Consider the following 68,750-nt stretch of genomic DNA (forward strand, 5'->3'; position numbering starts at 1 on the left):
GACAAATCAAAAACTAGAATTAAGGTTGCTTGGAGAAATATCAATAATGTCAGACATATAAATATTCCTCTCTTCTGGAAAAATGTAAAGATTTAAGAAACCTCTCTTGATGAGGGTGAAAGAGGAGAGTGTAAAAGCCAGCTTGAAGCTTAACATTAAAAAAACAAGAAACACCTAAGATTATGGCAACTGATCCCATAAATTCCTGGAAAATTGATGGAAAAGAAATGGAAACAGTGTCAGGTTTTCTTGGGCTCAAAGATCACTGCAAGATGGATCTCTATGTTCCAGATGGTAACTGCAGCCTGGAAATTAAAAGGAGCTTGCTCCTTGGAAGAAAAGCTATGGCGAATCTGGACTGCATACTAAAAAGCAAAGACATCATCTTCCCAGCAAAGGTTCATGTAGTCAAAGCTATGGTTTTTCCAGTAGCAATGTATGGCTGTGACAGCCAGACTCTAAGGAAAGTTGAGTGCCTCAAAATTGATGCTTCTGAGAGAAATGATTATTAATAACCAATATCTTGGGCAGATTCAGAGCCCTCCCCTTCTTTCAAAGTCCTGATTTTAATGTCTCTTGAAGGTCATTACTGACAATGAGATTGCATTAACTCTACTCTCTTGGACAAATCCCACCCAACCTTACAAGGAATTTAATCTAAGGTGGAGAAGCCCATTGTATTCTATTCAAACTTGGGTGTAGATCCTTTTGTCTAGACAGTCCAAGGCTGTGTGGTCTGAGTAGAGAGGAAGTTTCTCTGTCCAAGGGTGTAAGCCCACTGCCATAATTGTCTTTTGGTCTAAGAGAGATGGCCTATCCTTTTGTTGATAACTTTATTAATTTCTGGCCTTACTAATAAAATTATTAAATTACCCAGAAACTATGTCTCTCAAACTATTCAAATGCCACACTTTCAAATTGTGGTGCTGGAGAAGACTTTTGAGAGTCCCTTGGACAACATGGAAATCAAATCAATCAGCACTTAAAGACATTAATTCAGACTATTCATTGGAAGTGGTGGGATACAGGCTCTGGGAAATCCCTTAAACTCTGATTGAATCTTCCCACTAGATGAGGCATTTGCCTGAGGCCATAAACCTCTCATTGTAGCTAGGCCCAGATCTATTACTCTTAACCTAGCCTAGCCCTCCATTATCCAGCTACTTCTCACCCTCGATCCTATCAAAATATCTATACCCAAATCTGTTACCTTTAAACTAGCCTAGCCCTCCATTGTCTGTCATCTGGAGTCTGACCTCAGTCCCCTCAAGATCCTCCTTAGACTCGCCCTAAAGATCCTCCCTAAACCCTTTCTCTAGACCACCCCTAAATCTTCCCACAATTTTTCTGTATATAAGATCCATCTTGCCTCCATGAAGGGGCTAAGAATTCAATTTAGCATCGACTCAGACTCACTTTGTGTCAGATTATTCCTGATGCTTGTCCAAGCGTCACAGATACTTAAGACTCCTTCAGTCTACCCATTATGGAGAATCTTTAATAAACTTTGTTTTGCTTTGGCTGAGAGAAAACTTGAGTTGAATTCACTTCGCAGGACCTGGCATGTTGATATTTTGGGTTCCCCTAAACCTCAACAGAAGGTCAAATACTGAAGATGAAACTAAATACTTTGGCCACATAATGAGAAGATGCGGCTCATTGGAAAAGACCCTGATGTTGGGAAAGATTGCAGGAAAAAGAAGAAAGAGATATCAGAGCTTGAGAGGAATAGTTAGTGCCATGGAAGCAACAAACAGAACTTGGATAGACTTTAGGAGATAGTGGAGGACAGAAGGGCCCGGCATGCTATGAGCAATAGGGTCCCAAAGAGTCAGATGGAATGAATGAGACACAGCTCCCTGATTCCAGATCAAATGCTCTACCACTGTACTGAAGAGGGTACCCACTAAGAGGGTTAGGATTGCTCTGGAGACCCCAAAATACCAACACCCTGGGTCCTGCCCAATGAATTCGACTCAAGTGTTCTCAGCCAAAGAAAAGTAAAATTTATTAAAAGTTTGCTTGCATTAGACACAAAGTACATCTGTGCTAGGTCATGCTATGGCACTCTCCCAAACATGAAGACAGGATGGGGTCTTATATACAGAAGGGTTGTGGGAGGAATCTAGGAGTGGTCTAGGGGAAGAGTTTGGGGAGAGTCTTCAGGAGGAGTCAATGAGGTCAGACTCCAGTAATGAGTGATTAAGGGTGAAAAGTTGCTGGAGGCTACCTGGAGACTACCGGTGGATTAGGCCAGTTCAAGGGTGTAACTGATTTGGATATAGACATTTTGGGAGGATCAAGGGTGGGAAGTAGCTGGACAAAGGAGGGCTAGGCTAGAAACAGGGATTTGGGCCTACCTACAAAGCAAGGCTTATGGCCTCAGGCAAATGCCTCATCAAATGGAAAGATTCAATTAGAGTTCAAGGGGGTTCCCAGAGCCTGTACTTCATCAATCTATATGTACAAAAGTATTTATAGAATCTCTTTTTATAATAGTCTAAAGTTAAAATCGAAGGAGCTGTCATTATGTGCAGGAATGGCTAAACAAATTATGGTATATGAATGTAATGGAATATTATTGTGCCATAAGAAATGGCAAAATGGACAATTTCAGAAAAAACTGGGACGATAAGGTACAGACTCTGGGAACCCCCTTGAACTGTAATTGAATCTTCCCATTTGATGAGGCATTTACCTGAGCCCATAAGCCTTTCATTATAGACTAGCCTAGCCCTCCTTTGTCCAGCTACCACCTACCCTTGATCCTCCCAAAATATCTATACACCCTTAAACAAGCCTAGCCCTCCACTGTCTCATCTCCAGGTAGCCTCCAACTACTTCCCACCCTTAATCACTCATCACTGGAGTCTGATCTCATTGACTCCTCCTGAAGACCCTCCCCAAACTCCTCCTCTAGACCACCCTTAGACTCCTCCCACAACCTTTCTGTATATAAGCCCCCATCTTGCCTTCATGAGAGAGAATTTTCTAGCACAGACACTCTGTGTCAGATTATTCTGGCCAGCTTGTCCAGTACAAGCATCACAGATACTGAGGCTCCTTAGCAGACTACCCATTATGGCGAATCTCTAATAAACTTTGTTTTTCTTTGGCTGAGAGAAGACTTGAGTTGAATTCATTCAGCAGGACCCAGCGTGCTGATATTTTGGGGTCTCGTGCATCCCTAAACCTCTAATCTCAACATTTTATGGTGACCCTCTTCAGGATGACCTCTATACCCTGATGCAGAGTAAACTAAAATAATATATATACATGATAGCAACATAACTCTGAAGACTTTAAAACTCTGATTAATCCAACAATAATAGTTCCAAAATAATGAAGTATGTATGATGTATTTAATGATGATGTATTTAAAATGTAGAAAGAGAAATAGATTTTTAGGCATGACTAATATGGGATTTATTTTGTCATACCATGTATGTATGTACTGAGCAACTTGTTTTCTGGGCTTGATTTTTTTTTAAAATTTGCTTAATTGGAGCAGTAGGAGGGACAGATTGACCAAAAATGTTTTTTAAATGAGAGAAATGATTATTCAATAACCAATTATTGGGAAGAAGTTGTTGGGGTTTTTTTCTTTTTGCCCCATTTCCTCCATTCTGAAACCAGAAACCTGTAGGTCTCTGAAAAACATTGTTGGGTGAGATTCCCCAAATCCCCCAGGGACATACTTTTCTATCCTGGGTGGGAGAGCCCACTCAACTAGAAAACTTTACAAAGAATTTAATCTAAGGTGAATTCTGGTTCATTGTGTTCTACTCAGGCTTGGGTGGAGGGTAGATCCTTTTTCTAGATTGCCTGAGGCTGGATCTCTCCTCACCCTGGGTCCTGGCTTGGGTCCAAGAGTGACATAGTCAAAGTCATGTCTCCAAGTCCCTCATTAGAATAAGTTCACCTCTCATTACAATATTCATTCTTCTCATTAATTGTTAACTAATCATATTTGATTGCTACCCTCAGAATCAGCCATTCTTCAAAGGACATATAAGCATGGAGAAGGTTCCATGAGGGGTCTTTGATCTTTAAGAGTGTCACTGATTCCTTTTATTAATTATCTGCTAGTATAATTACTAAAATGATCAATTGCACAGAAATTATGTCTCTTAAACTTTTTTAATATGTCACAAAAGAGTAAGTGGTAGAGCTTATAAAGTAACAGACTGTCTAAAAATTAGAATAAGTCAAACAAAAATTAATGCCTTTCTGAAACAGTAAGAAATATTAGAACAAAATTAAAACATTGAAAAAGTAAAAGAAAATGTAAGATATCTGATTTAAAAATTGACCTGGAAAACAAATTGGTAGATAATTTAAGAATTGAAGAGGGTCATCATAAAATAATGACATATAGGGTTAGGGGCACCCAAGACTGCAAAATACCAACACTCTGAGTCCTGCTGAATGAATTCGACTCAAGTCTTCTCTCAGCCAAAGAAAAGCAAAGTTTATTAAAAGTTCGCCATAATGGGTAGAGTCTTAAGTAGCCTCAGTATCTTTAAGGCTTGTATTGGACAAGTGGGCTTGTATTAGACACAGAGCAAGTCTGTGCTAGAAAATTCTTTGGCGCTCTTACACACAGAGGTAAGATGGGGTCTTATGTACAGAAAGGTTGTGGGAGGAATCTAGGTGTGGTCTAGAGGAAGAGTTTGGGGAGGGTCTTCAGGAGGAGTTAATGAGGTCAGACTCCAGTAAATGAGGGATTAAGGGTGTGAAGTTGCTGGACAAAGGAGGGATAGAGATTTGGGCAGAGCCACAATGAAAGACTTATGGCCTCATGCAAATGCCTCATGCAAATGGGAAGATTCAGTCAGAGTTCCAGGGGGTTCCCAGAGCCTGAACCTCATCAAGAATCACTAGACTCACTAAAACTAAAGATTAAAAGTCTTGAACACTATATTTCAAGAAATCATAAAGGACTAAGATCTATTAGAACTAGAAGGGAAAGGAAAAGCAGAATCCACCTATCACCTACTGAAAGAAATTACAAAAGGAAAAGTCCCAGGTTATAGCCAAAATCTAGAGCTCTAGTATAAAAGAACAAAACAAAACTATAAATCGAGAAAGAAGCAATTCAAGTACCAAGGAAGGCAGTCAAAATTATACAAGACTTAGACGCTTCTACTATAAACAAACAGAGATCTTGCAATATGATATTCCAAAAGGCAAAAGATATCGGCTTACAACCAAGAAAAGCCTAACCTGCAGTGCTGAGTATCATCCTACAGGGAGAAAATTAGACCTAGAATAGAGGATTTTCAAGCATTTCTGATAAAAAAAAAAAAGACCAGAGTGAAGTAATAACTTTGAAATATAAACACAAGAATCCAGCAAAACCTAAAAAGTCAATTTACTTGAACAATTGGAAGGAGCCATATGATGATATAGTACTAACATTCTAGCAGGGAGAGAAGAACCAAGGATCCCTTCATGTTTTTGAAGAGTATTGAGGAGATTAAATAAGAAAACAGAGATCAAGAGTGAATTTATCCTGTTCTTAGGGTTTGAAGAAGGAAAAAAGAAGGAAAGACAAATGAAATAATACTAATATGAAAAGGAAGAAAAAAGGAGGAAGAAATAATGCCAATAAAAAAGAGGAAGCTTGAAACATTTTTATGCACAGAAGAAAACAGAAGTACAGAAGGGAGAACTAATAAATTTTTTTTTTAGGGAGAACAAATAAACAGAACAGTTTTGAAAGTAACATATAGGGGCTAGGTGGTACAGTGAATAGAGCACCAAACCTGGAGTCAGGAGGACCTGAGTTCAAAGCTGGCCTCAGACACTTCACACACACACACACACACACACACACACACACACACACACACACACACACAAAACTAGCTGTGTGACCTTGGGCAAGTCACTTAACCCTAATTGCCCTCCAAAAAAAGCAAAAACAAACAAACAAAAAAAGAAAGTAACATATAGAATTTATTATACACTTTTTAAAAAAGCAAGCAGTAAGAAATGGAGATTCACGGTTTCATATAAAATCTTCTTTTTGTATTATTCTATGTGTATTGAAATGCTCTACTTTTGTGGCTTAACTTTACAATAGCAAAAAAAAAAAAAAAAGAAAACAAGGTAGAGGTCAATCAAAAGCATTTGTTATGCCAGGCAGCATGCTAAGCACTATGCAGCTACAAAGACAAAACTGAATCAAAAGCAAGAGACATCTAATTTTTGAGATAGTGAATTTGTAGTGGGACTTTAGAGAGTATGTGTACATATGGGAAGGGCACAGTCTGCTTCAGCTATTTGTCTGGTGACTATACCCCTTGGCCTACTGGTGGCGCTATAAGACACCTAAGGAGGATAAATAGGGAACCTACCAGAGACATGGCAGGAACTGATGGAAGTAGTTGGGTGCTTGTGCTTGAACTCCAATTCCAAGATAACATTTCTCCCCACCTCCAAAACACTATCCCTGACAGTTTTCTCCCCAGCCCAAAGACACTATGCCTAGCAATAACTCACAAGTGGGCCCCAGTAAGACAAACTACTTTTCCCCACAATTGCTCATGAGTGGACCCCAGTAAAATAAACTGTCTTTCCCCATCACAAGAACAAGCTGACCGCTGAAGAAATTCTCTTGAAAAACAAGACTATCTTGTAACCACAGAATTATCATGTATTGATTTCCAAAGTAATCTTATTCAATCCAGAGGTCAAGCTATGGACATCAATTCTCAAAGTTATCTTGCCACAGACATAACAGACCAAAAATACACCCCTAGGGGTGGCTAGGTGGTGCAGTGAATAGAGCACTGGCCCTGGAGTCAGGAGGAACTGAGTTCAAATCCGGCCTCAGACACAACACAAAAACTAGCCTTGGGCAAGTCATTTAACCCCAATTGTCCTCCAAAAAGCAAAAAAAAAAAAACCCAAACCAACAAAAATACACCCCTGAGAAACCCCTTCCCCTTGTTTCCAGTAGTGAATGACACCTGTGACCAAGGTTGTAAATTGCTACCTAATTAGCATATCTTCCAGATAATCCACCGTTTTTCCTACATAAGCTTTAGCATCATTCCTATTAAACTGCAAGTTCCTTAAGGAATGCAGGTTCCTTAGGAGCTCTGCCCACCATATTGGCGTTACAGTAAACCTTTGCCAACTTCACTTGAAGAGGGCTTGAGTCCATGAATTCATTCCAGACGACCCTTTCCTGTACTTCAGTCCTTGGGGGGGTCCCTGAACCCCTTAAACCCCTGCCTCGAACCTCATCAGAACCTTCAAGACAACATCAACCAATGTACTGGTCCATTGGACTTCAGTGATAGGCATGGTTCAAGGTCAGAAAGGGACTGCCTTCCATATAGGAGTCAAAATGGATGATTGTCACCTAACAAGCAATGAAATAAGATGAATATAGTAGGAGATACAAGACCTTTCTTTTCACCTTTGTGATTCTGACACCAAACATGCTTGAGATAAAAGCATTTGTGGGGTATAACTGAGGTTTCAGATATTATTAGGAGTGGTTGGTGAGCTGCCACTGAAGAGTTTTAAGGCATACACTGAATATTTGTTTTTACTACAGTAAAGAATCTAGGAAGCTGAGAATTCATCTGTCACTGGGGCAGGAAGGGTGCCAGTAGCCGGAGATTTCTGATGCTATGCCTTTCACTTTTTATTTCACTCAGTTGTGGTACCACTCTCATTCTTCTGCTACCCTCTGCTGAACATAGAGGTCTGGGCTTTCAAGCTAGGGATCAAAAGAGAAAGTGATTTGACACAGCTATAAGGGACAGAGAGGTGGCTCAAGGAAAGGGGAGAAAGAAAGAGATACAGAGACAGGGTGGTATACTGGCAAAGGAGCTGGATTTGGAGTCAGAGGCTCTCGGTTCAGAATCTGGCTCTGTTTCTCTGGGTCTCAGTTTCCTTATCAGTAAAAAATAGAGTAGACTGTCTCCAAGGTCCTTTCTAGATCTAATCCTATGATTCAGTGATCCTAGATGGGGTCACCTGGTGAATTTTCTCATCTTGCCCTATGCCAGATAAGTCAAAGATCCATGCCATCACCCAGACAACCAAGACCAGGCAACCCTCCTGAACTACAATTGACAGCAGATTTCAAGTCCATACCCTATTCCTTGAGTCCTGGTCCTGAGTTCCTCCAGACTTTCTGCTTATACTTCTAGCGAGACAAGCAATAAGCTTACACTCCTTGTCTTGTTCAAAAGGGAACAGAAGTGAGAAACAATAAATTCACACCATACATTTCCAAGAATTCATCAATCCTATGTCTAGGGGATTTCTGGGGCCTGAAAGAATGGTGGGCCTGAAGTGCCATTTGCTGATTTTTATTTTGTTTTGTTTTGTTTTTTTTGGGGGGAAGGCAAGGCAAATTGGGGTTAAGTGATTTGCCCAAGGTCACACAGCTAGTAAGTGTGTCAAGTGTCTGAGGCCAGATTTGAACTCAGGGCCTCTTGACTCCAGGGCCAGTGTTCTATTCACTGCCCCACCTAACTGCCCCCATTTGTCAATTTCTTATATATTTATTGTACATTGTACTCTAATTATTGTGCATTATTTATTGGCTTACTAATACTAGGCTAATATAGTAAACACTTCATAAAGTATTCAAGCAGATTTTACTACTCCTACTATGTCAAAGTCAATTAGGGATTGCCAAAAAATAACAAGTTCTAAAAAGGAGGCGGGTTTTCACAAGTGGGGCTCAGAGCTATATTTTAATTAGATAAAACTACAAATCCCCATATCCCATAAGTCAACCTCACTCTATAGAGAGAGGCAGAACCGAGGGATGCATTGATGATTCTGTAGAAATCATAGAGAGCTTAGTATTTATCATTTCTACAAACCTAGTCATGTAAAAGCCTGAATGTGGAACTACCCACTGTCAACACCACCTGGTGGTTAGACAGTAAAATGAATACTTATACACACAGACACACACACACACATATACATTTTTATAAATATGTGTGTGAGTTGTTTTTAGAGGGTCACATGGTATTGAGGAAGAGACATGCAGTTTAAATGGGATGGGGGCTAAGCCAAGTTAATAAATTACAAATTTATTAGGAACAATTGTTAAACTGTTGTTCAGTCATATCCAACTCTTTTGATCCCATTTGGGCTTTTCTTGGCAAAGGTACTGGAGTATTTGCCATCTTCTTCTCTATGTCATTTCACAGATGAAGAACTGAGGCAAACAGGGTTAAATGACTTGCCCAGGATCACACTGCTAGTAAGTGTCTGAGGCCAGATTTGGACTCAGGAAGATAAGTCTTGCTGACTCCAGACTTGACCTTCTATCTACTGTATCACCTAGCTGCTCTAAACAAATTACACTAGATCAATTTGCACTGAAGAAAGTCTAAATGAAAAGACACCTAGGTAGGTCTGCTATGCACATATGCAAAGGGACTTGGGACATAGATTCGGGTAAGGTACTGTAGGTTCCTTCACAAAGGGGAGGAACTAGAATATCTCAAACTCAGAGAACATTATCTGCAATTTACCATGAGAGAGTATTTTGAATAGTTATTGAATAGTTATTCTGTCTCTACCCCCCCCCAGACACATTTGCCACCCTGTTTGAAAGCATATACTTTTCCCTCTACTTATCTGCTTTTCCATCTCTCAGTGTCAATATAAAGCAGATTCTTCTATGAAGAGGAGTTTGGAGAACATTCCACTTTGAAAGTAAGGTGGAAGCAAAAATTACAATTCAGAAGCCATTCAACTTACAAATATACAATCCATAATTAATGCCTAGCATTTGATGGATTTGGTTAGCACATAGTTTTCTGAGCACACATCTGTCATTTCTGTCTGGTGAACACTAACTCAAAATCATCTCTTCAGCCCAAATTGATCTCAAGAAGAATAGTCAGATCTGAATCTGGTAGAGACAAAAAAGATAAAGATACAGAAAAGGAAAATAATAAATGTTGGAGAGGATGTGGGAAAATTGTGATACTAATGCATTGTTGGTGGAGTTTTGAACTGATCCAACCATTATGGAGAGCAATTTGGAACTATGCCCAAAAGGCTATAAAACTATGCATACCCTTTGATGCAGCAATATTTGGATCTGGATACCAAAGAGATTAAAAAAGGAGGGGGGGAGAGAAAGACATGTTTGTAGAAATATATATTCATAGCAATTCTTTTTTGTAGTGGCAAAATATTGGAACTTGAAGAGATGCCCATCAATTGAGGAATGGCTGAAAAAAATTGTGGCATATGATTGCAATGGGATATTACTGTACTATAAGAAACAATGAGTAGGTGAATTTCAGAGAAGCCTGTAAAGACTTACATGAACTGATGCAAAGTGAAGTGAGCAGAATCAGAACATTGTACATCGTAACAGCAATATTATAGGATTATCAACTATGAATGACTTAGCTATTCTCAGCAACACAATGATCCAAAACAATTTCAAAGGATTCACAATGAAAAATGTTATCCATCTCTAGAGAAAGAACTCATTGAGACTGAATTCAGATCAAAGGAAATGAGGGAGAGAGAAAATTTGGAACTCATTTTTTTAAATGAATGTTAAAAAATTGTCTTTACGTGTAACTGGGGGAAAATATCATTAAAAAAAGAAAGACAGGGCAGCCAGGTGGCTCAGCAAGTAAGAGCACCGGCTCCAGTGTCGGGATGACCTGGATCAAATCCGGGCTCAGATATTCAGCACCACACCCAGAAATAATTGCTGTGTAACCTTGAGCAAGTTACTTAACTCCGATTGCTTAAAAAAAAAAAGAAAGAAAGAAAGACAGGGGCAGCTAGGTGGCACAGTGAATAGAGCACCAGCCCTGGAGTCAGGAGGACCTGAGTTCAAATCCAGCCTCAGACACCTAACATTTATCAGCCCTGTCCTCCTCCCTCCAAAAAAAAAAAAGCAAAAAAAAAATGTATGAAGACAGAAAGCCAGAGACAGCTGACGTTTCTGATTTATTCCCATATGGGATTTTCTGCTCACAAAAATTGAAATTGATTGTTGAAAGATGATTAAAATTTGGATAAGCAACATCAAGTGGTGGCAAGATTACTGGCTATGGAGTTAAGAAACCTGGGTTCAGTTCCCACCTCATTACTTGGGCAACTTTGGACAAGTTACTTAATCTCTATGAGTCTGTTTCCACATCTGTAAAATAGGGATAATAATACCGATGTTTCCTAGCTCAGTGTCATTGTGAGGAAATTACTTTATATAAACTGTTAAGGACTATATAGAAGGTATTCCAAATGTCTTAGTGCAGTTTCAAGCTAACTTTTAGGACACCTTGTAGAGATGTGAACTATTATTATATGCATAGTAGAGCCTAGAGGCACTCAGTGTTAGAGTAGAGCAAATAGTATGACTTGTAGGACAGATCATAAAGAAACCGGGCTGCAGACCCAATATACTGCTGTTGGAGCTCTAAATTGGTCTGACTGTTTTATAAAATAGTTAGGAATTTTACAAGTGTTTCACCTGGTTGTGGCAGCTCATTGAAAATCACAGGCATCCAGAGTTTTTTCTCTTATAGTCTCCTGGATGTTTTAGATCCCAGACAGAACAGGAAAAAAATGATTATGAAGTTATTTTCTCAGACATGTCTGACTCTTTGTGACCTCATTTAGGGTTTTCTTGGCAGAAATGCTAGAATGATTTGCAATTTCCTTCTCCAACTCATTTTACAGATGAGGAAACTGAGGCAAGCAGGGTTAAGTGACTTCCCCAAGGTCACACAGCTAGTAAGTGTCTGAGGTCTCATTTGAACTCAGGTCTTCCTGACTCTAGGACTAGCACTCTATCCATTGCACCATCTGGCTGCTAACATAGCATTAAGGTATGTGACATAAATAGTACACCTGAGGTCATTGTAATATTTCACTCTGAGGGGGGAAGGGAAAAGGGAAACATTTAAAAAGAGTCACCATACATTACAAGGAAGATTCTAGAGACACCAGAGATAGCAAGAGGTCAGAGAGAGGAAAAGGTGGAGACAGCATGCAGTCATACATTGACTTTTCCTGGAATGAGTAGAGATTCTTCCTAGTTCAGGAACCAGCTTGAAATATCATCAGACCCTGTGTATTGCCAGTCGGGGAATGGAGCTCGTAATTCACTACCAGACATATTAGGTAAAGGGAAAGACTAGAGTTCAGTGAGATGGTTCTTTCCTTCACTTATCCTTTGGGCTTATGAGACCAAGGAATACTGGGCAAAGAGCTATGGGATACACTTAGTTCAGTGATGACAGTGAGGGGCAGAGTACAAGAAGAAGGGTGGAAGTTAAAAAATTCTGATTAACACAGTGGCTGTGATTTTCTTAAGCCACAAGAAGCTTAAAATTTTTAAAGAATTCTTAACTTAAACATCAAAAAAGGAATATTTCTATGTAAAAAAAATAGAATATGAAAAGAGGATTAGATTTGAAATCACAAGTCTTTATTGTGTCTAGCTTGCTTCTTTTTTAGAGTATATGATAAATTCAACTTGTTAATTTCAAAACTAATTCTTGTCAGTTTCCTTATAAACTTTCTGTCATTCTCTGTGCATTTTAAAAAATGCTCCAAAGATTCTTTGCTACCTCCTGTCTCCCTTCCAAACTCTACCTCAATGAAAAAAAAGAAAAGAAAAATACAATTCTTGTAACAAAAAGCATAGTCAAGCAAAAGAAATCTATATATTTGTCAAAAATTTGTCTTCTTTTTCACCTTCACATCAGCCCTCTGTCAGGAAGTGAGTTGCATGAATCAAATTCAGTCATCTAGAGTCATCATTGGTCATTATATTAATGAGAGTTCTTAAATCTTTAAAATGTTATTGTTAAGGGTAGCTAGGTGATGCAGTGAATAGAGCACTGGCCTTGGAGTCAGGAGGACCTGAGTTCAAATGTGGCCTCAGATACTTAACACTTATTAGCCCTGTGCCCTTGGGCAAGTCACTTAACCCTAACTGCCCTCCAAAAAACAAACAAAAGAAAGTCATTGTTACCATACACATTGTTCTCTTGGTTCTGCTCACTTCAGTCTGTATCAGTTTATATAAATGTTCCCAGGTTTCTCTGAAATCCATTTGAAACAATAATATTCCATTACATTCATATATTATAATTTTTCAGTCATTCCCCAAGTTGATGGGCACTCTCCTGTGTTTCCAGTTCTTTGCTATAGCAAAAAGAGCTACTATAAATATTTTTGTACATATGGGCCCTTCTCTCATTTCTTTGATCTCTTTGGGATATAGGTCTAATGGTGGGATTGCTGTGTTTAAAAATGTGTAAAGTTTATTGACTTTTTGGGCTTCATTCCAAATTGCTTTAAAGACTGGCTAGACCAATTCTCAACTCTATCAATTTTTCATTACTGTGACTTTTCCCACAGGACCTCCACTAACTGTCATTTTCTTTTTTTTCTTTTCTTTTCTTCTTTTTCTATATCTTTGTCACACTAAAAGATGTGAGGGAAATTCTTAGAGTTGTTTCAAACTTGCTTTTCTCTAATTACTGGTAAAGTAGAACATTTTTTCATCTGACTGTTGAGAGCTTTAATTTCCTTTGAAAACTGTCCATAACCTTTGATAGTTTATCTGTTAGGCAATGGCTCTTGTTTTTATAAATTTGGATCATTTCCTTATACATATGGGTTATGAAATCTTTATTGGAGAAACCTGATGGAAAGTTTTTTTTTCCAGTTAATTGTGTTTTTTTTTCTAATCTTAACTGCTTTGGGTTTTTTAGTACAAAGTTTTTTTTATAATTATATGTAATCAAAAGTCCATTTTATCTTTTTATGATTCTTCCTAAACCTTGTACTGTGATGAACTCTTTACCCTTTGACAATGGGAATGGCATTTTCTTCCTTGCTCCTCCAATTTGCTTATAAAGTGACCTTTTTTCTCTAGGTAGCATATCCATCTGGAGATTTACTTCGTAGAACAGTAGGAGTCAGTGTTTCAATAAATATGTGTGTGATATGTGTATGACACACACATACTCTATGGGGGAGAAAAGGGAAGGAGAAGAGGAGGAGGAAGGGGGAGAGAGAGAGAGAGAGAGAGAGAGAGAGAGAGAGAGAGAGAGAGAGAGAGAGAGAGAGAGAGAGAGGCAAAAGAAGAAGGAGAGGGAAGAGGGGAGGGAGAGGAGAGAGAGGTCAGACTGAGGAGCAAAAAAACAAGGAGGACTTGGAAGTGAAAATGGAAGAGTATCTTTTCTAAACTCCACCCATCTTCTTCCCAAAGCCCCATCAGTGCCTCATCAGTGGGTCAATCCCCTAAGTCACAGCAACAATGAAAATTAATGTCTTGGGAAGCAAATGAACCCAAACTCCCATTTAAAATTCTGTTTTGGGGAGATTATAACTACTAATGAAAGCAATGAACATGAGTTTGGGGTTCCAAGTCAGCTAGGGGAAAAAAATTACCCAGTCTGTGTCCTTCTATGTGACTAAAATTAGCTTTCCCTTCTCTGCTATATACTCAGACTGAGAACAAAGGAACCCAAGGAAATCCACATGCCTGGGTCAACCACAAATGTTTATGAAAAATAAAACTAGGACAGTAAAAAATCTATAATTAATAAGAGGGAAAATGAATGGGTTTGAACCAAGAACCAGTTGAGCCCAGCATTCTTATGCCTTGCTGCTTCTCCTGGTGCCTTTCACTTCTCTTTATTGGCTTGGGTGACGAAACTGTACATCAGGGTCTACCCTTGGTACTGATGCTATAAAAACTGCTCTCAGCTACTTTTCAGCTTATGTAGCTTGGGGAGGGAGCCTCTCTTCCTCTCTTTATCCTTCCTCTTTTTCCAGGGCTCTATGTGCCCTTACCTCATCTCAAAACGAACCTTAGGAAATGAACAAAAACTCAAAATCCATGAATTTTCTACAGATCCAGGCTATACCTCCTCTCTATGGAAGAGATGTTACAGGGGTATATGGTGTGAAATCTAGATCTAAACTTATGGTGTGGTGGGTAGAATGCCAGGCCTAGAGTCAAGAAGACATTGGTTCAGATTCAGCCTCAGATATTTCCCAGCTGTGTGACCCTGAGCAAGTCACTTAACCCTGTTTACTTCAGTTTCTTCATCTGTAAAATGACCTTTTATTCTGCCTTCACAATTTACCCTCCAAAGGTAGAGTTTGTTTTGATTACAGTTAGTCCTTTCCTTAATCTATTCTACTTTTTAGTCCCCATCTTCCCACTCCTAGTTCTTGCCTGATTATCCTTGAGTGTAGCATAATTCTAACTTTAAGATCAAACTCTGCATGTGAATATTCAGTTCTCCTTTCTCCAGTGTAGATGAAAGTAAGGTTCATGTGTAGCTAGAATTCCTTACCCCTTCTTCCATGTCTTCATGGTCTCTTTTTCACAAAACCCCCAATTATGTAAGATGATAAATTCTATCTTTGTCTCCTACTTTTTTCCCTAGTGTATTCCTTTTTCCCTTCCCTTTCTTTTTCTCTCTTATGATCATCAAAGTACAATAAAACTACACACAAACCGTCTGATTTAATTGCTCCTCTATGGTCTTGAAAATTTTGTGCTTTTTGCCCATTAGAATGTAAACATTTCATCCTCACAGAGACTCTTCCAATTGCTGGAATGCATTTACCTTCTATTGACTCCTAACTATCTATTTATCTCTGGTCTTGTCAGTAAGAATAGCTAGAAGAAGCTAGTCATTTTTAAGAAAAAAAATGTTCCAAATCACTAATAATTATCAAACTGCAAATTAAAGTAACTCTGAAGTTCTACCTAACACTGATCAGATTGGCAACAATGACAACAGAGAAAAATTACAAATGCTGGAGAGACCACCAGAAAATGGGCACACTCATCTGTGAAACTATGAAGTAGTCCAGCTATCTGGAAGGCAATTTGGAACAATCGCCAGTAGGTCACTGAACTACCTAGTCTTTGACCAAGTGATACCACTACGAGGGTTAAGCCTCAAAGAATCAAAGAGAGAGGAAAAGATCCACTATGTACAAAAAAAATTTTATAAGCCTTTTTTGTAGTGTCAAAAAATGAGAAACAGCAGGTACCCATCAATTGGGAAATTAATGCTAATAATAATAATAGTTAACATCTATACAGTGCCTGGTATGTGTCAGGCACTGGACTAAGTTCTTTACAACTGTTATCTCATTTGATCCTCACAACAACCCTGGGAGGTTGGTTCATTTGTTCATTCAATAAATATTTATTAGGCTTCCACTATGTGCCAGGCACTATAAGCGGCAAACGACAATCCCTGCCCTCAAGGAGCTTACAATCTAATTGGGGAGACAGAATGAAAACACATATTCACAAAGCAAGTTATGTACAGGATAAATAGAAAATAATTAAAATAAAAATTTAAAACCACTGGAATTAAGAGGAGTTGGGGAAGACTTCCTGTAGAAGGTGGGATTTTAGTTGGGACTTAAAGGAAACCAGCTAGGTCTACAGTCAGGGAAGAGGAAGGAAAGTGTTTCAGGCATGTTTCAGCCAGGGAAAATGAACAGAGCAGAAAGAGAGAGTATCTTGTTCATGAGCCCTGTGTCACTGGATCATAGAGTATGTGTTGATGAATCAGTTATAAGAAGACTAAAAAAGTGTGAGAGGGTCAGGTTATGAAGGTCTCTGAATGCCACAAAGAGCTCCAGAAGGCAACAGAGAAACACTAGAGTTTTTTGAATAAGGGGCAACATGACTAAACCAGCATTTTAGGAAAATCACTTCAGTGACTGAATGGAGGATGGATTGGAGTAGGGAGAGACTTGAGGAAGGCAGACCCACTAGTAGCTATTGTAATGCTTAGTAATGGCAATGTCAGAGGAGAGGAAGGAGCATATTTTCCAGATGTTGCAAAGGCAAAATTGACAGACCTTGGCAACAGCTTGGATACGGGGGATGAGAGATAGTGAAGAATATAGGATGGCTCCTAGGCTGCAAACCTGAGGAACGGGGAGGCTGATGTTTCCCTCTACAATAATAGGGAAGGTAGCAGAGGTCGGGGAGGGTTTAGGGGAAAAGATAATGAGTTCTGTTTTGGACATAGTGAGTTTAAGTTGACTACTGGACATCCAGTTTAAGATGCAGCTGGATCAGAGGCAGTTGGAGATGTGAGATTAGAGGTTGGCAGAGAGATTGGAGCAGGACAGGTAGATTTGAGAATCACCAGCACAGAAACTGAAATTAAATCCATGGAAGTTAAGGAGATAACCAAGTGAAGTGGCCTAGAGGAAAAGAGGGCCCTGCACAAAACCCTGAGGGACACCTGAGATTAGAGGGAATGATTCAGAGGAAGATTCAGCAAAGGAGACAGAGAAGGAGGGGTCAGATAGATGGAAGGAAAACCAGAAGAGAGTGGTGTCCTAAAAACCTAGAGAGAGAGAATATCAAGGGAGAGAGCATGATCAGCAGTGTCAAAAGGCCGAAGAGAGGTCAAGGAGAATGAGGATTGAGAAAAGGCAACTGGATTTGGCATATAAGAGACCATTAGTAACTTTGGATTAAGTAGTTTCAGTGGAATGATAAGGTTGAAAGCCAAAATGTAAGGGGTTAAGAAGAGAGTGAGAGGAGAGAAAGTGGAGGGACCTATCATAGATGAACTTTACAAGGAATTTAGTTATGAAGGGCAGAAGAAATACAGGACAATAGTAAGCGGGGATGGAAGGATCAAATGAGGGGTTTTTTTTTAGTATAGAGGAGACATGGGCATGTTTGTAAGTAGTTGAGAATGAACCATTAGAGAGGGAGAGATTGAAAATAAGTGAGAGTGGGATGAAAGAGACAGCATTCTATTGGAGAAGAGATGGCATGGGATCACTTGAACAAGTAGATGGAGTAGCCTTGGTAAGGAGTAAGGCCACTTCATCATGTGAAAAAAAGAATGAAGGAGGAGAGAGTGGCAGAAGGCACCTGAGTGACAGGAGATGAGGAAGAAGGGAGAAGAGGGAATTCATATTGAATGGCCTAATTTTTTTCTGTAAAAAAAAGAGGTACGGATCTCAGTCAAAAGTGAAGGGGAGAGGGAACCATGGGACATTTGAGGAGAGATGGAAAGGTTTAGAAGAGCTGATGTGAAGAGTGAGAGAATGAGTTCATGAGGGAGGTATAGTAGGATTGCCTGGCAGCAGTGAGGGCCCAGTTGAAGCTATGTAACATAAATATGAGCGTACTCAATCAAAACAGTTGCATTATTTTCTCCACCTTCTTTTAGCAGCACATATACAGGTACAAAGTGACAAATAGTGGGAATAATCCAAGGCTAAGGTTACTATTTGGGGGTCTTATACAGTTGGAAAAACAGTTGAAATCCTGTGAAAATGAGAACCTAAGACATCTGAAAAATTAGTAAATTCTCACTGGAAATATTAACACATTAACCAGAAAAAAGGGCATAGCAATTAGGAGTCCAATGGACTAAGCACATTTGGTAATTGAACAAATCTTTCAAGACTAGAACCTAGCCACTGTTCACACTTGCACAAAGGAAAAGAGCGAGAGTACTTGAGGCTGGAGTTCCACCTGCTGGTTTGAACCGATAATTGCAAGTCATACCCTAGGCTGTTTTTGAAGGAATAGTTCCTTCTATGTGCGGACAAGGCATTAATCCTCATATACTTGAGCTTTGTTCCCTAGAGGGTTCCTTACTGATGAGAGAGTGGCAGAAGCTGGAGCTCTGCAATGAAGTGGTGTCCTAAACTATGTGTATACAGTATAAGGAAAAAGTTGGTGCTACTCAAAAAGCATTTCATTCTGTTATTCCAAAAACATTACATGATGACTTTGGGCATAGCAGCCAAGAAAGAACCCTGAAGTTAATAAGAAACTTATTTTACTGGCCCAAGATGATAACAGATGTCAGTCACTAAGAAGCATGAAGCCTGTGCTCAAACTTTCACTATTTACATAGAGTATGAACACAAACAAGGCTTTGGAGCTTATCTGCAATGGCTTTATCTCTGGAAGCAGGTGGTGGGATTATAAATCGGAACAAGCCAACTTTCCCTCCATGCCCTGGCACGCCAGACCAGGAACCAAATTGCTTTCTAGACGTACAAAAGTCTTGTGAGAAGAAATATTTCTCTGTATACGGATTCCCTGCCAGGATTCACTGTGGCCAAGGCAGAGACTTTGAGAGCAATCTCCTAAAGAAGCTGCTGGATTTGGCAGCATGAGAGTAATTTCGAGCTGAGCTGAAGTCATGGCTAGACTTCTCTCAACAGAGAGAGATAAGTTATAGCAATAATAAAATATAACGGTCATTATTATATCTGGACAAGAAATGCCACATGTTGACTCCATTTAAATTTTTTCTGAGATCTCAGTGTTCCTAACATGTTTATCAGAGTACAACTGAAACATTTCAGGCTATGAGTCTCCTTGGGGACAAGAAGGTGTGGTTCTAGACTCCTTGATTTCTTGCCAAAGCAAACAATTCCATGAGCAACTTGTTCTCAAAGCTTCTGCCTTTGTCAGAATGAGGGAATCCATATGCTGAGAAATACTTCTTCCACAACATGTTAACTACTGTGGAAATTTTCTGGTTCTCCATTGGGTATGCCTGTGTACACCTGTTAAAATAATAAGTCACCTCTAAAACACAGCTTTTGTTCTTACCATTTCCTTCAGAGATTAAAAAGTCAATAAAGAGATTAGACAAGGGAGATTCAAAAACAACAGAACTCAATAACCCAGTGTTTGATAAAGTGGAAAACATACATTATTTAGGGGGGGAAATCCTCCTTTTTTGGCAAAAATAGAATAAAGGTAAATAGAATAAAGATCAAGCAGGACTCAAATGAAGACATGAGAAGACACCTTCAACCTACCCTTTCATAGAAGTAAGAGATTCACAGGTGTTACATATTGTACATGTTTTTGAACTTTTCCAACATATTTAATCTTTTTTCCCCTCTAAAAATATAATTTGTTGCTATGAGATGGCTCTGGAAGGTGGGGATGAGGAGGACATGAGATAACTGTGTGATTTAATAATATAATTTCCAGTTTTCTGGGAAAACTGGAAAGCAGTATGACAGAAATTAGACTTAAACCAACACCATATACTATATTCTACAATACATTATAAGTGGATATGTGACTCTAATATTAAAAATCAGACTGTAAAAAATTAGAAGAGAAACAGAGGTATACCTCTGTAGCAGCAAGCACCCCAAGCATCCTCAGGGTTTGCTGCCAGCACAGGTTCTTGGATCTGCTTTGTTAAAGGAAAGCAACTCAAAATGGGTTAACAAGCTTACTTTAATCAGTCAGACATATATCGTTTACCTTGTTCAGGGGAAAAAGGTCAGCACCCCGAACTTCAAAGTAGACAGGCAGAATTATCAAGACAGAAACAGATCAAGTAGACAGATTTCCAAACTGTCCAACCATTATATCCATACCCAGTCAACATCTGGGTTTCAACATCTGGGTTTTTCAAAGCTGGGGGGGCTCTGGTCAACGGCTTCCCAGAATCCAGATCAAATCACAGAACACTTCTCAAAGTGAGCCCCCAAAACAAAGCTACACATCAGGGCTTATATAGCCTTCTCCTGGCTCAGAGAATGTAACAACCTTTTGGACCCACTGGCCAATCAAAAAGTATCTACTGAAAAACAAGCCTCCTACCCCAGGCTCCAGGTGCACTTTAGTCTAGGGGCAGGGAAGATCTTCCAAATTTACATTCCCATTACAACCTCTCATGGGTAGGAGATGTATTTTTTTATTTTTCTTTTTAAAAATATTTTTCGGGGCGGCCAGGTGGCTCAGTGAGTAAGAGCACTGGCCCCAGAGTCGGGATAACCTGGGATTGAATCCGGGCTCTGATACTTAGCACCACACCCAGAAATAACTGGCCGTGTAACCTTGAGCAAGTTACTTAACCCCAATTGCTTAAAATATATATATATTTTTTTTCTAAAATTCATTATTTATTTTAAAGGTTATTTTCTTTTTAAATTTTGAATTTCAAATTCTCTCCCTCCCTCCCACCCCTCTCTCATCTATTAAGAAGGCAAGTGATATAATATCAATTATACATATGAAATCACATAAAACATTTCCATATTAACCATATTTTTTAAAAAGCAAGAAAAATAAAGTGAGAAAAGTATACTTCAATTTGCACTTGGAGTTATCAGTTTTCTCCCTGGAAGTGAATAGCATTTTTTCATCATGAGTAGGAGATATATTCTTAAGCAAACAAGAGATAGAGGTAATTACAAAAGATAACTTTAATTACTTGAAACTGAAAAACTGCTACCCAGACAAAATCAATACATTTAAGATAAAAAGTGGCTGAATGGGAGGAAAAACAACCTTTGTATCAAATTTCTCTGATAAAGGTTTAGTATCCGATGTATGTGTGATATACACATCTACACACACACACAAACGCACACCATCCCCCAATAGATAAATGGTCAAAGAATATGAAGAAAAAAACTAGGCGTGTAACCTTGGGCAAGTTACTTAACCCCAATAGCCCTCCAAAAGGCAAAAAAAAAAAAGAAGAAGAATATATAGAAACAGTTCTCAAAAGAATTGTAAAGTATTCACAGCTAATGAAATAATGTTTCATATCATTAATAAGGAAATGCAAATCAAAATAATACTGAAGTTTTACTTCACACTCAGCAAATTGGCCAAAATGAATGAAAGTGCAACAGCCAATGTTGAAAGGGTTGTGGAAGAATAAATATGTTGTTAGTGAAGCTCTGAAATGGTACAACTATTTAAGGAAGCAATTTGGAATTATACAAATAAAGTGAATAAAATGTCCACATCCTTTGAACCAGAGATTCCATTGTTGGGGTTATGCCATCAATAAGATACTTCAAAATATTTATAACTATATTTTTCGCAATGGCTAAGACTTGGAAACAAAGTAAATGCCCATCAACTGGGGAATGGCTAAATAAATTGTGGAGCATGAATGTAATGGAATACCTCTGCATTGTAAGAAATCATGTGATGGCCCTTCACCCTCCAGAGCCAACATGGGTCGAATTCGGGCCAAGACCGAGAAGAAGGAGGTGCAAGTCATCATCGAGAAGTACTACAGCCTCCTGGGCAACGACTTCCACACCAACAAGCGTGTGTTCGAGGAGATCGCCATCATACCCAGAAAGAAGCTCTGACAAGATCTCAGGATATGTTGCTCATCTGATGAAGCGGATCCAGAGGGGCTCTGTGAGAGGTAACTCCATCAAACTGTAGGAAGAAGAAAGAGAAAGGAGGGATAACTACGTTCCTGAGGTCTCTGCTTTGGATCAGGAAATCATTGAAGTGGACCCTGATACCAAAGAAATGTTGAAACTCCTGGACTTTGGTAGTTTGTCCAACCTGCGAGTTACCCAGCCCACAGTTGGGATGAACTTCAAAACACCAAAAGGAGCTGTTTAATATTTACTTTTGCCTTCTTCCCAATAAACTTGGGAACTCCCCCCCCCAAAAAAAGAAATTATGTGATGATTACAGAGAAGCATGGAAAGAGTTACATGAATTGATGCAGAATGAAGTAAGTGGAACTGAGAAAACAATAACTACAACCATGCAAATGAAAATAACAAAAATCAAAAGTAAATGTAACGAGATTATAAAGATCAAGCAGGACTCAAATGAAGAGATGAGAAGACACCTTCAACCTACCCTTTCATAGAGGGAAGAGTTTCACAGGTGTTACATACTGTACATATTTTTGAACTTTTTCAACATATTTAATCTTTTTTCCCCTCTAAAAATACAATTTGTTGTTATGAGGTGGCTCTGGAAGGTGGGGATGAGGAGGGACATGGGATAACTGTGATGATTTAATAAACAGAAAATATCAATAAAAACTTATTTTTTAAAAAAGTCAGTGAAGACAAGTTCCAAAGACATGCTAATAGTTATATTCTTTAACTATAAAGCACAATTTGGTAACAATTTTCTTTGCCCACATCAAACACAAGTCTCACACTTCTGGAAGTGAATAATATTTTTTCATGATAAACAGGATGTGTTAAACAAATAAGAAATACAAGTCGCACACTTCTGGAAGTGATCTGCTAACATTGTATAATGCTCTCAAGGCCATAAAGGAAAATGACCTGAATGCCATGATCAGGTACAATAAAGCATGCCGTTGGAGATCACCAACCTTCTATCATGTCAACAATAAAGTACCTTCTAGGGCATGGACCTTGAATCCTTTAGCTTCACTTCATTGCTTCTTGGCTCATATCACTTCCCATGGTCCATCAGTCATCTGATCTTACAACTAGTCTCCCAAAAGATAACTGAAGCAAAGAATGAAACAAGGTTCACATGCAATGCTGGAATGCTCTCTAATCAAAATCTCAAACTCTCAGCAACATGTCTATATTTACGATCTTCATTATCACTTCTCGTACGGGCCTCTGAGTCCAGATTGTATGGACCCTTAAGCAAGTGAAAAGGAGATCATGCTTACTGTTTTTAGAATTCAGTGATCTCCCTTTCTTTTCCTTTCTCTTCCATTCATACTGTCTGGGAGAAGAGATAGGGGGTACAGGGACTGACAAGTTCAAAAGTTAAAGTAATGGGCAGCTGGGTGGCACAGTGAATAGAGCACTGGCCCTGGAGTCAGGAGGGCCTGAGTTCAAATCCAGCCTCTTGACACTTAACATTTACTAGTCGAGTGACCTTGGGCAAGTCACTTAACCCCAATTGCCCTGTCCTCCCACCTCCAAAAAGAAAAAAATTTAATGGGAACAAATTCTCTGAGGAAGCAAGGGAGAGAAAGAAGTTGGAATGGAATTCTGCTTGATCTCACCAACAGCAGCTATTAGCTTTGTCTTGATCCAATTGACACCATATTATACACCCTCTAAGCTACCTCCAAATTGTTTCAAATTAGTTTTCACAGAGTATCCAGTCTCTTTCTGCCCTATCTCCATGAATGGTTTCATAAAGATATTTCATTCATAGTACCATGATAATTTTATTTTTTTTCTTTTTGGAGGGCAATTGGGGTTAAGTGATTTGCCCAAGGTTACACGGCTAGTTTTTTTGTGTGTGTTAAGTGTCTGAGGCTGGATTTGAACTCAGGTTCTCCTGACTCCAGGGCTGGTGCTCTATTCACTGCGCCACCTAGCCACCCCTTACCATGATCATTTTAATAATAGCTAACAATGCCAGGAGCTTTATAATTATTATCTCATTTTATTTGTACAGCAACCCTGGGAGATAGGTGCTATTATTATCCCCACTTTACAGGCAAGGAAACTGAGATAGGTTAAGTGATTTGCTCAGGGCCTCACAACTACTCAGTGTATGAGATGAGATTTGACTTGGTTCCTCCTAACTCCAGACCCAGTTCTCTATCCACTGAACTATCTAGCTGCCCATAAATATAGAACTGCAAGGGGACTTTTGAGGCCACGGCCTTCTTTTCACATTCTGGCTATATGTGATGTATAATAATATATTAATTCTTATCATATATACATCCATATCCTTTTCACACACTCTTAATTTTTGACCAAACTAATCTATTTGATGGAACAGCCATATAGATAGTGAGGCAAATAAGGTAACCCAAGACAGAAGGCATCCCAAGCTCTTTACCTTTGAAACCAAAATGCTTGGGGTCAAGGGGAGAAAAGGTGATCCTATACTAATACAGTGTCTGGGTACACCTGGTGAAAACCAGGCATAGAAGATTGCATGGGGGGAAGTTGGAACTTTATATTTTTCCTGGGAACAGCCTCTGTTCTGGAATCCTAATCCTGTGCTTCAATAATTTTGGTTCTGTTTTTGAAAATGTTCATTAAATGAGCAATCTGCCAAAGTGGAATCTCAAAGGAAAGGAGGTGAAGTCATATGAAATGTGTGAACTGTCCTTGAAAGATAGACAAGCAAAGCACTGGGAACAGTCCAGGCTAGCAAAAGCTCGTGTTTCACGTATATACCAGGGGGAGGTGGCATAACTCAAGCCCCGGGCACTATCAAGTAACTCACCTGAATGGTTGGCACATGCCTAATAATCAAGCTGTGGCTGCCCAAACCTAGAGTGCCCCCTGGTGACGTACTGGGACATAACACCTCGAGTAGGGGTTTTGAGCCCTACCTAATTGGTGTTACTAATAGATGAAATCATCGTGGTACTGCCAGCGCCAGTGTGAAGCAAAGTGTTCCAATCGTGCTTGTGTTTTTAAGTCCACAAGCACAAGGTGAAGATGGAATAGTTAGATAACAACTTGGAAAAGATCCAGGAATTTTAGTTGACTGCAAGTCGAACATATTGCGACGTGCTGGCCAAAAAAAAGATAAAATACTCTTGAGTATTGTTGAGAGGACAAAAGAGGTCTTGTTTTGGGGTAGCAATAGTGGATTATCACCTCCTTGTTCCTAGAAGCTTTAGCTCTCAACTGTCTTAGTTTTTTTGGTCATCATGTCACATTATTGACTTGTACTGGGTTAAAATCCAAGGGTGGTGGTTGCTATTTTTAGAAAAATTGCTTTGAATGCTACAATAAGCAGTTCACATGCTTATAGATATAGCCTATAAAGTAAGTGTATTGTATACACGTATATGTTATTGTAGTTTCCATACACATGTATATCTTCGGATACATACATCTGTACATATATACATCTTAACACATACAGGAGGAGGAGAGCAGGCTGGATTGCTTTTGGGAAATTGCAAAGTTTTTCTGATGATCCAAAATTATCAAATGTTAACCTATCCTTTTAACACCAAGGAAGAAGGGAAAGAAATAAGCATTTATGAAGTGCCTACTATGTGTCAGTCACTATACTAATGAATTACAAATATTATCTAATTTTATTCTCACAACAACCCTGAGAACTAAGTGTTATTACTATCCCCATTTTGCAATTGAGGAAAGTGAGGCCAGACAGAAATTAAGTGACTTGCCCAGGATCACACAGCTAGTAAGTGTCTGAAGCCAAATTTGAACTCAGATCTTCCAAGATTCCAGGCCCAGACCTCTATCTACTGTGCCACCTAGCTGCTAATATTCTTCTGGTGGAATCGTATGGGTTCAAGTCATAGAATATTTTAATCTCTAAAGAATTAAAGTTTAAGAGCACTCTAAGGACAATGGAAAGCTGAATGGTGATTATGAGCAGACTGTAACACTAGGAATTATGTAGAAGCAGTATAAATGATGTCATTAAGGAACTATTTGATCAAAAAGATTGGCCAGTCACATACTGAGAGTAAGGGATAAATAACCATGCGGAAGGAAGGAAGGAAGGAAGGAAGGAAGGAAGGAAGGAAGGAAGGAAGGAAGGAAGGACATGAGCAATGGGAACGGAACGGAAGGGAGGAGGGAGACAAGTTACCAGGTTACAATAGTCTAGTGGGAGTGGAATGAGGAGAGATGGGAGAGAGATTGCCGGGGAAATGGAAGGCTTGCTGCTGCCACCATGACTACAAGATTTTTCACTGGAGGGAGACAGGAAGAAAGAGGAGCCGTTTGGCTCAGATCCCTAGACCGCCCCAGGGTGGTGGCAAGCCGCTTTGGCTGCTTGAAGAACAAAAGTAGAATTTCGATTGAAGTGTCTCTGAAATGATGCAATAATGTAAATCAGTGAGACAGTATCAGTGCTGTGTAAGGCAGAGTCCAGGATCTGGAGCCAGAATCACGGGATCGAATCCTGCATGTGCTGGGTACTTTCTCCAACTTCAGGCAAATTCAGCTGGGCTTCAGTTGACTAATTTAGTTTAAAAACAAAAACGAAAAATAACCAGGGCGGGTAGATGGCGCAGTGAATAGAGCACCAGTCCTGGAGTTAGGAGAACCTGATTTCAAACGTGACCTCAGACCTTGATAACTTACTCGCCGTGTGACCTTGGGCAAATCATTTAACCCCAACTGCCCTCCAAAAAAACCCAAAATACAAACCCTTTTTCTTGCCTTTTTTTTTTTTTGGCAACATGGCTAATATGGACACGTTTTGCATAATTCCACATGTATAATTAATGTTACATTTCTTACCTTCACAACGGATGGAGGGGGATAGGGGGAGAGAGAATTTGGAACTAAAAAGGTTTTTTTTAATGTTAAAAATACATTAATTTTTTTTGGGGGGGGGTTGGAGTAGATGGCCTCTAAGACGTCTTCTAGTTTAAATCGATGATCCTTTGATCTTATTGTCTTATTTACGACAACTTAATGCAAATTTTAAAGAAAAATCAATACCCTGGGGAATCCCAGGCTCTTAAAAATGAAACGGAGTGCGTTTGTGAGGATCACAGGAGGCCCCAAATATCCCCGACAAGCCGTCACCACAGCTTCACTAGGTGAAGACTACAGGGGAAAGAAGACAAGAGCGTCCTTCGTTTTCAGAGGGCCTGAGACGAGTTCAGGACTCCATTTCCCAGAATGAATAGGGCGGAAGGTTTGTCGAGACTTCATTTCCCAGAATGCTTCAAAAGGAAGGCGTTCCAGGGCTCTGTTTCCCCGGATGTAAGGGCCCAGTGTGTGAATGGTGCGGGATGAGGGTGTGGAGAGGTCACACATGCGCAGTGTAGTTTCCGTGGCGCGGGGCGGGGGCGGGGCGCGTTCTGTGCGAAGACGCGGCTGGGCTTGGCATTCCCTCTAAAGATAGGGAGGCTGAGGAAAGGGGTGGGCTTTTGGCAGGAGCTCGGGCCGAGCAGGGTTGGGCTGCTGCTGCAGGGAGGGCGCGGGTCCTCCTTCCCACACTCCTGCAGGTACCGACCCAACCAGAACTGGAGGCGGCCCCACCCATCCCAGGCTGCCCCTGCCCCGGGGCGCCCCTCCCCCCACCCTGCACCCTGCACCCTGCACGTCCGGGCCCAGGCATGCCGACCCTCCCCCCGCCACCCCACAGACACACGAGGCACTTTCCTGGGCCTGACCCCTCCCCCGGTCCCTGCACGTCCCCGGCCCTGGCCCCTCCCCCAGACCCTCCCCCCATCCCTGCCTCCTTCTGCCACCCCACTTGCACACAAAGCACATCCCCAGCCTTGACCCATCCCCCAGACCCAGCACATCCCCAACCCAGCCTTCTTCCACCCGCCTCCTCCATACACACACCACATCCCCAGCCTTCCTCCCCTAGACCCTCCACTCCCCCTCCCCAGCCTCCCCCCATGCACTCAGTGAACATCTGCAGGCTCACCCCTCTTCCAGACCCTCCTCCCAGCCCTGCCTCGCTCCACTGCCCTTGTACCCACCAAGTACGTCCTCAACCCTGACCCCTCCCCCAGGCCCCCTGCTCTAGCACACAGGGCACATTCCCCAGCCCGAGCCCTCTCGTACAGGGGTCCTTCCCACTTCCTTGCCTTGACCCCAGTGCTGACCATCCCGGACACACACACTCTCTTGTCTCTCTCTTTCTCTGTCTCTCTCTCTCTGTGTCTCTCTCCCTCTCTGTCTCTCTCTCTCTCTTTCTCTCTCTCCAGCCTCAGGAATGCATCCATCCTCCACATCCTGCATCCACCCAGTCCATAGTCCTGGCTGTCTCCCCTTGACCATATTTATACTTGCACATACCCAGACATGTTGACACTCCCATCCCCACCTGTTCCCCTTCCTTTAAGAACTCACACTCAGTACCTTCCCCAATCCCAGACACGCTGACATCTACCCCCCTTCCTGGTCCCTCCTCCAGATCCTGCACAATCCTTGGCTGTTTTCCTCTCCCTCCCCCTGTACACATACCCTACAGATGTTCATTCCCCCAAAGCAATCCTCTACCTAGGTCCCTCCCCAGAAGCTGCTTCCCCAGGTAGGTTGACCCCCTGCATCCATCCCGGGCTACCTTTACTCCCACTTAACAATTGTAGCCCCAAACACCCTGACCTATGCCCCCCCTTTCCTGTGCCCTCCCACCCCCACCAGTGCCTGGGGATTCACCCTTGAAGGGGCTGAACTGGGTGCTTCCCTCCAGATATCCTAACAGTCCCCATTCATATGCACAGCCCAATAGCTGACCCTTCTATGACTATTCACACTTCTGGGAGGGTTAGCTCTTTAGCCCGGCCCTGTGCCTGAACTATTCCCAATCCTAGAGACTCCTTCTTGCTTGAGGTCCCTACACACTTTGCAGTTCTATCCTCAGGCAACCTGAATTTCCCTCTTGGTACTTCCCCTCTTCAGTTTTCTACTGGAAACCCCTAGCAGGACTGTGCTGCCTCTTCCCAGGTATCATACCTCACTCTTCCCACACACAAACTGCTAACTACCTTGTAGCATCCACTTCTATCTCTTGACCAAACCATCTCACCAAACCAACGTTGTGCCTTGACAGCTACAAGATCCCTTGGCCCCTCTGGTACTTCCATTTCCTTCCCACCGGATCCCTTGAACCCTCCCCCACATGTCAGCCAACAAACACACCTCATATCAGACCCTTTTCTCTCTAGTACCCCAAATCCCTTCCCATGCTCCATTTGTCCTACCTCAGTCTGTTTGTTTTTATCTGTGTCCCATAGGCCATCTGTGACAGCCCCTCCCCCAAGTCTCCTTTTCTGGGGTCTTGGTGCCCATTGTAGAGAGAGGAGCCTGAATGATGCCCAGGGGCCGGGCCTGGACCCAACAGGAGATCAGCTGCCTCCTGACCCTGATCCAGGACTCTGGGGAGGTCACATTGCTCATGGCCTCCACTTCAAGGCCTAATGAGGCCCTATGGCAATCCATCTCCCAAGGGCTGGGGGCATCAGGCTATGGTCGAAGTGTGGCTCAGTGTCGATCCAAGTGGAAGGCCCTGAAGCAAGCCTTCTATTCAGAATGGGAGACCAGCCGCCAGGCAGGAGGTCCCTCCCCTCAGCCCCCGCCCCACTACCGCACTATGAAGAGACTGTGGAAGGCTGCAGGACGGCCGGTTTTTGGAGAGCGTCGCCTGCCAGGTAAGGAATACCTGTGGTGGTGGGCCTCAGGGAGACTCACCAGAACCCAGAGGCGCCACATTCCATCCTCCTACCTAAGGTTTCTTTATGGAAGCCCCGAGGCTAGCAGGAAAGGGAGAAGGGCTGTAAGTACCTCCCCCCCACACTCCTGCCCACCCCTGGAGTGGAGCCGGAGGCCCCCACCAGAGCTAAGCTACTGGGTGAGTGAGTAGGTGGGGGATGGAGAAGGGGAGGCACATTGGAGCCACAGTCACCTACTAAGTGCCTGCTGTATACCAGTCACTGACTTTCCGTTGAGGATTCAGACAAAAACAAAAACACAGATTTCTAGAATTGGTGGGGAGCAAGGGGCCCTCCCCTTGGGCTGACACTCTTCTCTCCCACCCACCCAGGCTCTGACACAAACCTTGAAGCAGGACCGCCACCTTGTGCCAAGAAAGAGCCTTCTTGTGAGTATTCCCAGGAGCCACTGTGGAGAAGAAAGCTGAGAGAGGCTGAGGCCTCTGGGACTTGGTGGGAAAGCAGAACTGAGACAAGCTTTTGTGCCCGAGGCAAGGCTGGAAAATCACCACCCCCTGCTCCCTCAGGTACCCTGCTCAGCACAGCAGACACTTATTACGTGCCTCCTTTGTCCTTGGCACGGAACTGGCTGCTGGAGGTTGAAAGACAGAAATGAAATGGTCTCTGCCTTGAAGAAGCTTCTGTTCTTCTGGGAGGAAACAACATAATTTGAGGAGGATGAGAAAACTCTAGCCGGTGGGGATCAAGAAAGGTTTCACAGAGGAGGAGGAAAAGGAACACGAGCTGGGCTTTAGAGGAAGCCCTGGGCCTTCCCTGGAGGGCGTCTGTGACTTGTCAGAGACTTAGTGCCCATAATTTTCTGGGGTTTTATTATGTACATTTTGTACACTGTGCCCCCTTTTGTATGCTTCCCTCTGGTGATTGGGTTATAGGCTAGGGGACCAACTGACTAGTCTTTCCCTAACTTTCACACTTGTGGGGAGGCTAGGTTAGGAGATCCATGGACAGCATCAAGGTTAGGGTCGGTAGGTAAAGCTAAATGTATCTGTCTTCCTTCAGCAGCTCCTGAAGAGAAGCAGGCCAGCCCTGCCCCCTCCCAGATTCCAGGTGAGCCTGACGAGTCTCCTTTTTCTTAGATGACTTGGGGCGCTCCTAAGGCTGTCCTGGGTAGAGGAGGCCTCAGCTCCAATTGGGAGGGCATGAGGAGGGAGTGTAGAGGAGTCTCCAGAGGAATGAACGTATTGGGGAAAGAGAGGATATGGGAAGCATGAGGAAGAAAACCCCCTGAGGGGTAGAAGTGAGAACATGGAATTGGGGTGGGGGGAGTCTGTTGGCAAAGAGCAATAGCATGAGGTGGGGGTTCTAGGAGGTTGGGTCACTGGACTTTCCATGGGCTATTCCCCTGGAGTTATTAAGAACCACTCCCAGTTCCTGTCTCAGGTGGTTGCCCTCCTCCCAGCTCTTCAGAGCCTTTCTCACCATGAAGGAGTCAGATAGCTTTGTCCATTGCCCCCTTTTCTACCCTCCCGGGAGCCTAGAACAGCCCCTACCTTGGAACCAGATGAACAAGGGGATCTTGACTCCACTGGTCTCGTGGGGCTAAGTTGGGGGTAAAAATGGACAGAATCCTCATTTCAGGGGAGGAATATGTGGAGATGGAGCCCAGCAGGGCTTAGCATGGTTTTTTTGCCTCCTCCTGCCCCAGAAGAGCCTCCAGCCTTGGTGCCAGAGGTCCCAGTCAGACCAAATATGGTCCCTCAAGGACCTAGAGAAGAGCCCAGCCATGTGTCAGGACTGCAAGGTAAGCTTCATCCCTTCTCCCATCCTCCTTGGGCTTGGGACTTGGTGATGGGGGTGGCAGATGGAGGCCTTGACCTTCTGCTGGTGCACTGTTGCAGGCCCTGGAGTGGTGAGCCTTCTCCAGAACATGCAGGAGCTTCTGGTGCAGATCTTGCGAACATCAAGGCAGCAGCAGGCGCTGCTCGAGAGCTTGGCCCAAGACACCGTCTCCCACCTTCACCTGCTGTCTGATGGCCTGGGCCAGATGGGCCAGACCTTGCAGGCCCTGCTGATGCACAGCCCCAGCTGGCAGAGTCCCCGGTCCCTGCTCACGCCCATACCCGCTCGTTCTCGACCTCACCCCCCTGCCCTGGGCCTGCACTCTTCTCATTCCCCTTCTATTCCTGTTTCCCCTTCGAGCCCCTGCCTAAAGGAGGAGACCATCCTACCCCCACCCAGGTTTGCACCATTATGAATCTGGACCCACTTCCCCCAAGTTGTGGCGAGAGCTCAAGCCAATAAGACAACTCTCTCTCACCTCCTTTCTCCTGCTGGTAAATATGGAGCCCCTGGTTCCCCACCCCAAGTAGTCTGTTCCCAAGACTGGAGACTTTTATGTAAATGTCCTCATATTTTAGAAAATGTTTAATTTAAAAGAGAAACATGCATCCTTTTTTTTACAGTGAGAGATTATTTGATTAAAAAAATCCAAATTAACAGGAGAGGGGACTGTGCCCCTGACTCTACCCTGTTCTTTCAGTGCCTTGGAGTCTGTCTTAGGGCCAGAGATGCATGCTGTGGACATCCCTATCATTGCTTGTACCTGGCCAGAATGACACTTGCTGACACATACATGGAGACATCCTGGTTCTCGTGGGCTCTTACATCGGCTTGCTTTCTGTTGCTCCCATGTACACATCCATTTTCTTGTATAGAGGCACACAGATATGTGTACTTGCCCACCCCACCCCCCAGAACACCCCCACCACTTCCTGTGTTTCTGAAGAAACTAAAGAAGTGTCCTTGGGGCCGGAACTGGTTAACCTCAGAGGGAGGGATCATGAATGGATGGGAGGGGTCATGAAAGCACTATCCGCCCCAGCGGGTGGAGTTGGCCTTATGTCCAGGCTGGGAGCTCCCCTGCTTCCTAGTGTAGACTGATAGGCTAATTTCCAGGACTCCAGAGAAGTCATTCCCTGCTGTGTCCCATGGTCATAACTCAAATTAAAGTAGCTGCAGGCCAAAAGGGAAAGTCGAGACAGGACCTCTTCCTGTGGACAATGGCCTCTTTCCTCTCTTCCCTCCCCCCAAGATGCATCTCACGCTTGGATCTGGGTCTTCTCTCATCCTTCTCCCGGCTGGCTGTTGGCATAGTCCTCGTTAGGAAAGGCTGCCCGGCGGGTCTGGGAGCCCACAGATGCATAGAGTTCGGGCTCTGGGAGTCGTGGTGTGGGGGCAGACTGCTCAGGCTCCAGGGTCATCACTACCTCTGAGTACTTGATGGGTGGCCCCAAACTGGGCCCTGGGGGCCGTCCCTGTGGAGGCTGCAACTGCAGGCTGGCATAGCACATAGCTTCTTCCCTTGCCTAGGGATATAGAGGCAGGTTAGGGTTGTGAAGGGTACCCCGAGATCCCCTCATCCTTAGATTCCCCAAAGAATCTAAGTCCAACTTACTCGAGGGACGTCCCCTGCTGATTGCTCCTGTATGATAGGCCCCGCCTTCTGTGGTAGCCGTCCTGAGACAGGATAGAACAAGACCCTCATTCACCGGTTCCTAAGTCTCTCTATTCCACCCTTTTCACTTCCTCTGGAAACACCTTTGCCTTACCCCAGTTCCCTCCCTCTCACCTGTTTGCAGGTATGTCAGGTTCCCATAAAGTGGTACCTCTTCCACAGTCCTCTTGGAGCTGCAATATAGAGTGGGTGCGGGGATGATGTTCTGGAGTCTCTGAAGGATTAGGGCTACCTGAGGGAAAGGCCTCTGGGTGTCTTTCAACAGCAGTACTCACCTTTCCTGTCCCTGGGAAGCCTTGTTCTTTTCTCTGGTCCATCGGACTAGGTGTTCAGCCAGTGCCAAAAGCAGCAACAGGGTCACCACCCCCAGCAGTGCCCACAGCCCGAAGGCACAGTGCAGCCCCGGGAACCCTGAAAGCAGTAGTCACTGGGCCATCACCACACCCGCCTCTTGGCCATGCCCTCCCCCTCCAACCTGGTCATACCCATCCACCCTCCTGTCCCCACCTCACCAGCTGTAACATTTAAGCATTCTTTGGTATTCATTAATGTCAAAGATATCTGGGTCTGAGCCAGCCAGGAGAAACTGGTACTGCTTCTCAGTCCCTGGGCCAGGTCACTGTCAGCTCAGAGCCTCAGCTGTCTTTCCCCCAGAACCGAGAACACCCTGTCCCTGCTTCAGTCACCCTGTCTCCTGAAGCTCAATAACAGCCACAGCTGCGAAAGCCACAGGAGCTTCCTTCCGGAGCAGAGAGATGGGGGAAATGCTCCCCCCTCCCCAGCTGGGGTAGTCCAATTAAACACCTCCTGCTCTCACCCCCTTTCTTCTCTTCAGTTTGACCTAACTGCTCCTGTGGAATATTGAGGGAAGATGTTCCACGTTCACTTAAAGATCTGTTGACCCAAGGCACTTTGCCCCAAGCCTCTTTATACATATAACCACCTTACCTTCCTGTCACTGCCGATCCAGAATGTGTAGGCCTTGCAGTGCAGTGGAGGCAAGGAACAACCAGGGATGGAGGGGAGGGATGAAACTCAGAACCCTTCCTGAAAGCTGGTTCTCCTTTCTAGCTTCTTCTTTAGAAGGAACCTCCTCTCCCTCTTACCCCCCCTTTTTTTTTTTTGCTTTTTGTAGGGCAGTTGGGGTTAAGGGACTTGCCCAAGGTCACATTGCTAGTTTTTGTGTTAAGTGTCTGAGGCCGGATTTGAATTCGGGCCCTCCTGACTTCAGGGTCGGTGCTCTATTCACTGTGCCACCTAGCTGCCCCTCTTACCTCTTCTTTAACCAAGTCTTTTCCAGTTCTGTAAAATACAGTGTATCTACCATCTAGTTGAAACCTCTCCCTCTTTCTTTGAATTCCTAACCCTTCTCCCCTGCTACCAGCCTCTTCCCATCTGCAACATGCCATCCAATTAATCTTCCTAATATACAAGTCTTTTGACATTTCTCCTTGCCTTCTCTCACCCACATTTCAGCAGTACCCCAATAAAACATCTATACCCTCTTTATTATGACCCCAGCCTTCCTTTTCAGCCAACTTGCCTTAGTTTCCTCTAACCTGTAATCAAAGGACAGGGCATAAGCTTCTTTTAGACATGGGTAGTGATAAACCAGGCAAGTGATGAGCTCTGGTGTCTCCAGGCTCTGCATTCATCTTTTCCCTTGCTGGGGGTATCCTCTTCCAGCTTCTTGGCGCTCAGTGCTACCTTCTCTCCAACCTCCTTTCTCTGTCACGTAATAATCCCTCTATGGAAGCAAGACTGAACATTTACTTCCCTCAGCTACTTTTGTTTTTTATGTCAGTGGGAGAGTGGAGAAGGGAGGCACAACCTTCTCAAGTTTTCTTTTCCTTCAAGTTACATTCCTCCATCTAGGCTGAGGATTATTTTAGGATTCTTGGGGGTGGGGGAGGGGTGGCACAGGGGTAGGGTGAGGCTGGCCCAAAGCTTCTTGAATAGGAAATGGTATCTCCTTCCATTGCTATTAGTATAGTGCTTCTTAGCTTCTGTGAGCTAGCCTAAGAACCAAAATTCCTTATGATATTTTTATTAGAAGAAAATGTAGTAAGGGTTCCAAAGGTTGAAAAGGGTTCCTTTTCAAAAGACCAGTTGTTGAACTATTGTTAAACTTCGGGATAGCCTGTCGAGAATCTCCTACTAAAAAGCTCCTGTTCCTTCCCCACTCCTTATCCCTTCTCCCTTCACTCACTAAAGTGATTTTCCTAAAACACAGGTCTAATCACATCAGCCCCCTACTAAGTAAACTCCACTGACTCCCTATTGCCTGCAGGATCAAATACAAAATGTTGTTAAGCATTCAAAGCCCTTCGTAATGTAGCCACATCTTACTTTTCCTGTTGGATCCATTGACACTGACCTCCTGGCTGTTCCACTAACAAGACACTCCATCTCTCTGCTCCAGGCATTTTCTCTGGCTGTCCCCCATGCCAGGAACACTCTCCCTCCTATGCTCTGGCTACTGACCTTATGAAAGGGATGGCAGAGGGAGAGGTGAAATGCCAACTAAAGTCCCACCTTCTACAGAAAGCCTTTCCCAACCCCTCTTAAGTGCCTTCTCTCAATCATTTCCTATTTATCCTTCTGTGAGCTTCTTGAGATTGGACACTGTCCTTTGCTTTTTTTTTTTTTTTTTGTATTCCCATTGTGTAACACAGTGCCTGGCTGGGCACTTGATAAAATATTTATTGACTGACTCTCCTCCCCAAATTCTGCCCTCATGCTAGAGGACTTCAACATACATAATGATTCTTCCTCAAACACCCAAACCACTCAGTTCCTCAACCTGCTCACTTCTCCTTGACCTGCTCTTCCACCCAACCTCAGCCACAAAGATTATACTTCTGATCTTGTCATCATTGGCAAAGATCCCACCACCATGTTTGAGAATGCTGATTCCCCTTATATGACTATAATCTATTGGCTTTTCACCTCTCACTGAGCTGGACCTTTCATAACCCTACTCTTCATCCTTACTGTGACCACCAATCTCGACCTCTCAATTCTGTCCCAGGTCATCTTCCCCCACACCAGCCACTCTCTCCTAGTCTCCCCAACTTAACTCCTTAATGAACCTTTTCAATTTTACCCTGTCCTCTTCTCTTGAATGTCTAGCCCCTTTATCCTATCGTCCATTACACCAGAATGACACGTCATTCCCACCCTTTGTGCCTACACACATAAAAAGAAAAAAGGCGGAGAAAATTACATGACCATTCTGACTGGGCCCACTAAAAATTGGATAATCCTACTATATCCTCCTCATGAGCTCAATATCCCATTGTCCACAGCAGCGCTTCCAAACCTTTTCATCCCTCCTCAAACATCCCATGGTTTGGCCATTTGCTATGAGCTCCTTTCCTCCTTCACCCCTGTTTCACATGAAGAAGTGACCTAACTCCTTACCAAGGCCAAGCCATCCATCTGTTCAAGTGATCCTGTTCCATCCTGTCTCCTCCAATTACATTGTCCCCTCTCTCTTCCTGATTCTTTCACTTATTTTCGATCTCTCCCTGTCTGTTGATTCATTTCCTTTTGTTGTTCAGTCATTTCTATTCTGCTTGACTCTTCATGACCCCACTTGAAGTTTTCTTGGCAAACATACTGGAGGGGTTTGCCATTTTCTTCTCCAGCACATTTTACAAATGAGGAAACTGAAGCAAACAGGGTGAAGTGACTAGCCCAGGGCCCCACAGCTAGTGTCTGAGGCTAGATTTGAACTCGAGAAAATGAGTCTTCTTGACTCCAGACCCAGCACTCTATCCATCTGGCTGCCTAACTGCCTGATTCTTTTCCTACTGTCTACAAACATGCCCATGTCTCCCCTATGCTGAAAAAGCCCTCACTTCATCCTTCCATCACTGCTCCTTCCTATATCTCTCCTGCCCTTCCTAGCATCTACAATAGATGTTTCCACTCTCCTCCTCCTCCTTCTGTCTTCTTAACCCTTTATAATCTGGCTTCTTTTCCCCCCAATATTTTTGTTTTCTAATTTATTTTTAGTTTTTATCATTCTCTTTTATAAGATTTTAAGTTCTAAATTCTTCCCCCCTCCCCAAGACAGCAAGCAATCTGATATAGGCTATACATGTATGATCATTTTTTTTTTAAAGCAATTGGGGTTAAGTAACTTGCTCAAGGTTACACAGCCAGGTGTTTCTGGGTGGGTGCTAAGTGTCTGAGCCCAGATTCGATCCCCCAGGTCATCTAGACACTGGGGCCTGTGCTCTTACTTGCTGAGCTACTTGGCTGCCCCTATGTATGATCATATTAAACATATTTCCACAGTAGTCATGTGAATCAGAACAAAAGGGAAAAACCACAAGAAAGAAAAAACACAAAAAAAGAGAAAATCATATGCTTCGATCTGCATTCAGACTCCATCGTTCTTTCTCTGAATGTGGATGTATAGGGCAGAAGACCACTCACCCAAAATGACTCAGAGACTTCTCAAGGCGGAAGCAAAAACTTTATTACCGTCTCTCTGGAGAAAGGGCCTCTCCAATCTAACAAAGGGCCAGAAGGGAGAAGCACCCTAGGCAAAGGCATGATTATAAAACCCTAATATGGGAATTCCACACCCTCTCAACTGTCCCACCTTACCATTGGTTGGTAAGGCAAGCTCACAATCTTCTTATTAATGCCAACCAATCGGCACAAAGCCCTCTCCATCTATTACCATAATTATTACTAATGAGGTTCTAATTTTGTTAGATAACATACATAATACATGAGGTCCACGATGCAAGTGCAGTAACGACCCCAGAATACTGAAGCCCCTTCAGTCCAACCTAGATGTGTCCTTATCTGGGCCTGAGTGTCCCAAAGCTGCTGTCTGCTTCCTGATTGGTCAAATCCACCTGCTGTTGCCAACTCGTTTTATTCTACATTATTTCATTTTAAGTATTATCTAGGAGTTCTCTGGGAACTGGGAACCCAACTTCTTCCCAAGGCTGCTGCCTCAACTCTTCTCAAGGCTACTGTCTGGTACTTTTTATCAGTAGTCTTGTTTCAGCAATTTTTGCAGTTCTATAGAAACAACCCTTTGCTAAGTCTCACACTACCATTCCTTTCCCCAAACTAAAAACACCTCTAATTTGGTCTCAATAGTTAATCCAATCAATTGTATTAATACTCAATAGCTCTTACATTACCTTGAAATACACAATGACATATATATATATATATATATATATATATATATATATATATATGGGGAAACAATACTGAACTTAGTTACAAAATATAAGAAAGTAATAAGAATGTATATAGAATGTTCAGAATGGGGAAACTTCACTGCAAGTTATCCCTCACATTGATAGCATTTTCCATCAATTGTCTTAGCTCAGAAGAGCTAAGTCTAACAAAGTTGGTCATCACACAAATGTTGCTGTTACTGTGTGTGTGGTGTTTTCCAGGTTCTATTCCCTTCACTCAGCATCAGTTCATATATGTCTTTCCAGGTTTTTCTGAAGTCTTGTCTGCTCACCATTTCTTATGGAACAATAGTATTCCATTACATTCATATACCACAACTTGTTCAGCCATTCCCCAATTGACGGACATCCCCTCAATTTCCAGCTCTTGGCCACCACAGAAAGAGCTGCTATAAATATTTTTGTACATGTCGGTTACAAACTGGCTTCTAACTTTATCATTCCACTGAAACTGTTCTCTCCAAAGTTATCAGTGATCTCTTAGTGGCCAAATCCAACAGCCTTTCTCAATCTTTATTCTCCTTGGCCTTTGTACAGCCTTTGACACAGTTGATCCCTCTCTTCTCCTTGATGTTCTCTCTCTCTAGGTTTTCAGGACACCTTTTCCTCCTACCTACCTGACCCTTCTCTGTTTCCTTTGCTGGGTCCTCTTCCAGATCACACTCACTAACCTCAGGGTTCTGTCCAGGGCCCTTTTCTCCCTCTATTCTACCTCATTTGGTGATCTCATCAGCTTCCATGGATTTAATTTACCGTCTCTGTGCTGATGATTCTTAAATCTAACCTCTTTGCTAACCTCCATTCTCGTTCTTCCTTTCAGATCTCTTGAAACAGATGTTAGTAGACATATCAAACTCCATATACCCAAAACAAAGCTCTTTATCTTTCCCCCTAAACTCTCCTTATCACTGTAGAGGGCAAAACCATCTTCCCAGTCCCTCAGGCTTGTGACCTAGGAGTCATCTTGGGTTCCTCACTCCCTCTCACACCCCATATCTAATCTGTTGCCAAAGCCTATAGATTTATCCTTTGCAATCTCTCTTTTTCATCTGGTCATTCTGGTGCAAGACTTCATAACCTCATACGGGGACTGCTGTAACAACCTGCTGGTGGATCTGTCTGCCTCAAGTTTCTCCCCACTCCAGTCCATCCTCCATTCAGCCACTACAGTGAATTTCCTAAAAAGCAGATCATGTCACCCCACCCACGCCCCATTCAATAAACTCCAGGGGCACCCTACTGCCTCCAAGAGCAGATACAAAATGCTCTGGCATCCAAAGCCCTCATAAACCTAACTCCCATCCTTCCAGTCCGTAATCTTACTCCCTGACACTGTCTTTGGTCCAGAGACACTGGCCTTCCGGCTGTTCTACAAACACTCCTTGAAATTCCCTTGGGCTGTGGCACACACCTAAGAAAGCTCTACTTCTTCTGATCCAACGACTGATCCCTCTGGTTTCCCAACTAAAAAGCCCACCTTCTACAGAGGAGTCTTAATTTCAGAGCCTTCCTTCCCTCTTTAAATTACTTCCTATTTATTCAACACTTGCTTGTGTGAATGTTTGCATATTATCTCCCCCTTTTAAACTAAACTCTCGTGGAGCTGGGACTTCTTTTTTTGTCTCTGTGTATGCCCCGTCGCCTAGGATAGTTATCAATAGACTCAAACAACATTTCGAGGTTGTAGCTAAAAAGAGCAGACGCGCTGAGAATGAGCCCCGTTCAGTTGGTGCACCAGAGGGTGCACTGCCTGCGTGACTATTTTACTTGAGAGAGAGGGGGGCCTCGCCGCGCTCCTCCGCTCAGCTCTCCTACGGAAGTAGAGGTGCTTCTTGGCGGGGTAAAGGGAGCTGCGACGTAAACCAGACGCGCACATGCGTGCGTGGCACTCTCTGCCAAAGCTCCGGGGACTTTCCCCTAGGCGTAGGGTGGGGAACAGGTCCCCCGTTTGTAACCTAGGAAACAGGCCTTCAGCAAGCGCCTCATATACAGTGGCTTACCCAAGCTTTATAAAGACCCAGAAATCGCAGCGCCTTTTATAGTGTGGTTAGACCAATAATAATAATAATTTCCAGGCTAACCGAAATGGAACCTTTTACTTCAAGAGAGAATTTTCTAATTTTACTTTTCTAAGTAACATGTCGCAGAAAAATCATCGAAAGAAACAGTATCCCTGAAGAATTTGAGAGAAAAAGGAGTCCGGCATGCACCTGGAGGCCAGTTAGGTGAATATATTATGTAAATGAAGACGTTAGCCACTCTCTCCCTGAGCTCGCTCGTCGTTAGGGGCAGGGCCAGCTAGGCGCACATACGTGTGTCGTCACGAGTTGCGTCACCGCATCTGCTGCTGGTCTGCCCGCCCCAATTCGCACAGCCCTCTGGACATGCCGGCCCCGGCGCCCTGCGGCCAGGCGCTGCTGCCGGCCGCCCTGGCGCTGCTCCTCCTGGCCGCAGCATTCCAGGTCTTCGAGGGCGGTGCCGGGCCGCGGCCCCCCGCAGGTAATGGGCAACGGGAGGAGGGGAGGGAAGGGGCGCGGGCGGAGACGGTCGTGACCCCGACTGTGGCCTCGCTCTGCAGGGGAGCCAGCCCGAGACGGGCTGCGGAGGACGCTGGAGGAGCCGCGGGCGGCGGGCCGGGTGTGGCCGCTGCCCCTGGGAGCCTTGTACGCCGTGGGCGTCCTGGCCTTCGTGCTGCGCCGGTGTCTGCAGGTGCCGGGGCCGGGAGGGGGCTGGGCCGGCGCCGGGAGGGGAGCCCCCGCGTGCGGTGTGGTGGGGGACCGAGCTGCCCTGCCTCGTTCTAGGGACAGGATGAGACCGAAGTGTCCCCGGAGGAGAAGCCCGCCGAGACGGAGCTTCTGCGCAGAGGTGAGGGCCGGCCAGGGGGGTGTTGGTGGAACCGGCTCCATCCACGGGAGTGGTAAATGCCGTCCCTTCCTTCCCCAGAAGAGCAGCTGGCCCGAGAGCTAGCGAAGACGGAGCAGCTCCTGGGCGGCCTGCTGGACCAGCTGGACCCTCTGTTTGAGCGGTGAGAGCTGGTGGGGCCAGGGATGAGGGTGGCCGGGCGTGGAAGAGGCAGGTAGAAGGCCTGACTGGGCATCTCTGCAGTGTGGACGCGCTGGCTGGAGCCCAGCAGGACCTGCTGACCCTAAGGCTTCAGACCATCAGCCAGCTGTTAAAGGACAAGGGGCTGAACACCACTGTTGCTTCCCAAGGTAGGGGCCCTTGGAGTAGAATATCAGATGTTTGGTGTCTGATGTGATCTGATTTGAGGACTCATGCTACCCCCTTCCCCTCCACACACAGAGTACAACCCCCCTATCCATGAGGACCTGAGTGCTGAGGAAGATGATGACAGTGACCTTCAGACCGGGGGCTGGGGGGAGGAACCAGAGGAGGGAGTAACTGAGGCCTGGGCTCCAGATGTCTCCTGGGACCAATGTGAGGGAAATGGGAAGGAGTGGGGGCTCAGGAGGAGGAAGTGGATGGAAGGAACCCAAGTCACACACTGAGAGGGTTGGGGAATGGTACCAGTTTTAGAAAAGCCAGTGAGGAATCAAAGCTCAGATTTGAGGAAGTAAGCTCGGTGTTTTAAAAATAAAATTTATTCCATATAAGTATACAACTCGATCATCCAAAACATATGTGCTCAATCAAACATAAATGTCCTTATCATACACATCACTGTGTTCTTTACCACCAGATAGTGGCCAGTCACACATGTCCTAGGGATGCTGAGGCTTCCGAGCAGTCAGACTTCCTATATCTAACTGGAAACAGCTGCAAGGTGCTCTTCTACCTTGTGTGGCTGCTGTAGAGAAAGAACACTAAGTGAGCCTTCTCCCCAGTCTGAGTGAGAACAAGGAGAGCTAGAGAGAAGGTGGAGTCCATAAATGGTAACTGTGCACACAGCTAAACAGGTCCTTAGAACCAGAGGAGATGTGAGGCATACCTGACGGCTACAGTCAGACTGTGGTACCAACGGGATAGGGCTTCTTGGTCCGTGGACATGAGCAGCAGCTTTTCATGGGGAAAAGAAAGCTGGGGGAATGGGAAAGAACACTGTTTTGCTTACCCAGAAAACAGTCCTGAAGCCATCCAGGGAAGGAATGGCTACATGGATGTTAAGGATAGGGATAGGGACTGGATTTGTGATACCACTGATTGAGGGAACTTCCAGGCAGGAGAGGTCTGTATCTTCTCTACAATTTACAACCTTACAGAGCTGTCTAAAGCAAGGGTTGACAACTTAGAACCCATGGGCTAAACTGTGTTTTTCTGTACTTTTCTAAAACTTATTTTAAAATGTAAAGACCATTCTTGGCTCACAGCAGTCCATTTGCCACCCCCTGGTAGAACACTCTTGCCCAGTATTGGTTCAGAGGCTAGCTCTCTTATCCACTGAACCACACAGCTTGTCATGTACAGTGCTTGGTGGTGGTAGCAAACAGAGCTAAGGTCTGAGCTTTATGGAAAGGGACAGGAGGACAGACCTTATTCCTTAAACCCTGGAACACTAAGAGGGTATGCAATCTTTGAGCTGGAAGCACCCTTGGAGATCATCTAGACTGGTCCCCTAATTTTACAAATAAGGAAACTGGTCCGGAGTGGCTGGACCTTGCCCAAATTCATACACTAGCTTGTGGTAGAAGTGGGACTAAAGCTGAGGTCTCCTCACTTCTAGTTCAATGCTCCTATATAGTATCTATAAATTAAAAAAAAAAAATTCCTAAGAGAGATCTAAATAAGTTACTCAGGGAAGTTTAGGGCCCCATCTCTGTCTTGCAGGATTGTCAGTTTGGCCAGTGTGTCCTCTACAAATTGGGGCTTGACTTACTGTTCTGTTGACTGTCTAGACTTAAAGTGATGGATGTTAATAATGTAATGCTGCAGATTAAATTCAAAAGTGTGTCGTGCGTATGTTTTGGGGTTTTTTTTAAGAGCAGATGTTTAACATTTACCTTAGAGTTGGGGGTAGTTGTGGGCCTGACCTAGAGGCTGGGAATAGAAGAATTGTGGGCTTACCCCAGAGAACAGTCTCCCTACCTCACCCCCAGTCTCATTACTTACACTGAGCAGTCCACCCCCTGGTCCCCCTGAATGACCAAAGATCCTTTGGAGCTGGCATTGGGCCATGGGGTAGAGGGCCTGACAAACAAAGGTCCCTCCATACAGGATATGTAGGACAGACCGGGGCTTGGCCATTAAAAGTGCATCAGAAAAGAGGAAGAACATTCGAGACTTTGGCTCGCCTTTAGGGGGGACCACTAGTAGCCAGCCCTGCCGAAGGAACCAGCGCCCTGTGATAGAGAGAGAGAGAAGGGTGCGTTAGCATTTTCCACAAAGACCAGGGATGACACTAGGAATGTGCTGCTTCTCTAAGAGTATTTTTGAGATGTTGAGAGAGAAGGATCTTAAAGGCCTGTGTGGAACAGAGGTACCAGAGGGATAGGGATTAGGGCTCTGACCTTTGGTCAGACCTTTAGCCAGACGGCCACTGAGTAAACTCTGAATACGATGGAGTTGCCGGACATTCTCGTGCTCTCGACCAATAGCACTAACCCGCTGGGTGACTTCACTCAACTTCTGAGCAACCTCTAAAATGACAACCCCCAAAAAATGCCATTTGATTAATAAAGTAACTGGAAACAAGGTATTAAGGAAAGAAGACAAATGAGACTAAAGATCAGGGTTCTAATTGTGGGGCCAGCTTTGGAGTCTGGAATACATTAAAGAATGATACTGGCTCAGGGAAAACATACTTGAGAACTGTTGATAGTCAGGGCTGTCAGGACGTGTATTTTCAGCCAAAGCCACAACCAGGTTTTCATACCTGAAACACAAATAGACTGAGGCCTTAGGGATATTAGTCCTGTCCCAACTAGGCCTGGGAAAAGCAAACATCCAGTCATCCATTATTCAAAGTGCCACTTTTCTACAAGGCATATTGTTATTGGCACATCTGATTTCTGCATCTTCTGGCTCAGAAGGGATTGGTTTCTTGCAGCTCTGGCTTGAATACTTTCTCAATTCCTACACCAGTCTGCAGTTCAGGGTATGTGCTCAAACCTTGTTCTTCCATCCAGGACTAGAGGGCACTCTTTCCCAATTTCCCTGACTGAAACCTCACAAGGCCACAAATAACCAAGACAGAATTTCAGAGATATTTACTGAGCTATGGGGAGAGGGAATAAATACAGGGACAATTCTACAAAGGACTACAGACCTGAGGTTACCTAAGTCATAATCTTGTTCATGCTCCCCAAGGACAAAAAGAATTTATGATAAGGGTTGCATAACCAGATACTTGGGTATTTAAATCACAAGATACCAATGCTCAGTGTTTGGCAGTCAAAGGAGTTTAACAGAACCTAGTCTTAATAACAATAGCTGACCTTTATCTAATGGTTTGAGTTTTGCAAAACACTTTACCTTTATATACATTATTTCAGTTGATCTTTAAAACATGCCCAATCAGTATGTACTACTATCACTATTATTCCTATTTTACAGAAGTGAAAACTGAGGGATTGAGTGACTTGCCCAGAGTCACAATATCCAAGACAGAATTCTAAATCCTGGCGTTACTGATTTAAGCCCAGCAATATCCGTCAGGGCTGATTCCCAATTGAGGGTATGGATCTGAAGAAGACATACTGGTTCAGAGCTAGGGTAAGGGTCAGTCAACATAAGTTAGCATCAGAGCAGGGATCCAGGTGGAATCAGAGAGTCACTTACTGTTGGAGGCGTTGCAGTGGTAAGGGAAGCAGGTCCGCTAGCTGAAGGCTCCCAAACTCAGGACGCCCCTCTTGAAGCTGTACAAACTTTCTGAAATGCCTCTTCCTCAGCCACTTCTGAGTTCAGGGGGGGTTTGGGATACAAGAAAAACAGTAAGAGGGTCACAGGCTGGTGTTGGTGCAGCCTTTACAGTTACTTGTGCACACAAGAGTCTCTCACAACAAAATAAGGAGTGGACAAACGCCCAGAGCGGGAATGCATCCCGAGGAAGTAGGGTACCTGGAGGATGGCCCTGGATCGCGCCTCGTTGGCAGCAAAGCGTGTGTAGAGCTCCAGGTGGCAGCAGAATCTCTCCAGGCCTGCTCCCCACTCGGCCGCCTCCAGATGCAGGAGCAGCTCTCTGCAGAGGAGACAGCATGGCCTCTGCCTTCCGCAGGCACACACCCCTCCATCCCACTGGCCTCCCACGAGCGGCCTTTCTGTCCTTACTCACTGGCTGACAGCGTGAAGGGATTCCCAGGGTCCGAACACAGCCTGAAGCTCCGCTGGGCGCAAGGTCCCTTTAGCTCTCAAAATGCGCAAGAAATACTGGGGAGGGGAGAGGCGGAGGCGCAGGGTGGGAGGGGGCAGGGGGCGCGGCGGGGGGTGGACAGCCAGAATTAGGCCAGGGATCCTGCGCGCGCCCGCGCCCCGCCCCCCGCGCGCACCTGCACCACCAGCCCCAGCTGCTCCTGGTAGCGCCGCTCCGTCTCCAGCAGCTCCAGCGCCGCGCGGCCTCGCTTCCTCTCCCAGCGGGCGCGCTGCTCACGCACCGGGCACCGCGGCCCCGAGCTCGACATGGGGGTTCGGGATTGGGCCGGACCGGGCCCCGATAGAAACAGTAACAACCCTCCCCTCCACCGCCAGGGAGGGGGCGCTTGGTCACCGGGAAAAAGAGCCCCTGACCTCCCCGCTCCCTGCACACACCCACGTCAGTGGCGACTCCCTCCTCCACTCCAAATGCCACGGGTACCCGGACCGGCCAGGATTCAAATTCCAACCGCCACCAAAGGAGGCGGGGCCGGGGCCGGGGCCGGGAATTCTGCACTTCGCCCCCTGTCGCCTCGGAGGCCTAGACATCGCCGATACTGCGCATGTACGAAGAAGGCCTGTGGCTGCTGGTGCGCTCCGCACCTCCCCTCTGGGTTTCCGGCTGTGCGCATGCGTACACTCCACCCCGCCCCTCTGTCCTTGGCTGGCTCTAGGTGGGGTGGGAAGGACCTGCTTCCCTGTCCCAGGCAAGAGCTTGGCTCGGTCCGATGGGGTGAGGACCAGAAGTGTAGTTTGGGATTGTATGGGGCGAGCCAAGTAGCCCAGTGATGCACTCCCCTTTTTACTGACGAGGTTCAGGTTTACTGACGATTTTTCCAAAATCCCACAGCTAGCAAGAGGCGCAGGAAGGGCTTCGATCCTCGTCGCCAGCGTTCTTCCCATTAATTCCTACTGGATGCAGCATTTATCGGCTGCCTCAGAGTCGAGGGCCGAGGAGGTCTCAGTTTCCAGGGACACTGAGCAGGTCCTTGGAGCTGACCTGGGCTCAGAGGCTCCTAAACCTCTCCTGGTACCGGAGCCTGCTCTGGGGGTACAGAGATCGGCCACGCCCTCTGCCTAATTACCTGCCTACTTCTTCCCGTAGTTGCGGCGGTGCTGCCGTCCTTAAATCTCGCAGCCGCGGGGTGGCAAGGTGGTGCAGTGGATAGAGCACCAGCCCTGGAGTTAGGAAGACCTGAGTTCAAATGCGACCTCAGGCACTTAACACACAAAAACTTGCCATGTGACCTTGGGCACTTAAACCCAATTGCCTTCCAAAAAAAAAAAAATAAATTCCAACTCAGTCAGACTGAGTTGACTAGGGGTGGCCAGGTGGCTCAGCAAGTAAGAGCACCTGGATGCTTGGGATGACTTGGGATCGAATCCGGGCTCAGATACTTAGCACCACACCCAGAAATAGCTGGCCGTGTAACCTTGAGCAAGTTACTTAACCCTAATTGCTAAAAAAAAAAAACAAAACCGCAGCCCCGTTTCCTCTTCCCCTCCCCCCACGCCACAGGAAGGACCACAAGGAAGCTCTTTGTTTTTGATCACAAGCAATTTGCTCCACAAATAGCAAGGATAAGGATGCTTGTAATCAAAATAATGGGATTTAGAATTGGGGAGAATAATGAAAAAACTCATCCAACCTCCTCATTTTACTGATGTGGACAACGGAATGCAAAGGTCAGCCCAGAGTCAGAGGACCCGGGTCTTGCTAGAGGCCGCCCATTGACTGGGAAATAGCGAAACAAACTGTGGTAGTGAATGCAATGGGGTAGGACCGTGCTGTAAGAAGTGATGAGTTTAAGAGATGCGAAGGCAGGGAACACTGATGTGTGACCTGACACAGACCCACAGAAAATAAGAAACGAATTCTGCAAAACCATCAAGAATAAATATGTTTTGGAAGAAGAGATGAGAAGACACTTCCACCCCACATCTTTTCAGAAGTGGGAAGTCCGTAAGTGATATACATTGTCCTTATTTTCAGACTTTTCCAATGTATTGATCTGATTTTTTCCTTTTTTTTTTTTTTGAAAAACTATTTGTTATATAGGATGATTCTCTGGAAGTGGGGTGGGGTAAGGAAAACTATACATGTAAGAAGCCAAAACATCAATAAAATTTATTTTTAAAACAATAAACAACCTAGGTCTTCTGTCTCCAGATCCAATGGCCTTTCCAGTGTATCATGCTGTACTGCCTTCAAGACTATGTGTAGAAGAAAACCACCTAGCAGTAAGCTGGATGGTATTCAAATTTCTCAAGCTATTAACTCATTTTCTTTTATCACCCTTTTAGGTTTACAGAGCCCTGTGAGGTAAGCAATGTAAATATTCAACTCAAACAAACACTAAGAACCTATTCTGATACCCATTTTGGAGATGAGGAAATGAGGCTCAGAAATAATACTTAGCATCAAGTAATGATCTGGCCAGGACTAAAACCCAGGTTTTCTAATTCCAAATCAAGTAGGCCAAGATGACCTTTTTAAAAATAGCTCAGATTTTTAAGTTTTTTTTTTTAAAGGTTAACAATGTACTTTTTGCATAGCAACCCTGTGAAGCAGACAGTGCAAATATTATACCCATTTTCTCTAAGTGAGATTGAGTGACCCAATGGGAAATATGTATATGAAATCAGAAAAATCTAGATTTAAATCCTACCTCTGAGACTTATTAGCTGTGCAACAAAGGGTAAGTCATTTAAAATCCCTGAGGCTCATACAATTCTGTAAAACTATATGTAATTAAAGGTTCTTAAACTTTTTTGTGTGCTGGACACCTTTGGTAGCCTAGTGATGCCTTTTGAGAACTATTGTTTTTAAATGCATATAAGGAAATCTATAGGGCTGTCAAGGAAACTAGTGATATTGAAGGTGTGTGTGTGTGTGTGTGTGTTCACAGACCCCAGGTTAAGAACCCCATTCAGCTGGGAAGGACCTGTTGGAGCATGTTTTCCCCTGGTATAACCTTCCAGAGCCCAGGCTCACCTCCCCACCAGGATGAGGAATCTTGGAAGAGGAGGAATAATTTTTTAAAAGTTTCTCACTCTGAAATACAAGGCTATCCATGGTCTAGTTCCAACGTGTCTAGCATTTTCTTATGCTTCTCCTCTTAATACGTAGCCAACCCGATCCACTCTGCCCCCCTTTCTTATCCTCGCCTCTTGTCCCTTTGCTTTTGCTTACGATGTCCCTGATACCTAGAGTGGACATCCTCTCCATCTCATCTATGTCCCTCTCTGTTGAAGATCCCTCTTTTCCTTCAAGGTTTAATTCAAATTTTACTTATTCCATTGTGCCTTTATTGGTTCGTTTTCCCCATTCCCCCCCTCCCCATCACCAGCCAAGGGTGGGCATTCAGACTACTCCTTGCTCCTCATTGCTACTTCTAGACTCTGCCCCTATTAGCATCTTTCTCTTCCTTTGAGGTTCATTCAATGTAAATTTATCATCAAATCAAGAGGCTGATAGCAATTATCTACCAATTCCTAACCACCCTCTTTCCTTCCTAAGTTCAATACTGAGCTCACAGTCTTTCTCTCACCCCAACTTCTGCCCTTATACACGAGGACTTCGAATATTCATAGAAATACTCCCTCAAACACCCTGATTTCCTTGCTCTTCAGTCTCCTCAAAACCAATGACCTACTCCTTCACCTCACTTCAGCTACACACAAATACAATCAGGCATATCCTTGACCTTACCATGACCCACAAGCGGTCCACTTCCATGTCCATGAACTTCCTCTTCTCCCTTTTCCTCATCTCACATTGAAATACCTTCCTGCATCATCTCTGCCTTTACCCACCTCTGCCATGGAGAGGTGGTCCTCTTTGCCAAAGCAAACGCCTCTACAGTCACGTGATCCCATTTCATCCCATCTTCTTCAGCAGATTTCCCACTCTTTCATTCCCTCTTTCTTATTAATCTTTAGTTTCTCACTGTCTACTGCCTACAAACCAAACCCATGTCTCTCTCATCCTTAAAACAAAACAAAAACCCAGATACCATCCTATATCTTTCTTCCCTTTCATGGTTTACCATCGTGAGAAAGCTGGTTATGACTGGTGCCTTGACTCTTTTTCCTCTCTCTCTTTTCACTTCTCTACAATCCAGCTTCCGACCCCATCATTTAGCTAAAAGAAGTTCTCGCCCAAGTTATCTATGTTCTTTTAATTGCTAAATCTATTGGGGTTTTTTCCCCTCCATTTTCATCCTCCTTGACCTTTTTGTTACCTTTAACACTGTCCATTAATCTCTTTTCCTTGATATTTCCTTTTCTTTAGTTATCTTCTCCTCAGGACCTTTTTTGCTGCATTTTCATCCAGGTCATGCTCCATAAATCAAGGGGGAGGATATTCCCCAAAACACTAGTCCCTTTTCTCTTCTTCCTCTGCTGTTTCATTTGGTGCTCTCATCAGATCCCATAGATTCAATTAACATGGAATTGTCATTGTCATTTTTATATAGATGATTCTCAGATCTATTTGTCCAGCCCTACCCCTTTTCCCAACCTCCAGTTTCCCAACACCATCTGCTTATTGGATATCTGACTGGATGTTCTGTCAACATCTCAAACTCAATATTTCTGTTTCTCCAAAATAGAACTCATTATATTTCCTCCCAGACCCTTCTCTCTTCCTAATTTCCCTATTACTATCTAGAGCACTACTATTCCCAGTCCCCAAGGCTCATGACCTCTCTCCTCAACTTGAATTCTTATCACATATCCAGTCTCTTGCCAAACTCTTCATTTCTACTTCTACAACATCTCTCATATACATCCCCTTGTTCCACTCATACAACCACCTCCCTGGTACAGGGCCTTGTGGCTTTTCATCCGGACTACTACAATAGCCTTAGAGTTCTTGGCCCTGCTCACTCTCCCCACTCCACTTAGCTGCCAAAGTGATTTCTTCTAAAGCACAGATCTGACCATGTCAGCCTTACCCAATAAACCCCTATAGTAGCTCCCTATTCCCTCAGGACCAAATATGTTTTACATGTTTGCTTTATCTTTTAAAGCCTTTTATAACTTTGTTCCTTCCTACTTTTCCAATCTTCTTATACTTTGCTTCCTTCATGTAGTCAGAACTCCAGCAACACTTCTCTATGTGCTATTTCGCACATATAACATCCCCCTTTCCCCAACTTTATGTCTCTTCACTGGATGTCTCCCATGCCTGGAAGGTTCTTCCTCACTTCCACCTCTGCTTCTCTGGTTTCCCATCTAAAACCTCACCTGCAAAAGGCATTATAAGAGTGATCACAGGTGACCACTGATCTGCCATGCTTCCCACAGAACTGGGCATTCATACTCTGCTTCTCAGGGAGGTCCCCCAGTTCAGCTGATGAGTCGCTCCTCTGATCACCCCTGCTACAAATATAAAGGACAAATAAAGCGTTTTAAAACTTGTCCCCTTTCTACCTTTCAAGAAAAAAATATTTTTTTAAAAATGAAATGACAGACCTGCATTCTCCCTTTATCTTTTCCTGGCTAAGAAGCCAGACCCACTGAAGCAACAGAGCAGAGATGTGTTTGAGCAGAAAACCAGAGCATGCAAATGGTCTCTTTCCCCCCCAGTAATAAACAGCTTGAGACAAAGAAATACAGAAGACTTCTATGTGCTGATTAATAGTTTTCCTAACCACAAAGCCCAAGGGGAAAGTGTTTATGTCAAAATATCAAAAAAAGTCTTAGTCCAATTACAGGGAGCAGAAGATGTCAGTGTCCACTCATTTGGACAGGTTAGCTCTTGAAATATTACTAAATGCCAACCTCCTAGGCCTAGAGGAAGGAGGATTGTTACAGTATTTTACACATGCACAGATATGCACACATATATATTAATGTAATTTCCCCCCCCAATTATATGTTAATTTTTTGACATTTGGTTGTTTTTTTTTTTAGTTTTGAGTTCCAAATTCTATATTCCTTCTTCCCAGAACACTCCCTGAGAGGGTAAGCAATAAGATATAGGTTATACATGTGCAAACATGTAAAACATTTCCATATTAGTCATTTTGTATAGGAAGACTCGAATAAATGAAAAAGAAAGTGAAAAATAGCATGTGTAAGTCTGGATTCAAACAATATCAGTTCGTTCTCTGGAAGTGGATAGCATGCTTCATTATTAGGCCTTTGGGATTGTCTTAGATCATTGTATTTCTAGAGTATTTCTTGGATTCTGGAGTCTAGTTTTCTAGCCAGAGAAGGAAGATGTCTTGGATAGGGATAGCCTTGGAAGGTGCCTTATGGGTAACCTCAAGTTCTAGAGCCTTGGAATATTTCCTTCTAGTTAAAGAAGAGGGTTTTCTTATGTAGCATTATCCTAAAATCTAGCCCTCTTGCCATAAAAGGGAGTATTGGGTAGCCTTAACATCTGCACTGAGAATAGTCCCTGATTTCAAGAGTCCTAGAATTCAGCCAGACAGGAAGCTTTCCTAGGCAGAATCTAGGCTTTTTGTATAGATACTTCTTGATCAGCACAACAGATTGTCTTGGTAGTAGTTTGAAAGTTTGACTACCTAAACTTCTGAGAGGATTTCCTAACTGCTACGTATCCTGGAGAAAGAAGACGGTTGCCCACATAACCCCTGCAACCAGAGAAACAGGAAGGGTTAAAGCCATGACTTGAGGGTCAGGAGATCATAACTGTCACACCTTCTATTCCCAGGAATGATTCAGATAGTGAAGGGTATAGGAGGTTATCTATCCCACCTTTACAAAGCATGCTTCCTTTCTGGGGAAGTCCGAACCACAGGGGGCACTACAAGAATGGAAAATCTAGAGACTTACCAGAATGCCAAAGGGCTCACAATGACAACTCCAAATTGAATCCCTTCTGAAGAGAACTACCGTGAGAGTCTAACATGTTTTTAGGATGTTTGTGGTTCCTTTGAATTCTTTGCATTTTTTATATCTACTGTTGGATAAAATAAATGCTATTGTGGAAGCATATTCAAACTCTTTTTAGTTCAACTGAAAATATTAAGAAATAAATATTTCTCTACTCTAAGTCTCTTGAAAACTTTTCCCTTTAGGAAAGTATATAGAAGGCTTTCTTCTACTTAAAACAGGTTTAGGAGTGTGGCTATACTTACCTCTTATCTTACCCTCCCCTTTCTAACTTCCCTGCTCTAGTTAGATCCTTGCCTTCCCCATCCCCTGAGGCAACTAGTCTGACAGACAAATGTCTTCTATTATTCAGCAAGGAAAGGATTGTGATATTAATATTGATACTGAATCCAAGAGCAGCTAGGTGTCTTAGTGGATTGAGTGCTATACCTGAGTCAAGAATATCTGAGTTTGGGGCAGCTAGGTGGCACAGTGAATAGAGCACTGGCCCTGGAGTCAGAAGGACCTGAATTCAAATCTGGCCTCAGACACAACACAAAAACTAGTCATGTGACCTTGGCCAAGTCACTTAACCCCACTTGCCCTCCAAAAAAAGAGAAACCAAAGAAAAGAACATCTGAGTTCAAATCCCAACTCAGATACTAGCTTTATAACCCTCGGCAAGTCACTTAACCTTTGTTTAGCTAAGTTTTCTTAGCTATAAAAGGGCATTATGGCATCCACCTCCCAGGGCTGTTGTGTGGATTTGATGAGATAATATTTGTAAAGTGTTTAACACCAGGCCTGCAATCATATTTTACATGTGTGCACACACACATGTAATATGTGCACATTATAGACATAGTTATGTATGTGTGTGTATACATGTGTATAGGTACCAGTATTGTGTGTGTGTGTGTATATATTTTACTGTTGAGTGAAATAAATGCTGTTGTGGAAGTATGCTTATATATGTGTGTAAGTATATGTATGTGTATATATATATATATATACACACACCACTGTGTGTATGTATGTATGTATATATATTTATATACCCTCTACACACAACTCTATATACTTCTACAATAGCATTTATTTCACCCAACAGTAATATATATATATATGTGCTATATAAATGCTTATTTCCTTCCCCTTTAATCCAAAACTATAATTTAACACATTATAGCTGTTCCCATAGACGTCACCTTCAATTATCTTGGAGTAGAGAAGCATGTCTGAAGGCATGGGGGGGAGGGGGATCATGGCAGTTTGGACATTTCTCTCTCTGAACAAGAATGCATGCATTTAGAATCACGTTAAATTGAATCAAGTTGTTACTGGCAGATTTTTGCCTAAAACTCAGAGCATAGTGTTAACGTGGATTTTTCCCCCTTTGGCACTGCCTTATACCCAACATGATTTTTTTGATTTTTACTTTGAGCAAGATTTGTATGGAAGCTGAGGATCCTGTTGCCCACATTTGTGGACACCTAGACACAAGCTGTCCTTGGGAGATTTTCCTAGAATAACTCTGGGAGAGTCACGGGCTAAAAGAGAAAATGACCTTTTTGGGAGTCAGCCCCTGAGACTGAACCTTGTTTATTTGAACTACAGCCCTGGATCATAGGTTGCAGCTTTTGGATCATTTATCTACTTGTCCTTCCTTCTGTTTGATTGTATACTCCTTGAGGGTAGGATCCCTCTCCTGTTTATCTATGTAGCCCCAGAACAGGGATGTCCAGAAAGGAGGTGCTTAATGACTAGGTAGAGCTCCCTTCCCTCTTCCCAAATAAGGAAGGGAATAGGAAGAGATAGCCATTACCCAGCAAACAAAGTAATTCAACTGATATTCACCCTCCAGTTTTAACAAAAGACATCTGCTTGCTTTCAGAATGCGTTCTATTTGCAGAGTACTGTGCCAGGCATTGGGGAGATAGAAGGACAGATAATGCACATCCTCTACCCTCCTGAGCTAATAGAAGGATATGACACATACATAAATAACTCCTGTAGAATACAAAATGGAGTGCTTGAGAAAAATGCAGCTTACAGCTCTGAGAGCAAAAGATCATGCTATCTCCCCCCACCCAAGTCTACTCCTCTCTTTAGTTCCCCTTCCTCTGTCAGTGCCATGGTCATTTTCTCAATCATCCACGTTAGAAACCTCAGCATCATCTTTCAGGCCTCTCTCCTTGGTCCTGTACATCAAATCAAGCACCAAGGCCTGCAGCTTTTCTCTACGGCATCTCTCTTACATTCTTCCCCCTGTTGACCATTTCTTCTTCCAAAGTAGCTCCTTAACACCCGCCTGGACTAGTACCTTCTCACAGATCTCCTACCTTTAATCTCTTCCCCCTCCAATCTGTTCTACACACCACTGCCAAATTAACTTCCTCATTCATGGCTCTGATCATGTCACCAACATACCTAGAAACCCCTATTGCCTACTCAACAAAATCCAATTTCCCTAGACCGGTATTCTGGCCTTCTACAATCTGGCTGCAACCTATTCCCACTAATACCCATTGTGTATTCTCTTATTCCAACCCAATTGCTGTTCTAGGCTCCAGTCTCATAGTTTTGACTCCTCTCTGTTCCCTATGTCTGGAAGCCTTTTTCAGCATTCTACCCATCCTTCTAGTCCCATCTCAAATGCTGCTTTCTTTGCAAAGTTTCCCCTGATTACTTAGATTGTTGTTTTTCCAAGCCTAAAATATAGTCTTTTCTTACCTAGTGGAAAGAACATTAGACTTCAAGACAGAAAGACCTGAGTTCAAATCTTGATTCAAACACTTCCTAGTTGTATGACCCTGATCAAGTCACTTAACCTCTGTCTACCTTAATTTCCCCATCTATAAAATGGAGATAATAATGGCACCTACCTCTCAGGGTTGTCACAGAGATTAAATGAGATATTTGTAAAGTGCTTAGCATGGGACCTGGCATTTAGTAGGTGCTTAATAAATGTTTGTTTCCTTCTTTCCTTTCTTCCTCCATCAATTAGAATTCTTGGCTTCCTTCAAGGTCCAGCTCAAACACCACCTCCTACATCAGGCTTTTCCTATTACTGATGTTCTCCCTCCCTGTGTTATTGCATATGAGTTTTATATTTAATTATCTGTGTGCATGTTCTTTCCTCCCAACAGACTATGAAATCCTGGAGGGAGAGATTATATCTTATTTTTATTAGCATCTCTCTCCCACTGCTTAGCTTAATGCATTCCATATATCAAGTAGTCACTGTTGAATGAATTTTAGGGGATAGAGTGAAAAAGAATCAGGGGAGACTTCCTGGCAAAGGCCTCATTTTATCTGGTTCTTGAAATATAGGTAGTATTTCTATAAGAAATGGGGTGGGGGGATGAATGGAAGTAATACAGGGACTGAGCACTATAGCAGCGGAATGGAGAGTGTGATTAGGTAATCTGAGTCTGGAATCTGGGCCTGGCCTGATGCCAAGTTCCCCATGGTTTATAAGGACCATGCAACTCCTCCCATAAACCCTACAAGCCTCCATAAGCAGAATAATGAGATGATATGTTTAAACAACACAACAAAAAAACCTTACCTGGTGGCCAACCCTTTGACAATGAGTCTCTCCAGACCTGGACAACAGACAAACAGGTTCATCCTTGCAGTCCTTCTGTCCCTCTACCCCCTTCATACCTCTCACAGAGCAGTTACCCGAATAGGTGACTTGTCTCCCCCACCAGAAGAAAGCTCCTTACTTGGGATACACTTGATTCCGAGTGAACAAAAGACTCCATCCCAAGTGACTGGAGAGGTAAGTCCTAAGCAATTGGAAGTGGTAAGCTTTGAAGTTACTGGAGACAAGATGATGAAAGATTGGATAACTATAGACTCTCCCTTTGAATGATTTGGAAGACAACTCCATGTTCTACTATTTCTTGCTGAATCAAGGCGTAGTTTTCATGTTATAGTTGTGATGAAGGAATATAGATACAGTCTGAGCAAATACTAAGAAGAAGATCCTTTTCAAGTTAGAGCTGGGCTGGACTTTCTTAAATCTTTTGAGAGGACAAAATGATAGAGGGTAATACAGAGCACATGAGAGAAATGAGGATATACAAAGCTGGGAGATAAACAAAGGCATACTATGACCACCATAATTGGGAAGACTTCAGAGCCCTGATCATTGCAACAGCCCAACATGAATTCAGACAAAGAATAATAAAGCTTGCCTTTGGCTTCTTAACAAAAAGGTGATGGATTAGAAGTGCAGAATGAGACATGACAAATGTGTTGATGTGGTTTGTTTGTAACTTTTTACACACACACACACACATTCTTCTAGGAGCAGTGAGGAAGAATGAATTAGTGGGAAGTCACAGAGATGCAAAAAAGAAAACATCTGCGTAAAACAAAGATTCAAAGAGAAAATTAAAAGTTCAGAATGGACATAAAAATAAACCAAACAATTTCATTACTAGTCTGTTGAATTGAATATTAACTTGTTTTAAAATGAACTATGTGGCACATCGTTTTTTGTTCTTTAGTTGAGGGAGGAAGGAGAATTAGCATTTATTATACACCTATTATGTGCCAGGGTCTACACTAAGCACTTTTTACAGTTCTCTCATTTGATCCTGGGAGGTAGGTGCTATTTTTATCCTCATTTTACAATTGAGGAAACTTGAGGCAAACAGAAGTTAAGTGACTTGTCCAAGGTCACCCAAAAAATGTCTGAGGCTGGATTTGAGCTCAAATCTTCCTGACTCCAGACTCAGCACTCTAACCATTGAGCCACCAGCTACCTCTGAATGTTGGCTGAATATTGATTATTGAAAAGTTCATAAGAAAAGTGGAAGTGTTAAAAATAAATGAAGGCATACAGAGCTGGGATACAAACCTGCATCAGTGGGGCTCAGCATCCAAGCTGTGGTTTGGAATATCCTCAGGTGTAGGGAGTTGAAAATTAATGGGTAGGGGTGGCTAGGTGACGAAGTAAATAGAGCACCAGCCCTGGAGTCAGGAGGACCTGAGTTCAAATCTGGCCTCAGATACGTAACACTTACTAGCCATGTGACCTTGGGCAAGTCACTTAACCCCAAATGCCCTCCAAAAAAAAGCAAAAAAGAAAAGAAAAGAAAATTAATGGGAAACTGATGTCAGAAAGTCTAGCATATATTTTCACTGTTCTCCCGGAAGGAAGCAAAGTTTTCCATAGTGCTTCACAATAGAAATATCTAGTCTATCTAGCCTTTAGAAGTAATGACAAGTTTTCAGAAGCAAAACAAAATTGTAGGCCTAGATTCCTGATTCCACAGTGACCAGAAACCAAGCCCCAAGGACTGGAGGCATGACCTCCATGGCTAGAAGTAAGGCTCTTGGGTAACTGCAAACATTGCTTCAGAGTTACTCAAGACACAAACCCTAAGTGGTTGGAGATACTGCTCTGAGTGATCCTTGACTCACCAACAAGGGAATTCCTAGGAGTCCCAAGCCACTAGAAGAATGGCCCCTGAGACACACCCCAGAGTTGTTTAAACATATCAGAAGACACAACTTGAGTCTGGACCCCAGGGAGGCACCTTATAGATGAATTTCCTCATCTGTAAAATGGAGATGTTGAGCCAGATAGCTTCCAGTGTTCTTTCCTACTCTAAATATGATAACTTGGAGAAACAGGAAAAAACAACAATTCTGTGTGAAATTGTGGGGTCCAGCCACAAGAGACAAGAGAGGAGATGCTCCATATTGCTAGATGTCTGGGTCCTAGGGACCATCATGATAAAAGACTTGATGTTAAGTGATTGGAGATACCGTCCTAGGAAAAGAGGGTCAAAAAGGGGTCCACCCCACTCTCCCTCAATCACCAAACTGGTACTACAGTCCAGGATGAGGAAATTGAGCTAATTGAAGGGATGAGGACAGCAAATGGTTAATTTGAGAAATTGAGTGAACCACAGACTCCATCTTGTGACTTAATTCTGTAGTTATTCAATTATGGATCTAGCTGTCACATGAGAAAATGTTATTAAATTGAAGGAACTGGGAGAAAACCTTATTGCATTGTATGAACCTAGCCCCATATGTCTGTGAAGCTGGACCATCTCTACCTGCTAGTTAGAGGCCTTTAACTAAGGACCTAGGTTATGGACCTCGGTCCAGAAACTCAGAAACTAAGTCAGATCCAAAGGTTGTTGCAAGGTTATCTCACAACTGTACATCTCAAGCAGCCCATACGTTTTATCTGAAAACGGGCTCCATACTGATGAATCACTTATTTTTTCATGTTCCTTTGATTGCTTACAGACACTTGATGTGATGTGGAGTGTGATGGGGAGTGGGCCATCTCTTTTTTCTGAATTTGGGGAATTGTGCCTATTCACTCTCCCCTTCCCGACTTGAAAAGTCCCTAATCTTTCACTCAAATAGAAATCAGATTACCTAATGTTGTATTGTTTCCTTTTAATTAATTGGTCTTATTTGATTAATTGTTTTAAAAATATTTTGGTGTTTCTAATGTCTTCTCCATATTCCGGGTCCAGGATTAAGCTAAGGAGGTCTGTACTGGGTTTGTTGGACAATTGCTTAATAAATTGATATGTTCAGAAGACTGAACCTTTATTTCCTCAGTCATTTCATCTTTTACTCACCACAAGTAAGATGGGTAGAGGAAAAGTGATTAGTCAATATGGGCTGAATACATCCAGTACAACCCATTGTCTTCTCTGAAAACACATTCTGAGTTTCCAGTAGTGAACACTGGCTTGGGGTCAAAGTTGACATCCTTACGTAGACAGTATAGTGGCTAGGGTTCTGCCTTGGTATCAGGAAGGAAAACCTGAGTTCAAATCCAGCCTCACACTATCACTCACTCACTGTGTGACTCTGGGCAAGTCACTTAACCTCTCTCTTAGCCTAAGGTTTTCTTCATAATAATAATAATGGCACCTGACTCACAAGATTATTATGAGAATCAAGCCACAAGACACTTTAGAGATGTTAAGGCAAGATATAAATGTCAGGTGATCTTATATCATCATCATCATCATTGTTGTTGTTCAGAGACTGGAGAGACAAGGAGTTAGAAATACTGAGAGAGAGACAGGAAGAAATATTCTCCACTATTGTGAGGGAGGGATGAAAGAGAGCAAGAGAGAGGAGGAGGGAAGCCGAGGGTCCCAGGGAGAGGAAAGGGAGAGAATATGAAAGAACAGGCAACAGTAAGCCACTTTCAGGATTAATGAGAAAGATCATAGAAGACAGAGGAGGAAACGAATGTTCTTTCTTTGCTCAATGTCATGAAGTGAGTAAATGCCGAATTTAGAACTTAGACCTAATACTTCTGTTTTAGAGTTCAAAGTTTCTTCTTATGATATTGTACCATTGTCTTAGATATTAGGCAATGAGGTTGAGCAGATAATGGAGTCAGAGGATTTGGGTATGAATCACGTCTCTGCCACTTCCTACTTATGTGACCTTAAACGCTGTGGGGCTTAATTTCCTCATCTGTAAAATTAGGGATTTGAATTAAATGATCTTTAACATCCCTCCCAGCCCAAGATATTAAGACTAAGGGACGAAGGGCAAAACAAGGATGGACAAAGTGACCCAAAAGACAGAAAACCCAGGAGTACAAAGGTAGCCAGGTACAGAGATTGGCTTCTTTGGGGCTCAGTTTCCTCCCCTGTAAAGTGAGGAGGAGGAGGAGGGTCTAGCTGATCCCCAACCTGATCTGTTTTAAGGGTCTTTGAGACCAATAGACACAGATGATGCTGAGGCAGAGACAGAGGCAGACACAGAAAATGAGGCAGGCACAAAGACAGGGAGGCCAACCAAGACACAAAGCCGAAGTAAGACAGTGTTTTTTAAGACAGGATAAGGATGGATTTACCCCCAGCCACAAAGACATCAAAATTGATGTCAGCATTCAGTGAGACAGACTCAGAGGCAGGGACAAAACAGTCACCCTAAGATATACACAGACATGGTGAGATACATACATGCATTGAGACAAATACACAGAGATTCCTCACATCCAAAGACATTCCTTCACACAATTCAGGTTGCCGGTCCAGCCTCTGCCCCTCCCACACCTCACAGTTGGATCAATCAAATCTTTTTTGAGGGTAGACCCCACCCCCATTCACAACTTACCACCTCCAGACCCTGTAGCTTGGGAAACAAAAAGATCTCTGGGATCTTTCTGGCTGGGGAACCCCACCCCCCACCCCGCTCCCTTTGTGCACCATTAACTGAAGGAAGAGTTAGGTTAGGCAGGCAGTTTTGGTACCAGGAAGGAGAATGTCTTGTGCACGCCAGTGCCTTGCACTAAGAGCCCAGCCTAGAACATTGATAAACTCTGCCTAAACACACACCTGCCCTGCCAGCCCTCATTGCATATGGGGCAGTGGGCCAGGCCAGGAAGACTTTGGTTCCATCCCTATAAAAGGGCTCTCTCTGTGAGTCACCCTGCTCTCCTGCCCCTCCCCACACAGCTCTGGCTCTGCTAGCACGTACAGACCGTAGGCACCACCACCAGAGTATTCACCTCCCAGTCTGCAAGCAGCATGGCTCCCCCTTGCCTAGACTGGCTCTCCCTCCTGTCCCCAGCCAGGGCCCCCATCTCTCTGCTGTTGCTCCTCCTGTTTCTGGTCCCCTCCCACCCTTACAGCGTGTTGGGAAGTGAGAGGGATTCATCTGAAGAGGAAGGAGATCCCCCTGAGGCAGCGGATGTACCCCAAGAGGAGAAGCCACCTGGAGAAGAGGAGCTTTCCAGTGAGGGAGATTCACCTGGACAGAGTGAGCCATCCAGGGAAGAGGATCCACCCAGGGAGGAGGTCCCATCCAGGGAAGAGGATCCGCCCAGGGAGGAGGATCCACCCAACGTAGAGGCTTCTCCAGTCCCAGAAGAGAATCTTGGACCCCACAGGAACATCCCAGAAAAGAAAGGTTAGTTTTCCTTTGTCTCTTTCTGCCCCACAACCACCCCCTTTTCTCATCCCCTCCCCAGAAGCTAAAACCAGGGTTCAAGTATTTAATCTCTCTTTTCACCTACACAGGGAAGAAAGAGAGGAAAGAATGGGAGTGAAAAGAGTGGAGACTGCTTTATGTTGGGGCAGGGGAATGGTACAAAGGGAAGGGGGGGAGGGAAGGAGAGGATGAGGGAAAGGGGCTTGGGGCTTTGCAGTTCTATCTAGAGCTCATATCTTCTGCAAGAAATGGTATATCTTTGTTTCCCCCAATAACTTTTTTTTCTAAATTCATCAGGGAGAGAGAAAGAGGAGGGGGAAAGGAGGAAGGTAGGAAGAGAAGAAAAGAAAGGGAGGGAGAGAAAGAAGGAAGAAAGGAAGGGAGAAAATGGGAAAGCTTGAACTGGAAAGGGTTGGAAGAGAGCAGATGGAATGAGACAGGAGAGGGAGAAGAAATGAGAAGGGAAGGGGAAGAGAAGGAGGGGAAAAGGAACAAAAACTAAGTAAAAGATAAAGCAAGGATTATGGGGGGGGACAAAGAGGAGAGGTTGGGGGAAGTGAAGAGATAAGAAAAGAAAAAAAAGGGGTAGGCAGCTAGGTAGCACAATTGATAGAGCACCAGCCCTGGAGTCAGGAGGACCTGAGTTCAAATATGGCCGCTGACACTAGCTTTGTGACCCTGGGCAAGTCATTTAACCCTGCTTGCCTAAAAAAGACAGGGAAGGAAAGAAGAAAGAAAAAAGGTGAGGAAAGAAAGGAGAGATAAGGAGAAAAAAAGGGGAGAGGGAAAGACAAGAAGAAAAAAAGAGATAAAGCCTTTATTAAATGCTTACTGTGTGCCTAGATCCATGCTAAGAACTGGTGATACAAATACAAGCCAGCAAGAGAATTCCTATCATTAAGGAGCTTACATTCTGGAGTGCACGAACAGCTTTAAAGGGGAATTGCAAAAGGGGGCGGGAGTAGTACAACATGGTAGGGAAATATGTGTGTTGGAGGGTAATCTTGGAGGTATCTAGTTTTGCTAGATAGACAAGGGGACCCAGGGTCAGAAAAAGGAGAGAGGGAAAAGGGAAAGAAAGAAAAAAGGGAGACATGAGGGTATGGAAGAGGAGAGGAACAGAGAAGTAGGAATGAGATGGGAAGAGGAGAAAGGGAAAAAGGGTAACAAAGAAAGGAGAGTTAGGAAAGAAAGAAGAGAAAGGAGGTAGGTGGTGACAAAGAAAAAGGGGAACAGGAGAAAAGAAGAGAAAGAAGGCAAGGACCTTTTTGCTTTTGTAATCCAGTATGGTGCCTGGCAAATAGCAGTTGATAAATAATGCCTGTTGATTGATTTTAAAAGGAAAGAAAGAAAGAAAGAAAGAAAGAAAGAAAGAAAGAAAGAAAGAAAGAAAGAAAGAAAGAAAGAAAGAAAGAAAGAAAGAAAGAAAGAAAGAAAGGGAGAAGATGAAGAAAGAGAAAAAGAAATGGGCGTTGAAATGGATCGACCAAGATCACACGGTTGGGGCGGAGGGAATAGAAATCAGCATTTACACGTCCAAATCCCCTTTGTAGTAGTCATAGGAACAGGTTGTTTACATAATACCTTAAGGCTTGCAAAATCCTTTAGTGTCTTCTTGCTGGAGCTTCCTACAGATAAAATCACAGGACCCAATCTCCAGCTGAAGCTCTCAACAATGCCGGAACTACAAGCGTTATTGCCTCAGTGGGGAAGATGAGTCTCAAAAAGGCTAAGGGTCCCAGAGCTAGTAACTGTGAAGAGGCAGGATTAGAACACAGGTTTGCTAGCTCCAAGCCTAAGGCTAAGTCCTGCCGCTTCACAAGAAAAGGGAGTAACATGAATAGAAATCCACTGCCGAGAGTTGGGAAAGGAGATTAGACAAGGTGCTTCATCAGTAGTGAGCCACACGTTGTTGGCCTTGGGGAAAACCAATGTCCTTATTCCCATTTTTGTAGACGATGACCATCAACACTGGGGCTATGGAGGTGAGATGTCACTTAGTCTTCTAAAACAGCCCCCTCTCTCCCAAGATCTCCACCTTCAGTCATTCTCCAGACCCCATGGATCCTCGCCCCTCCCCTCATTCCAGCCTGAGCAACCCTGAGCTCCCAACGCCTCCCCTTTCTCTCCCTTTCTGCCGCCCCTTTGTTCCTTCTCTCCTTCTCACCCCTCATCTCTTCCTCTCTCCCCTTTTCTTGCCTTTCTCTCCTTTATCCAGTTCTTTCTCATATATCGCCTTTCTTCTCTCTTTCTCTCTTAAGCCCCTCCAACATCCAGCACCTGAGCCAATAACATGACCTTCTCCTCCCAACTTGAGCCAATCACCACGACCTTTGGCCCTCTAAACCTCTAGACCCTTATCGCTCCCTTTCTGGCCCCGCCCCTCCCTTTTACTGACCCTCACTGTCCCCGTCCCCCACCTCTCCCTGATCTCCACCTACCCACCCTGCGCCTCTTGACCCCGATCCCAGGCGGCCCCCTCTGGTCCCGGGTCTCCCGAGCCTGCGGGGGACACCTTCAGTCGCCAGTGGACATCCGGCCGGACTCCACCTATTTCAGGTCTGAGCTGGTGGCTCCCCAGCTCCACGGCTTCTTCCTCTCCCCGGATCAGCCTTTAAAGCTGCAGAACAACGGCCATACAGGTGAGACCAAAAAGGCGGCCACTCTCGGGGGGCGGAGCAGAAGGGGAGGAGCCATGGCGAAGGGTGGGGCTCTGGAGGAGGGATGGAGAGGTGTTGCTCCTACCTGGTCTCTGGGTACTGGTGCGTGGCCACGCGCTAGGCGTGACCATGGAGTCCGGAGACGCGATCTCGGGGAGTTCCAGATACGCCTCTTTCCAGTGTTTCCTCCCGTCTCGTCCCCAGTGCAGCTAACACTGCCCCCGGGATTGTGGATGACCCTGGGCGAGGGGACAGAGTACCGGGCCCTGCAGTTCCATCTGCACTGGGGGGCACCGGGGGTACCGGGCTCAGAGCACACTGTCAATGGTCACCGGTTTCCGGCTGAGGTGAGCAAGAGATTGAAGTCAGCGGTGAAGATTGGGGTTAAAAATAGCTGACCTTGGGAGGCTGGGTTTGAGGTTTAGGGTCAAATGTCAGTTCTCATTCTAGATTCATGTAGTTCACCTCAACACCCGATTTGACACGGTCAAAGAAGCGTTGGGGCAGCCCGGGGGCCTAGCTGTGCTGGCTGCCTTCCTTCAGGTACTGGCCCTGGGAATCCTGTGTCTGTAAGACCTTGACCCTGGAGCCTGCAATCTCTGTACCCTATTACCCAGCAACCCACAGGATGCATGATCCCCAAGGACAATCCAGGTCCTTCACTCCCAAAATTCTCATCCTCAGTCTTCCCTCTTCCAAGACCCTTGTTCCCTTGATCTCAAGATCCATGACCCTTTGCCTGGGATTTCCAGTTTCTGCACCCTCTTGAATGCTCCATTCTTTTCCCATTCTCTTGAGACCCCAGGACCTGGTCTGTAAACGCTCTTCCTCCTTCCCTCCAACCTCAGTCACTTTCAGGGCGAGAGGTGGAAGGAAGGGCATTGCATTGAAGTTCTACTGGGGCCCCTCTTCCATCAGTCCCCGCCCCCTCCTTCCTCCCCAGTCTCCCTCCTGGATCCTAGTCTTGTGTCCAAATGTGTGTCTCCCCCTAAGGAGGGCCCAGAGGAGAATGATGCCTATGAACAGCTACTGTCACGTCTTGGGGCAATTGATGAGGAAGGTTAGTTTTTGCCTTTGTCCTTTTTCTCACTGCTGTCTTCATAGGACAATCCTTAGAGAGCCCCTTGGCTGAGGCAAGAGATATGGTCCCTTCCATAAAGGAGCTCAGGTAACAGCTTAGAAACTACATAATCAGTGGTAGTTTCATTACTCTAACATTAAGGAAAACAGGAAAGAGAAACCTACTAGTAAGTACAAAGAAACAGCGTGATATAAGGCATGGAGTATTGTGCAATCAGAAAGACCTGGGTTCAGATCCTCCCTCTGATCCTTACTAGCTATGTGACCATGGGCATTCCCTCCCTCTCTGCCTGTTTCTTTATCTCTAAAATGAAGGGGTTCCAGTGAGTTGCCTTTACTCCTAGTTCTAAATCTGTGATACACGAGGGCTTTATACAAACTAAATAAACAGTAAAATCCCAGAGTAAGATTTAAGTTTTCTGGGTGGCTAAGGGTTTGACTTTCTTAAGCACCACGATTAAAGTTATCCATCTTGGGTGGATGGCTTTTTAATATTTATTGCCTGCTTTCTGGTCCTCTTCAGCGGAAGGTACAAACAGTATTCATATATCCTTATCTTGATGACTTGGTCATCATTTATATTAGACTAGACCTGTGATTTTTATTGGTATAGGGAACTCCCTTTTCTGGGACAAACCAGCACCTGCCTTTTAGTCTTACAAAGCTGCTTGGGCACACTGAGGGATTAAGTGATTTGCCTCTACACACAGCCAGTATATGTTGGGGACAGAGGACTTGAACCCAGGGTCTTTCTGACTATAAAGTCAGCTTGCTTTCTACCCTGTCATTATCCCTCCCTTAGTCATCATTTAGGAAGACTAATTGTACGGTGCTCAGATGCCTTCAGGGCCTAAGATAGAGATAGGGTTGACAGCTCATGTTTAATTGGGGGACCTGGGAGATGCAAAGGAGCAGCACCTCTGGACTGAATGGGCTTCACGTCTGGTTGGATGTGCCTCTTAAAATGATTCTGTCTGATAAACCAAGTTTGTTGGGATTGTGTGTAAAGTAAGAGTAAATAGGTCCATACAGAGGGTGTCTGTGTGGGTGGCTCTTCTGTACATGGGTGTTATTGCATAAATCTTGAAATATCTCATTTGATTACTGAGAGAACTTTTTTGTTCATATTTGCAGATTAGTGAGGGTTTCTTGTGTCTTTAAATGCTAAAATGATCCAGAGTAAATAAATGATCAGAACTGGGTGGAGTTAATCAAGAAATAATTCTGGTGGGAGGCTTGGGGTAGACCTGGATTCTGGAGAGATCTGAGTTAAAATTCTCCCTCTGCCACTTACTGTGATGATGGGCAAGTCAGTTACATTGTCTGTACTGTAGAATGGAAATAACATTATCTATAGTAGCTCATTTTCAAGAATCAAATGAGATTGTATATGAAAAGCACTTTGCAAACCTCACAGAACTAAATTAGTGTTATTATACTTAGAGGAGGAATGTCTGGTGTTGGATGAGATTCTGAGGCTACATGGTACAGAGAGAGACAGACAGACAGACAGACAGAGAGATAGAGACAGAGACAGAGAGACAGAGACAGTGAGATAGACAGGCAGAGAGAGACAGAGAAACAGACAGACAGGCAGAGAGAGACAGACAGAAAGACAGAGAGACAGACAGAAAAAGACAGAGAGACAGAGACAGTGACAGACAGTGAGACAGAGACAGACAGAGACAGAGACAGACTTAAGTAAGACCCGAGAAAATGGAGGGAGGGCCAAACTTCCCATGATGATCTCCTGTGAGCATCTGCTCCTTCCTTTTGGACAGATTCAGAGACCTGGGTCCCAGGGCTAGATGTGTCTGCACTCTTGCCTCAAAACCTCCACCGATACTTCCGCTATAAAGGGTCTCTGACTACACCCCCCTGCTCCCAGGGGGTCATCTGGACAGTGTTCAACCAGACAGTGTTTCTGAGTGCTGAGCAGGTGGGTCTGTAGGGAAGCATGGAGTTGTGGGTGTGCTGGGGGAGGAGACCAGAGCCCATGCACAGGGAACATGTAGGCAGGAGAAAGGGGAAAGGGTACATCAGGCCTAAGTAGAAACATTGGGATATGTGTGGGGGAGTGAAAATGGGAGAGATGAAGAGGAGAAATGGGCAATGTGGTAGGGAGATAAGGCAGGTATCTGGGCATAGGGAGTGGTGGTGTTAGGCTCATGATGTGATGAGTACAGCTGAGGGTCTCTGGACATGGTGACAGAGAGTAAGACTTCTCACCTCCCCTCAGTTCCTATGTTTGATCCCTCTTCTGTGAACCACTCCATGACCTATGACTTGACCAAATCACTCCATCCTTTCCCTCCTACCCTTTTCCTGTTGCCACCAGCTCCGAATTCTGTCTGATTCCCTGTTGGGCCCTATGGGCTCCCGGCTCCAACGGAACTTCCGGTTAACCCAGCCTCTGAATGGGCGAATGATTGAGGCCTCCTTCCATACTTCTTCCATTGCCAGCAGCATGCCACCGAACTCTAGGGGCCCAGCTGCTGAGCCAGGTATGGCTTTATTCCTTGTATCTCGTAGATTCCTGTGTCCTAGAATCTTAACTTCAGGCTCTGACTTTCCCGTCTCCCTTTTCCCCCCATTTAGTGCATGAGAGCTCCTGTCTGAATATTGGTGAGTTTTTGACAGAAAACAACCTTTCTTCCCCCTAACCTCCAAGGATCCCCAGTGGGCTTTCTCTGGGGCCTTCTTAGTTGGCTGTGGCAGCAACATTGGCCAAGAAAATGGTTCATTTTGCTTTTTTACTCTCCTTTGACCTAGTTAGGAATCCTGTATCTACCCCACAGTTCATCCCTGTTACTACTCCCAGTCTAGTGACCTCTAGAGCACACATACTCTGATACTTCCTAAGGCTGTGTGTGTGTGTGTGTGTGTGTGTGTGTGTTTCTGCTGGGGTGGGGGATTGGGAATAGGGAGGGATGACAAAGGGGAGTTTAAATAAAAGAGGAAAAGTTGAAGTTCCCCAGATTTCATGGGAAAGGTTTGGGTGTCTGTGGATCACTTGGTGCCAGTTTGGAGCTCTGAGGGACCTCAGAAGTCATTTAATCCATTTTACAGATGAGGAAACTGAGACCCATACAGCTTAAATAACTTGCCCAAGATCTGATAGGTTGTAAGCCTCATGAGTAAAATTTGAACCTAGGTCCTCTGACTCCTGAGGCAGGGCTCTTTCTACTATATTGCACTGTTCGCTGTTCACTTTGCTGTTCCTTCCCCTGGATCCTACCCCTCCATCACCATTTCCTGCCCCCATGCACAGAGATTCAAT

At 44.0% G+C, this 68,750-nt stretch overlaps 5 protein-coding genes and 1 pseudogene across 18 annotated transcripts in view; 4 read left to right on the forward strand and 2 right to left on the reverse strand.

Annotated features, from left to right (window-relative positions):
• The first annotated feature begins 20,147 nt into the window (after positions 1–20,147).
• LOC138161905 (small ribosomal subunit protein eS17-like) lies at positions 20,148–22,430 on the forward strand (annotated as a pseudogene).
• Positions 22,431–27,525: 5,095 nt separating this feature from the next.
• On the forward strand, positions 27,526–32,384 carry LOC138161868 (transcription factor HIVEP3-like). 8 transcript variants are annotated; one of them, XM_069088901.1, is made up of 6 exons: positions 27,526–27,707; positions 29,454–29,867; positions 30,260–30,454; positions 30,948–30,995; positions 31,597–31,689; positions 31,787–32,384. In XM_069088901.1, exons 2-6 carry the CDS (start codon positions 29,528–29,530, stop codon positions 32,140–32,142), a joined length of 1,032 nt encoding a protein of 343 aa, XP_068945002.1. In that variant the 5' UTR covers positions 27,526–27,707; positions 29,454–29,527; the 3' UTR covers positions 32,143–32,384. The 8 variants fall into 8 exon arrangements, with proteins under 8 accessions (XP_068945002.1, XP_068945012.1, XP_068944984.1 ...); XM_069088911.1 differs by having other exon boundaries at positions 30,951–30,995; XM_069088883.1 differs by having other exon boundaries at positions 27,527–27,707; positions 31,594–31,689.
• Positions 32,385–32,692: 308 nt separating this feature from the next.
• Positions 32,693–34,111, reverse strand: SIT1 (signaling threshold regulating transmembrane adaptor 1). Its single transcript, XM_069088962.1, has 5 exons — positions 33,915–34,111; positions 33,678–33,813; positions 33,517–33,575; positions 33,343–33,404; positions 32,693–33,253 (listed from the first exon to the last, which is right to left on the reverse strand). Exons 1-5 carry the CDS (start codon positions 33,946–33,948, stop codon positions 33,011–33,013), a joined length of 534 nt encoding a protein of 177 aa, XP_068945063.1. The 5' UTR covers positions 33,949–34,111; the 3' UTR covers positions 32,693–33,010.
• A 6,874-nt stretch (positions 34,112–40,985) lies between these two features.
• CCDC107 (coiled-coil domain containing 107) lies at positions 40,986–43,553 on the forward strand. Its single transcript, XM_069089028.1, has 6 exons — positions 40,986–41,135; positions 41,215–41,345; positions 41,438–41,501; positions 41,580–41,661; positions 41,742–41,848; positions 41,940–43,553. The coding sequence occupies exons 1-6, from the start codon at positions 41,021–41,023 to the stop codon at positions 42,143–42,145; spliced, it is 705 nt and encodes a 234-aa protein (XP_068945129.1). The 5' UTR covers positions 40,986–41,020; the 3' UTR covers positions 42,146–43,553.
• On the reverse strand, positions 42,219–46,477 carry ARHGEF39 (Rho guanine nucleotide exchange factor 39). Of its 6 annotated transcripts, none has more exons than XR_011168497.1 (9): positions 46,079–46,477; positions 45,865–45,959; positions 45,651–45,771; positions 45,372–45,487; positions 44,396–44,466; positions 44,114–44,230; positions 43,595–43,933; positions 42,586–42,674; positions 42,219–42,444 (listed from the first exon to the last, which is right to left on the reverse strand). XR_011168497.1 is itself a non-coding variant. In XM_069089010.1 (9 exons), exons 1-9 carry the CDS (start codon positions 46,208–46,210, stop codon positions 42,429–42,431), a joined length of 996 nt encoding a protein of 331 aa, XP_068945111.1. In that variant the 5' UTR covers positions 46,211–46,454; the 3' UTR covers positions 42,219–42,428. The 6 variants fall into 6 exon arrangements, 3 of the variants coding, with proteins under 3 accessions (XP_068945111.1, XP_068945102.1, XP_068945088.1); XR_011168495.1 differs by having other exon boundaries at positions 42,219–42,441; positions 44,102–44,230; positions 46,079–46,461; XR_011168494.1 differs by having other exon boundaries at positions 44,102–44,230; positions 46,079–46,461.
• Positions 46,478–61,269: 14,792 nt separating this feature from the next.
• The window catches only part of CA9 (carbonic anhydrase 9), an 8,449-nt gene continuing 968 nt past the window's right edge, over positions 61,270–68,750 (forward strand). Inside the window, exons 1-9 of one of the 2 annotated variants that reach the window (XM_069089040.1) lie at positions 61,270–61,709; positions 63,686–63,715; positions 64,202–64,372; positions 64,595–64,737; positions 64,841–64,933; positions 65,384–65,450; positions 67,252–67,409; positions 67,809–67,974; positions 68,069–68,095. In XM_069089040.1, the coding sequence (XP_068945141.1) occupies positions 61,328–61,709; positions 63,686–63,715; positions 64,202–64,372; positions 64,595–64,737; positions 64,841–64,933; positions 65,384–65,450; positions 67,252–67,409; positions 67,809–67,974; positions 68,069–68,095 (1,237 nt within the window). In that variant the 5' untranslated portion in view covers positions 61,270–61,327. The remainder of the gene's footprint in view (positions 61,710–63,685; positions 63,716–64,201; positions 64,373–64,594; positions 64,738–64,840; positions 64,934–65,383; positions 65,451–67,251; positions 67,410–67,808; positions 67,975–68,068; positions 68,096–68,750) is intronic. The other variant, XM_069089048.1, reaches the window with a different exon arrangement.

Source organism: Petaurus breviceps, unplaced genomic scaffold (genome assembly GCF_028583685.1).
Source record: "Petaurus breviceps papuanus isolate PSGF00001 unplaced genomic scaffold, PetGlider_PUasm1.0 120, whole genome shotgun sequence".
Taxonomy (NCBI): Eukaryota; Metazoa; Chordata; class Mammalia; order Diprotodontia; family Petauridae; genus Petaurus; species Petaurus breviceps.

Bases quoted from the DNA above. Each gene is read 5' to 3' on its own strand.
- LOC138161868 (XM_069088883.1), top strand. From the start codon at position 29,528: ATGATGCCCAGGGGCCGGGCCTGGACCCAACAGGAGATCAGCTGCCTC. The intron at 30,455-30,947 runs GTACCCTGCTCA...GTCTTCCTTCAG, and splicing joins ACCACCCCCTGCTCCCTCAG to CAGCTCCTGAAGAGAAGCAG. The intron at 30,996-31,593 runs GTGAGCCTGACG...CTCCTGCCCCAG, and splicing joins TGCCCCCTCCCAGATTCCAG to AAGAGCCTCCAGCCTTGGTG.
- SIT1 (XM_069088962.1), bottom strand. From the start codon at position 33,948: ATGAATACCAAAGAATGCTTAAATGTTACAGCTG. The intron at 33,814-33,914 runs GTGAGGTGGGGA...TACTGCTTTCAG, and splicing joins ATGCTTAAATGTTACAGCTG to GGTTCCCGGGGCTGCACTGT. The intron at 33,576-33,677 runs GTGAGTACTGCT...TCTATATTGCAG, and splicing joins GCTTCCCAGGGACAGGAAAG to CTCCAAGAGGACTGTGGAAG.
- CCDC107 (XM_069089028.1), top strand. From the start codon at position 41,021: ATGCCGGCCCCGGCGCCCTGCGGCCAGGCGCTGCTGCCGGCCGCCCTG. The intron at 41,346-41,437 runs GTGCCGGGGCCG...GCCTCGTTCTAG, and splicing joins TGCTGCGCCGGTGTCTGCAG to GGACAGGATGAGACCGAAGT. The intron at 41,662-41,741 runs GTGAGAGCTGGT...GCATCTCTGCAG, and splicing joins CTGGACCCTCTGTTTGAGCG to TGTGGACGCGCTGGCTGGAG.
- ARHGEF39 (XM_069088987.1), bottom strand. From the start codon at position 46,210: ATGTCGAGCTCGGGGCCGCGGTGCCCGGTGCGTGAGCAGCGCGCCCGC. The intron at 44,231-44,395 runs GTATGTTTTCCC...TTGTCATTTTAG, and splicing joins TGACTATCAACAGTTCTCAA to AGGTTGCTCAGAAGTTGAGT. The intron at 43,934-44,101 runs GTCAGAGCCCTA...TCTCTATCACAG, and splicing joins GGCTAAAGGTCTGACCAAAG to GGCGCTGGTTCCTTCGGCAG.